Here is a 67,885-nt window from a genome sequence, read left to right on the forward strand (position 1 = left end):
CAGAGAGCCCGACGTGGGGCTCTCGATCCCAGGATGCCAGGACCATGACCCGACCTGAAGCCGGAGGCTTTAACCCACTGAGCCACCCAGGCACCCCAACAAGCAGTCTTTTGAATGGACAACTATATATTGAGCACATAGTAGATGGTCAGTGTATTTCTTGTTGATAGGTCAGGGATTGTAAAGAATAAGATGTCGGCTCTGAAACATATCAAACACTATTTCTTGCTGTTCAATGAAGCCAACCTTTGTTTCTGGGCACCTGAAGTGAATTTGTGCAAGATTCTGGAATCTGTCTGCCAACACCTCTCAACCTCAAGGTTGAAATTTTTGTAACACAAATCCTAGGAAGAGATAAATATCTTTCATCTGCAGCCCTGCCTAATCTCAGCGAAAACAATCTTGCATGCCTTTATGTGGCACAAAGCCTATAAAGAAATAAATCGGTTCTCAAAGACAATTTACAAAATACCTGATATTTGGCTTAACTGGAGGGAGAACGGAATGAGAGAGTGTTTCAGGGAACATTTCACAAGGTGCATAGCTGGAAAGTCCACGATCTTGCCCCTTGGTTGTATGCGTACTCACAAGACCACAGTAAAAATGCACTACGTTACAGAACAGCAGATATTTTAAATCTATTTCATCCATCACAGTACTAGGCCGGCCTTTCCTAGGTCAGCATAGATTCTTTTCCCACCCTACCCCATTTCAGGATAATAACAGTTTTAAAGAGTCACCTGTCTCTGTTCGGAATGACGGGCCTCCTGTGTTGTGTTGTGTTGTGTTGTACTGTTTGGACAGGGTGGGTAGCACCAGATGCAGGAGGCATTCCTTTTGGTGGGCATTTGGGAAGAAACATGCTCAGTCAGAAAAGCTAAACTCAGAAAACAGACTTTAGGCAGGAATGGGCACTCACGTTGCTCGCTGTAGCTTGAGTGTGCTCCTGGGTCTATAGAGCTAAAATGCCATGTGGAAGCACAGCCCAGGATGAGGCAGAAAATGCAGAGTTCTTTGCTGGGCAGGATTGTCCTGTAAGTTGTAGGGCTTTAGCATGCGTGTGGAAAGACAGCTCAGTGCAGGTATTCCTCCAACCCCAACCCTATTGAAAAGTGTCTCCATAATCTCCAAACAGGGGAAGGATCCCAGCCTGAACATATCCCAGATTTTCCAGTTGTATGTTACCCTCCGTGTTTCGTTTTCTTTTGTTATTTTGAGCCGAGTTTAACTGTTGCAGATGAATATCAGTTGTACCACAAGGAGAACCTCAAGACATAAAGGTAGGCCCCCTGGCTGTCTGGAGATTCCTCTTCCACTGTGGTACCTGGAGATCTTGGTTTGATGATGATAGAGAAACAATAGTTCCATTCTCAGGGGCTACTCCATAAACTACTTTATTTATTTAATAATTTTTCTAGTTAAAATTTTAATTCCAATATAATTAACATACCATGTTATATTAGTTTCAGGTTTACAATACAGTGATCCAACAATTCTGTACATCACTCAGTGCTCATCATGTTAACTGTACAGAGGAACTACTTTAGGGCCCGTCACCAGGCAAGACCTCCTTGAGGGAAAAAACATTCCAACCCCCAGTGCATTCATGTCAGCATGTTTCTTAGCACTTGCATCTATAAAAATAAAAAATAAGGGTACTATGGGTGCTGAAACTTATCTTATTCTATGAAAGAATTTTATCAATGGATACATTAATTTGTTAGGGAGCAAAGCTCTTCCTTCTCATTAAGAGGTCTATTTCTGTTAAAAAATTTTATTTTTATATGTTTAATGGTCATAGAAATTTATAATATATTTGTTATTTTGATAAATATGTACAAACGATAATTATAAGCAACAACTCAATTGAGAAGTAATATTTGATACCTAGATTTTTGTGTCTGGGGAGATTTTTAATTTTTAAAATCTAAAAATGCTAACATTTTGTTGATCAATAAAAAATGCTTAGACATAGGGCACCTGGGTATCTCAGTTGGTTAAGTGTCTGTCTTTGGCTCAGGTCATGATCCCAAGCCAAAGGCCTTGGATAGAGCCAGCCTCACATCAGGCTCCCTGCTCAGCAGGGAGTCTGATTCTCCCTCTGCCCCTCCCCACACTCATTCTTTCTCTCTTGCTCACTCTCTCTCTCTCTAATAAATAAATAATTTTTTAAAAATGATGCTTAAGCATAAGAACATTTTATATTAAGGTAAAATTCTCTGAGAAAAGGGGAATGAAAATCAGAATTTAAAGAAATAAGGAAATAAGGAAATTTAAGGAAATAAGATTTCTCACTGTTAAAGAATAACTTGTTTGTATCTTTGTTTAAGTGGATGATGCTGGGTATCAAATTGCCATGATATTTAGGTTCCATTGGATACATTTTAAAGAGGGATGAAACTGTTATATTTTTAAAATGCTAATATTTACAATACATGGGGAAATAAAATTTGCTATTCTTTCAGCTTATGTTAAAAAATGACATGCAAGGGGCGCCTGGGTGGCTCAGCGGGTTAAAGCCTCTGCCTTCAGCTCAGGTCATGATCCCAGGGTCCTGGGATCGAGCCCCGCATCGGGCTCTCTGCTTGGCTGGGAGCCTGCTTCCTCCTCTCTCTCTCTCTGCCTGCCTCTCTGCCTACTTGTAATCTCTATCTGTCAAATAAATAAATCTTTAAAAAAAAAAAAAATGACATGCAAGAGCATATATAACATTTTAAGATTCCTGTTAGGAAGTTTGGGAACAAAAATATTAGAATATTATTGGTCTAAAGAAACCTTCTCCTTGGGGTGCCTGGGTGGCTCAGTCGGTTAAGCGTCTGCCTTCGGCTTAGGTCATGATCCCAGGGTCCTGGGATCAAGTCCTGCATTGAGCCCCACATCTGGCTCCCTGCTCTCTCTCTCAAATAAGTGAATAAGATCCTTTTTTAAAAAAGATTTTATTTATTTATTTATTTATTTATTTATTTATTTGACAGAAAGAGAGAGAGAGCACAAGCAGGTGGAGAGGCAGACAGGGAGAGGGAGAAGAAGACTCCCCCCTGAGTAGGGAGCCCCTTGCAGGTTTTGATCCCAACCCTGGGATCATGACCTGAGCCCAAAGCAGACACTTAACCAACTGAGCCACACAGGTGCCCCAGTAGATAATCTTTTAAATATTTTATTTATTTATTTGACAGATAGAGATCACAAGTAGGCAGAAAGGCAGGCAGAGAGAGAGAGAGAGAGGAGGAAGCAGGCTCCCTGCTGAGCAGAGAGCCCAATGCAGGGCTCACTCCCAGGACTCTGGGATCATGACCTGAGCCTAAGGCAGAGGCTTTAACCCACTGAGCCACCGATGCGCCCCTAAATAGATCTTTCAAAAAAAAAAAAAAGAAAGAAACCTTTTCTTTACACAACAAACTCTCAGGAATATTGGTCCTGAAAGCAGGAAACATTTTTGAGAGCCAACTCTGAGTCAGTTACTTGATAATAATATTATTTTATAATCAACACTACGATATATTGATGCTTTTCATTACGGATTATTTACTGTGGTTCTCACAACTACCCTATAAAACAAAAACTATTCCTTTTACTACTTTAAGGTAAATATACTGAGGTTTAGAAAGATTAAGGGTCACATACTTAGGAAATATAGCAGCGGGGATTAGAAGCCAGGTGAGCCTGGGTGCAGAGGCTTTTTAAGACTGTGGCTTTCCACTTGCCAACCCCCTCTTCCAGTTCCTCACTCGGCAGATTTTCTGTAGCTCGTTGGCCATAAAATAGGTTCCCTTTCTAACGTATTTTTTGGCAACCTCTCTGGCAAATATATCAAATATATGGTTGAATAGGCTGTATTTATTTGAGACTTCTGCACATTAAGGAATCCAAGATTCTATCAATAGTGTCCTTTTTTTTTTTTTTAATGACCCTCAGTTTGGGTAAGAGAGGCTTTATCTTCATTTGTAGTGGATTATATTCAACTGGCTGTCTCTGACCCCTCTTTCTCTGACAAACCTTCCTGTCAAATACAATTTCAAGACTAGGTGAAAAATGCTTTAACAGTTTTGAGTCCTCTCTCATTGTATTCCTTCTCATAACTGGAAAGGCTGATTATAAATATATTTCCAATGTAACCTTTAGTGACATATACTGGCAAACGACCCTCTGATCATTATATTTCACCAATGTTCAAATTATGAGGTCAGGTAAGTGTCAGCCAAAGACAACTTGTATTTTCCATTAAATAAGTGTGGACTCATTCAAAGAGAGCCCTGTTGTGTCAATTAAAAAACAAAACAATGAAGTGCACTCATGTTCATAGCAGCATTAGCACAATGACCCGAAGGTGGAAGCAACCCAGTTATCCATGGATAGATAAGTTTATAAACAAAGTGTGACACACACACACACACACACACACACACACACACACACACACACACTGGAATAGTCTTTAACCTTAAAAAGAAATTCAAACACAAGCTACAAAATGGATAAAACTTAAGGACACTCTTCTAAGTAAAATAAGCCAGTCACAAAAGGACAAGTGCTGTATGATTCCACTTAGGTGAGATGCCTAGAGGAGGCAGAAAATGGAATGGTTCTTGCGAGGGATCCAGGAGAAGACAGAAATGGGGAGTCAGTGTTTAATGGCTATAGAGTTTAGTTTGAGGAAGATGAAAAAAGTTCTCTCAGTGGATGGAGATGATGGCTGCACCATCATGGGAATGTACTTAATACTACCAAACTGTACACTTAGAAATGGTTAAGATAATACAGTTTATTATATATATTTTACCACAATAAAAAAAATCTACACAGAAGCTTTAGGTCTTTACTGAACAAAGGAATGAATTATAGATTTTTTTTTCAAAAAACTCAATTATTATATTTTAAATTCAAAAGCAAATTGAAAGAAATATCCTTTGTTAATTATAAAGTGGCATAGTTGTAGTAGAAATGATGGAAAACAGAACAGACACCTTGATGATTTTATATTTATTTAATATACAAAGAACTACTAATGTACCATAGAATTCTGTAAGATCTACATGTGATTCTTTTAAAAAGGAATTTTACTTTAACTCGATTTGAATAGCCATTAAACTGCCACTCAGCATAAGGAAATTAACAGTACTTCATAATATTTAACAGACATACTTTTCTGCTATTACATTTATTACATTATCTTATACATTTGGGGTTTTCAGTTCTCAGAGGTACCTCAACAAGTCATTCTACTTGCCAGGTATAGAATGCATCAGGTCTTCTTACCTTTAAAAAAAAAGCAACAAAAATAAAAATGTTAATAAATTATTTACAGACATTTTTTTCCCTTAGAATAAAATTCAGAATGGGTAATAGAATAAATGCTGTTGGAGCTTTTAAAAAATTAATATATAGCAAAATAATGGAAAGCCCATTTTTTATAAAGAAAAGAAGAGAGAATGGGGGTGAGAGGGAAGGAGGAAAGGGAAAGAGCAAAGGAAAGGAAATAGAAAGCCAGCTGGAAAAGAAGAGGAAAAAGGAAATATATCGAGGCGCCTGGGTGGCTCAGTGGTTTAAGCCGCTGCCTTCGGCTCGGGTCATGATCTCAGGGTCCTGGGATCGAGTTCCGCATCGGGCTCTCTGCTCAGCAGGGAGCCTGCTTCCCTATCACTCTCTCTGCCTGCCTCTCTGCCTACTTGTGATCTCTCTCTGTCAAATAAATTAAAAAAAAAAAAAAACTTAAAAAAAAAAAAAAGGAACTATATCAGGCTGAATAGTCTCTCCTTTTCTGGAAAATTAAGTGTTTTTGCCTCAATTCCCAGAGGCCAGGGCCTTGGGGCTGGCTATATGCCATCTTGCATCACTGTTGTATGTACATCTTTTTAAACCCCTGCCCCAACCCCTGCTGGAGAGGAAGCTTATTTGGGGAAGAATCTTGTCAAATTCGTCATCCCCCCACCCCCAGTACCTCGGTTCTGTGCCTTCACTTGGTAAATGCTAAAAAGATACTGATTGTTTGACTACTCAACTTGAAAAAAAAAAAAGTTCTTCAAAACTCAAATGTAAAGGGACAGGCAGCAAATTATATAATATGTAGCTTAATTATACATTGACCTACTAACAAGATCCATTAGGAATGATAACTTATAATTAAAATGTAATTATTATTTAAGATTGATCATATTACCAAAAGAGAATGTTACATACAGTTTTGATTGTGCCACTAATTCAGAAGATATTAAACCCCAATCTACTTAACCATTTTTTTGTCTTTAGATATTATGATTGTTTTTAAAATTTTATTATGTTAAATAATTTTGCAAACACAGATTTTGGGGCTGGGGGAAGGGAGAACTTTTTTTTTTTTTTTTTTTTTAAGTAGGCTCCATGGCCAGCATGGAGCTCAACATGGGGCTTGAACTTATGACCCTAGATCAAGACCTGAGCTGAGATTGAGTCAACTCAACCTACAAAGCTTACCCAGGTGCCCCTGCAGGGCATACTTTTAATCAAATTGAGATTTATTCCTTAGGACTGATTTCAGAAATGGAATTGTTATATCAAAGAGAAGTTTTATGGCTCTTGACGTGCATAATCAAATAGCTTTTCAAAAAGGTATTTTCAAAAAGGCAGAAACAGTTTGTGTTACAATAACATATAAGAATTCCCATTTCATTACGCTTCTATCACAATTTTGTATGTTTTTAAATTTACACATTTGCTAGGCACACAATGCTATCTTGTCTTAATTTTTATGTCTTTGATGATCAATGAGGTTGAACATATTTTCTAGGTATTTTATTTTATTTTTTTTAAGTAGGTTCCATGCCCAACATGGGGCTGAAATTCATGACCCTGAGATCAAGAGTCAGATGGTCTTCCGACCAAGCCAGCTAGGCACCCCTATTTTCCAGATACTTAAACACTAGTTTTGTTGTCTTTCTTTTTTGTGAATCATCTATTCCAATCAACAAGGCACTCTGCTTACCAAGTTTTAAAATGTTTTTTAAAATGCTGCACAGCTTTCTCCAGCACATAGCTAATGAAGTTAGAACTCTCAGCACTTTCTTCACGAGGGATCTTGAGTGTGAAGTTGGGGGAAGACAGAATGCTTAAGTCTATCATCGTGTCATCCTGTTTGGAAAAATTGCCTTCAGGAACATTTGGAACCACCTAAGAAGAAGGATTATGCAGTGAAAGATTACTAATCCCCAGTGCACATTCAGAATTAATTTAATAGCACATGAGTCAGGATAGGCTAGGTTGTGCTGAGGTAACAAAGTAGCCCCAACATCCCAGTGGCTTCATACAGCAAACATTTATTTCTCACTTATGTTTCATGTCCATTTCAGGGGCTCTGTATAACCTCTACCGCTCAGGGCCCTGGTTGACAGTGGCATGTCACCTCATGGCCATAGCCCAAGGAACACCTGACTTTCTCTGTGCCCTTGGCAGAGACAGAGAGTAGATCAGCACACACAAGCCCTGCGCTATCTCAGTCTAGAAATAACCCCGGTCAGTCTTGGTCACCTTTCTTTGGCCAGAACTTGCCACGCGGCACCACTTCGCAGCAAGAGCAGCTAGAACAGATGAGTGAGCAGATGGAATATTTGGTGAGCACAACTGTCAGTGTCACAAACATTAATGAGATGCACCGAGTGTTATCCCGAGTTTTCCTAGGACAATTACAATTTAGGGTGGCATGTGTTTGTGAGAACCATTGTCTGAAAGTCACAGTGGTTGCTCTTAATGAATTCTCAAGTGTGTATGCTTTGATTGTAACCATTTAAATGAAACTACTGACATACAAGTTGATGTAACCTCAAGAGAACTATTTTGAAAATGTTTTCAAATAACCCCCTTATCAAAAAAAAATTAAAATATTAGGTCAAATAAAAACTGGTAATTTCTTAATTCTAGTTTATAAAGGAATAGCTAACAATGATCCCCCCCCCTTTTCTTTTGGTGAATATGACCCACATAAAAACTTCATAAAACATTTTTGTCTACTTTAATAAATAATTATAAAGGTAACACCATGTAATTACAACCTGAGGGGCATAACTGTTTTCACCTGCTGGAATTTATGTGTTCCTCTTCAGCTGTCTTATGGCTTTGCACTTTCTGTTACATGACGAAATAAGAGCTGTTTTGCAAAAAATAACTTTTACAGGTAGTTTGGCAAAGTGGTTAAGTCCAGCAACTCTGGAGAAATGCTGCTTGGGCTTGAATCCTAGTTCTACAGCCTTCCTAGCTGTGTGACCTCAGAAAAGTTGTTTAACTTCCCTGTGCCTCATCTGTAAAATGTGAAAAACAGTGCCTTGTAGGATCACTGAGATTATTAAACAGTCTGGTGTATGAAAAAAGTCCGAGAACATTGCTTGACTCATAGTAAGTGCTCTTTAGTGACAATGATTATTAGAACAATGTATCCTTGAAACCCACAATTTTATTTCATATGGAGATTTTTATACAGAATTGCCTTTGTTATCAATATAAAGAATTTCCGGTAAATCTGCTAGTGATACCCAGAGACACTAGAATAGAAGCAAACTGAAGCATAGAATGGAAAATACTGATGATGATAAAAGCAATTAACTCTTGGCTGTAACTTTGAAAGCATTGCTCAAATTTTTCTTCAGATCTTATTCTTCAAGACAAGACCTTTTCCTTATTAGCTGAAAGTCTGTATTTGTAAGGATGATCAGGTATACTGAATTATTTTACTCTCTAGGGTATGATCTATCTAACGAAGGAAATGAATCAGAATCAGCAGGGATGGGAGGGTGGTTTTCAGAACCTTTTGAGTGTGGTTGAGAGTTACAAATACATCGTACATCATGACTCAAAAACACATCTTATATATATATATATACACATTTATACACACATACATGCACATAATGGAAATGAAAGTTCCATGATATATGCATTTGACTTGTTAAATATAATGTACGCTCATATTTTCTCTCCTAGTTTGCCCTATTCTGTTTTGTTTGTTTAATGTGCTGGTTATGACCCTCTAACCCTATGTCTCAAACCACACAGGGGCCACAGCTTTGCAGTCTGAAACAGAACTAATAGCACACAGAATGTTATGGGTCAGATTCCCTGGAAGCAGAGCCTGAGACTGTGATGCAAGTGATTGGTTAAAGTCAGGTTCAGGTGAAACTTTTGGAGGGATTAGGCAAGCAACACAGACAAAAGGGAGAAGCTAATCTAGGATGTGGCTTCAGGTGACCTCTGGCCTTAGTTTGATGCTGCAGGGAGCCCCCCCTTTTTTTTCTCAAATTCAATTAGGTAACATATAGTGTATTATTAGTTTCAGAGGTAGAGTTCACTGATTCATCAGTGAACCCACTGCTCATCGCATCATGTGCCCTCCTTAACGCCTGTCACCCACTACCCCCGCCCCTCCAGCAACCCTCAGTTTGTTTCCTATGATTTAGAGTCTCTTATGGCTTGTCTCCCTCTCTGATTTTGACTTGTTTTATTTTTGCTGCAGAGAGCTCTGAAGTGGCCCCTAGGGCAACCCTTTTGGAGAAGATCTGGGGCCAGGAAGAACAGTGAGCAGCAGCACCAGCCAAAGTTGGTAAAAGGATTCCCGGGGATCTGGGTAAGGCACTGACATAATGTGCTGCACAAAATATTGCTTCCTCAGTTGCTCTGCCCGGTGATTTCTGTATGCAGGTCTTTTTAGGAACCCGTCAATAACTAACCTGGTACACTTGTATGTTAATGTAATGCATGTTGTGGGAGTGGGGGTGGGGGCAGTTGGTTAGAAGAGAAATTCGGTCACTGTTTTATGTTATGGAACAAGAGCTCTTGACTGATGGTGGGAGACATGATCTAAGTGCCAATTAAGATAGCAATATGCTTTGATGTGAATATTAGTAGACAAATACCTTTAACTCTCAAGGTAAGTCAGCAGCTTTTTGTTTCAGAAACTTTTGAGAGCTAGAATTTACAGACTCTTGCTTTGGGTAAGGAACCTATGCTAATAGCTTCACAGACATCCATTTTAAGGTATCCTACTATTAATTCCATTTTTTCAGGAGGGAAAACTGAGACCAGGAAAGGTTACGGAACGTTTCCAAACTTACTCAGCTGCTAAGTATCAGGGTCAGCATTTGAATTCGTTGCTTCACCTGGAAGTCTTCTCTCTTGAAAGTTACATTGGTCAGGTTTCTTCAAGTTTGCTTGAATCAGTTGAGTACATCCCTCTAGCCCTAAGCAGAACTGGCCATGTCTGGATTAGAAAGTATTTTGCCTTTTAAATGGGTTTTCTCTATAGAGTTTCTTGTTTCTAAGGACGATGCACATATTACATCAAGTCAGACTGAATACAGTCATTGTGGAAATATGAATATGCTCCCACAGCTTGTTTTCAAATGCAGATGTACTTAAGAAGTGAATTAACAGGGGAAAAAAAAAACAATGGATGCACACGTAATCTCCTTTTCTGTTCTGGGGTCTCTCCATTACCTTTATGGAACTGGAGATGTTCTCGGTTGCTGGAGTCTGGTTTGCCAGTTCAGCCACCCAGCCAAACTCCTCTCTCATCTTCTCCATCAGATATGCCGTGTCCTCTAGGTGATGCTGGGCCATCTGGAGAACCTGGGCGTATTGCTGGTGGGATATATTGACCAATTCGAGGGCCTCGTCCACTTTTGTGTGGAGGTCAGATACATCAGGACAGTCTAGCAAAGAAGAAAGTAACATGGTAAAGGGAAATGTCCATGGAATTTGGAGTTGGGTGAGGAGCGTTTAAATCCTGGCTCTTAAGCTATTTCTGCTTCTAGCCTTTGGACCTTCAGTGAGTTTTCAATGAGGTAAAACAGCCGGGAATGAAGTAACACTGTGAAGTGCCTGCTCATTGGACAGACACACGCTGGAGATTCAGCCAATGTTCCTTCTTCTTTTCCTCCTTTCTGTAGTGCCTCTGAACGGTCATTAGGGCTACTCACTGATATTCTGATGAGGACGTCTGGGAGATTGTGCTTCCCACCACCTTGAAGTTCAGTGGGGCCATCTTCAAGGTGATGGGTCTCACTTCCAGGGAAGCATAAGGAACAGTTAAGGATTTAGCACATTCCCTTTCCCCTGATGGCAGAACTAGGTTTGCTGCACAGAATGAAGGCTGTGTTGCCCTGAGTGAGAGAGGTAGCAGGGCCTTCGCTCAAGATTGAGAAATCAACCTTTGTGCTGACAAGAAACTGTGATTCTACAGCTCTGTGCTGTATTGCATAATGGCCCATCTGAACTGAATCAGGATTCTAGGAATTTAAACAGCTGTGCTGATGAGTGGCTGGATGCTGTGGAAAGATTATCTGAAAATTATGGAAGTGTCTATGTGTTATGGCATTGAGGACGATAGGAGGTTGTTGTTGTGGAGAAAAGACCACAGACTGTTTAAAGTATGTCTTTAACTGTTTACCAAAGAGCCATGCCTTCAGGAAGACAGGGGTGGGAGAGAATCCACAGACCAGAGCTGGGTGACTATGTCATCAGAGGTTTCTTTTGGATACTTAAGATATAACACAAGATTCCCTGGCACCTCATACATTTTCAGATAATTCTGAGATCCTCAGGAGAGGGAGCTCCTTGTACTTATAAGTAAACAAATTTGGGGCACCTGGTGGCTCAGTCAGTTGAACATTTGGTGCTTGATTTCAGCTCCGGTCATGATCTCATGGGCTGTGGGATGGAGCCCCATGTGGGACTCCTCTTTTGGTGGGGAGTCTGCTTGAAAAATTCTCTCCCTCTGCCTCTCCCCACACTCACATGTTTGTGTGCTCTCTCACTTTCTTTCAAAATAAATAAATCTTTAAAAAAATTTTGCAGTAGCATGCATGGGAAAGTGATTCAAGATAACATTTTGACAACAAAGGGAGTCACAGTCAACAAGATGTAGTATACACTTGAGGGTTGCCTGAGTGGGTCAGTAAGTTAAGCATCCAAATCTTGATTTCAGCTCAGGTCATGATCTCAGGGTTGTGAGATTAAGCCCCATGTCTTAAGATCTCTTTCTTCCTCTCCCTTTGCCCCTCTCCACCAGTCTCTCTCTTCCTCTAAAAACAAACAAACAAAAAGATAAGGTATATATTTAAGAAGAGTTCGAGTATTCTTTTAAAATGTCTTCACTGGCAACTTCAGAGTTGTTAACTTTTACAATAGTAATCAAAATATACATATTTTAATGACGGGGGAAGAAGATGGTGATTGCCTCGTGATTTAGGCAAGAAGAATTCTACAAAGGACACTCATTTCTTCTTTTTTTTTTTTTTAAAGATTTTATTTATTTATTGGACAGAGAGAGATCACAAGTAGGCAGAGAGGCAGGCAGAGAGAGTGAGAGGGAAGCAGGCTCCCTGCCTAGCAGAGAGCCTGATGCGGGACTCGATCCCAGGACCCTGAGATCATGACCTGAGCCGAAGGCAGCGGCTTAAACCACTGAGCCACCCAGGCGCCCCCATTTCTTCTTTTAGAGAGTACCTCCCAGGAAAAAAGATTTTCATGGGACAAAGGTGAAACTTCAAGCAAAATAGAATCACATGGGAAAGTAAAAAGTACAACTATATTCACGGATGATGTGATCTTGTATACAGAAAGTCCTAAAGAATACAAATACACAGAAAACTATAAAAACTAATAAACAATTCAGCAGAATACAAGATCAATGTTGTATTTCTATATAGTATGAACAAACCAAAAATGAAATTAAGAAAATAATTGCATTCACAATTGCATCAAAAAGAATGAATTGCTTATGAAAAAAATTTGAGTGGAAGATTTATACATTGTAAACTAAAAAACGTCTTTGAAAGAAATTAAAGATTTAAATAAATGGAAAGACATCTTGATGGATTGGAAGACTTAATATTGTTAAGATGGCAGTACTCCACAAGTTGATCTATAGATTTAATATCATTCCTATCAAATTCTCTGCTGAATTTCCTCTCTACAGAAATTGATAAACTGATCCCAAAACTTGTGGGGAAATACAAGGGACCCAGAATAGCCAAAACAACTCTGAAAACAAAAAAACAGGGATGCCTGGGTGACTCACTTGGTTAAGCATTTGCCTTCTGCTCAGGTCATGATCCTGGTGTACCGGGATGGAGTCCCACATCAGGCTCCCTGGTTGACAGGAAGTCTGCTACTCCCGCTGGCCCTCACACCCTTACTGCTTTCTCTCTCTCTCATTCTCTGTCTCTCAAATAAATAAGTAAAATCTTAAAAAAAAAAATAAAAATAAAAATAAAAACAAAAACAAAAAAACCCCCCAAAGTTGGACCTCTCACCCTTCCCAAAACTTCCTACAAAGCACAACAGTTAAGACAGTGTGGCATGGGCATAGGATAGACATATAGATCAATGGAATAGAACTGAGAGTTGAAATAAACCCTATTTGTTGTTAATGAATTTTCAGTAAGGATCCCAAGATAATTCAGTGAGGGAAAGAACAGTCTTTTTAAGAAGTAGAACTGACGGGTGCCTGGGTGGCTCAGTGGGTTAAAGCCTCTGCCTTCGGCTCAGGTCATGATCCTAGGGTCCTGGGATCAAGCCCCGCATCAGGCTTTCTGCTTGGCAGGGAGCCAGCTTCCTCCTCTCTGCCTGCCTCTTTGCCTATTTGTGATCTCTGTCTGTCAAATAAATAAATAAAATCTTAAAAAAAAAAAAAAAGAAGTAGAACTGAGACAACTGAATATCACTGCAAAAGAAAGAAACTGGATTCCTGCCTCACACCATACAAAAATGAACTAAACACCTGGACTAAATATATAAGTATTATAGGTGAAACACATGTGTAAATCTATGTGACCTTGGGTTAGGCAATGGCTTCCTTTTTTAAAAAAATATTTATTTATTTGAGACAGAGCAAGCAAGGTGAGTGGGGGGACAGAGAGAGAAGGAAAGGGAGAAAATCTCAAGCAGACTCCCCACTGAGCATGGAGCCTCATGTAAGACTGTGTCTCATGACCTGATATCATAACCTAAGATCAAAACCTAAGCTGAAATCAAGAGACATATGCTTAATGGACTGAGCCACCCAGGAACCTCAGCGATGGCTTCTTAGATGTAGCATCAAAATACAAAAAAGAAAAGAAGAAACAGATAAGTTAGACTTCGTTGAAATGAAAAATTTTCCTACTTAAAAGGACACCATTCCAAAAGTAAAAAGGCAGCATGTGGGAATGGGAAAAAATATCCATAGATAATATATCTGATAAGGATTTAGTGTCTAGAATATATAAAGAACTCTTACAACTCAATGATAAAAAGACAAATAGCAAAATTAAAATATGGGCAAAGGCTTTGAGTAGACATTTCTCCAAAGGAGATACACAAGTGTTCACATGGTAGTAGATAGGTGTCTAACGGCAAGAGAGAAGTTTTGTGTTGTGTTTTTTTTTTTTTTTTTAAGATTTTATTTATTTGAGAGAGAGAGAGACTGAGTGAGAGAGAATGAATGGGGTGGGGGCGCCTGAGTGGCTCAGTGGGTTAAAGCCTCTGCCTTTGGCTCAGGTCATGATTTCAGGGTCCTGGGATCGAGCCCCGCATCGGGCTCTCTGCTCAGCAGGGAGCCTGCTTCCCTTCCTCTCTCTCTGCCTGCCTCTCTGCCTACTTGTGATCTCTGTCTGTCAAATTAAAAAAAAAAAAATCTTTAAAAAAAAAAAAAGAGAGAGAATGAATGGGATAGGGAGGGACAGAGCAGACTCTCCTCTGAGCAGGGAGTCTACTGCTGCTGTGGGGCTGGATGCAGGACCCCAGAATCACCTCCTGAGCTGAAGGCAGATGCTTCATGGACTGAGCCACCCAGATGCCCGAGAACAAGCTTTCATTTATAAGCACATGCCAAGCCTCCACTTTGGTCATGTTTGCCAATGCCTTATTCACTAAGGACAGACCCATGGCCAAGCCAGATTTATAGACTGGAAAAATAAAAATATATATATAATAAATATAAAATATAAAATAAAATCTCTCTTGCTGGAAGTAACCTCAAATTACTGTGGTAATTTTGTTTTTAATCTGCTATACATACATCCCCTTCTGCCTAGGAGAGTTCCCAGTTTATGCCTATTGTTCTTTTTTTTTTTTTTTAATATTTTATTTATTTGACAGAGAGAAATCACAACTAGGCAGAGAGGCAGGCAGAGAGAGAGGAGGAAGCAGGCTCCCTGCGGAGCAGAGAGCCCGATGTGGGGCTCGATCCCGGGACCCTGGGATCATGACCCGAGCCGAAGGCAGAGGCTTTAACCCACTGAGCCACCCAGGTGCCCCTATGCCTATTGTTCTTAAGTAATTGTTTATATACCCACATCACTTTCTTTCTTTTTTTTTTTTTTAAAGATTTTATTTATTTATTTGACAGAGAGAGATAACAAGTAGGCAGAGAGGCAGGCAGAGAGAGTGAGAGGGAAGCAGGCTCCCTGCCTAGCAGAGAGCCCAATGCGGGACTCGATCCCAGGACCCTGAGATCATGACCTGAGCCAAAGGCAGCGGCTTAAACCACTGAGCCACCCAGGCGCGGCCCCCCCCCAACATCACTTTCAAAAGAGATCTAGTTTAACTGATAATTATATGGTCTTATATAACAAAATGGGCAGAAGACAGAAGTTCCTTGGTATAAATCCATGTGCCTATCACTTATATTAAGAAATGAAATATTACCTAAACAGATGAAGCGCCCCACTGTGCCCCTCCCACATCAAAACCCCTTTCTGTCCTCTCAAAGGGAAACTACTATTTGAATTTGGGTGTATTTATCCAGTACCAGTAATTGATATGGGAGAAGAGGAAAAGAGTCACAGTAAAATCAAGACCAAAAATGTATGGTAACTAGTGGGAAAACAAAAAGATTTATGATGTCTTGGAAAATATTTATCAAATATAATATTTAATTATTATTAGATTTATAAGATCTTGCATCTATAATTATAGCTATGTGCTCTTAGAACAAGGGAAGAATCAAACACTGATTGAAGAGGCAAAATTATTGTTTGGCAAAATGTAGAAGAGTTGTTTGTAATAGCAAAACATGGAAGCAACTTAAATAGACTTCAGGGGAATGGATGATTTTTTTTTAAAGATTTTATTTATTTATTTGACAGACAGAGATCACAAGTAGCAGAGAGGCAGGCAGAGAGAGAGGAGGAAGCAGGCTCCCCGCCGAGCAGAAAGCCCAATGTGGGGCTCGATCCCAGGACCCTGGGATCATGACCTGAGCTGAAGGCAGAGGCTTTAACCCACTGAGCCACCCAGGCACCCCCAGGGGAATGGATAAATTGTGATATGCCCACACAGACTAACGGAGCAGTGAATTAATGAATTAGAACACATATTCACATGGCTAAATCTTACTAACTATACTGTGACAAGCCAAGTTGCCAAAGAACAGCTAAGCAATAATATTTTACATTGTTAAGAAAAATTACACCAAATTTGGAAATAGGGGCAGAAGAATGGCCGCATTCTTTTCAACATTATATATAGCATTGTCCAAGAGACCCACCTAAAGCCTCTTTGATTCACTAGGGAAATGACCTTTTGTTGGGTTTACCATTTACTGGTGCTCAGGGCCAAATTCTATGTGCTTAGATGAACATTCTAAATCGAAAAGTTGCAAGTGTTTTTTGCCCAGTAGAGATATATAAATTATTTTGGTCGGATAGAAAACATCACTGCAAAACTTACTGTTTTATTGCCCGTTAGAAGAATAACTAGTTTTTTTTTTTTTTTTTTAATTTTATTTATTTATTTGACAGAGAGGTCACAAGTAGGCAGAGAGGCAGGCAGAGAGAGAGGGAGAAACAGGCTCCCCACTGAGCAGAGAGCCTGATGTGGGGCTCGATCCCAGGACCCTGAGATCATGACCTAAGCCGAAGGCAGAGGCTTAAACCTCTGAGCCACCCAGGCGCCCCGAAGAGTAACTAGTTTTATATTCAATTTGCAATATAACTTCTACGTTATCTTTGACAATAAATTCTCCAGTCTCTCTTGTACTCCTTAGAAACAGCTTTAACACTTTGCGGATTCCCTCATTAATAGGATAAATTCATCTTGACACGTGCTCATTTTATATTTGTATGAGTCATAGTTTTAAACTTAAAAATCATACTTTAATAATATAAAATTAAGAACATGCAAAACATTGCTATGTGTGTTGTGTGTGTTACATATACATGTGATAACAGTATAAAGAAAAGTAAAGGAATAATAAACACTAAATTCAAAATAACGGTTTCCGTTCTAGGGGGATAAGAAAATATGATCCGGAAGGAACACAGAGGGGGCTTCTTTCTTTCACAGAGGGGATTTCTTTCTTTCTTTGACAGATGGAGATCACAAGTAGGCAGAGACGCAGGCAGAGAGAGAGGTGGAAGCAGGCTCCCTGCTAAGCAGAGAGTCTGATGCCAGGCTCCATCCCAGGAACCTGGGATCATGACCTGAACCAAAGGCAGAGGCTTTAACCCACTGAGCCACCCAGACACCCCAATGTTTTATTTCTGAATCCAGTTGTAGGCATGTGGGTTTTTGTTCTTTTATCCTCTATACCGTTATAACAAAATGCATTTTATAATGAAAGCTTTAAGTCGTATGGGAACGCAATAGAGCCTCCTTTCTTTGATGTTCCATCTATGCAGCTGCCAATTCATGTTGTGTGCCTTCTGTGTTATCCGATGTGTACTGTAGCTAACGCAGTCCAATGTATATTGATTATCCAAGGCATTTGTACTATATTTCTGATTTCTTCCATATTTTTTCCAGTTGTATTGACCAATAATTGACATATCACTGTCTGAGTTTAAGCTGTACAGTGTGATGCTCTGATTTACATATATTGTGAAATAATTATTGCAATAGGCTTAGCTAATACCATCACATCATAGAGATAAAACAGGAAGAAAACAAAATTTCTCCTTGTGATGAGAATTCAGGATCTACTTTGTTACCAACTTTCCTGTATGTCACACAGCAGTGTTAGCGAGAGTCATCCTGCGGTAGCTTACCTGCTTCAAACCTCTTTATCTTAGAACTGGAAGCTTGTACCTTGTGACCCCCTTCCTCTGATTCCCTCTCCCCATCTTCTGTATGATTTTACGAAAGGAAGAGTCTAGTCATCAAAGCTTTTAACTGGATGAAAGGAAGGTAATGTTACGTAGATGGGATGTTTGAGTGGGACTGTTTTTGTAAGTGATCAGGGTATTTGTGCATATTTTTCCCATATAAGAACTTCTGTTTCTGCATGCAACCTTGTAACCGTGGCTTGAAAAGCAAAACCTTTATTGTACAGTGACTAACATAACACAATAAAAACTAAAAAAAAAGCAAAACCTTAAATAATGAAAATCATTAGTATGGTAGGCATTTCATGTAATCTACAAAACACCTGTGTAAAATAGACACACTCTTTCCATTCTCCCTGTGATGAAACAGAGGTGCAGAGTCACTGAATCAGTAATTCAGGAGAAATAACAAAAAGGCCCAGTTTATACTCAGCCTTCTGGCTTTTCAGCAACTCCTTCAGGGCTTTAGCGAGGTAAAAAGCAGAAGCATGGGAATCAAAATCTCTTGGCTTTTGTAAGAAAATGTGTTGGGGGTGGCCATGGTGGGTGGGAGGGGTGACTTTACCCTTTAGGGAAAGGAGATGAGGGGAGGGAAGGAGGGGGGTTAGGGAGGAGCCAGGGGAGAGAAGGATTTCTCACTTCTCTTGGCCAGGTCTGGGAGGGGAAAGTCTATGTGGTTTCTGAGGAGGAGCCACTTTACATATTTAAATACTAATTAGTAATTAACCTATCAACTGGAAAGAGTTAATGCCACTTTAAAAAAAAAACCACTCACTTGGCTAATAATTTGTTTATATAATGGGAAGATTGCTTCCTTTGGGGGGCTTGCTTTTTCCTTGCAGTAAGAAGAAAGGAGTGCCCTAATTTGCTCTGACCTTCTCTTTTGCACACATTTAACCATAAAAAATGTCACAGCAGCAATGACGGAACCTTAAATAAGAGAAAAGGCGAGTTGGTCTACTTTTGAATAATAAAAGTTTACAAACCTACACTGAGCACCCCCAGACAGCAATAAGCATGCAAAAAAAGTGCTCGAAGGAAAGTAGATGAACCCATGATGCTTGTAAAAGTGAGATTTTGGCCTCTGACCAGAATAGCATTGAAACGCTGGAAAATAATTATTATTTACCTTCCCACAGGTAATCCTGACATTTTTGGCATCTGGCATGAAACTGGAAACATTCTGACAAATTCTGGCCAAGTTCTCCACACAGTCCTCTGCCCTGCACAGGCGACACCTTTGAATTCAGGCTTCCATTGTTAGAATCTGCAGGTAACATAGTGTTTGCACATTAATGTCATTAAAGTCTGTATTTTTTCTTTAAGATTTTTTTCTATTTATTTATTTAACACAGAGAAAGAGATCACAAGTAGGCAGAGAGAGAGAGGGAAGCAGGCTCCCTGCTAAGCAGAGAGCCACATGTGGGGCTCGATCCCAGGACCCTGAGATCATGACCTGAGCCAAAGGCAGAGACCTAACCCTCTGAGCCAGCCAGGTGCTCCTGGAGTCTGTATTTTAAAGGTGTGGACATGATGTCATTTCTTTTTCTCACCAGTTTTTTCAAAATCTTTCTGTATTCCATCATAGGAAGGCATATAGTAGCAACCATTTGCTAGGACAATTTGACATCTATTAAAAATTGCTTATATTCTTTGATCCAACAATCACATTACTATGATTATTTGTATATGTCCTTCCTCCCCCCAAAAAGTTTAATGCATATAATTTTATTTTCTGGAAGGAATCATGAAGAATCTTTTGGTGGGGTGAGAGAAGGCAGCTTTCATTTGTTCTGTATTTGAATTATTTTAAATTTAGTGTCATTATTATTTCTGATGTCAATGGATTAATAAGGGATTGTGGGCTACTTTTCTCTTTGGATTTCTATTTAAAAATTTTCTAATACTTATTTTAATTTTTTAAAGCTATAATTGGGAAGTATATTGGAGTTTCAGTGATATTGGTAATATCTGTTTCTGTTTCTAAAGCTGGGTGGTAGGCATTTACTTTCTTACTATTCCTTTTGTATTTCTTATGTATAATGTTATGATTGATGGGTCAAAGATTTGGGAAAATATCTAAAGCTGATCAACTTTTGAGACACCCTTTTCTTTTTCTGGAAGAATTAATAATTCATATGAAAAAATGATGTTGTAAAAAAGAAGTCTGTCCAACAGAAAATTGACAGTTCTCAGCTGACTGTTTCACATTTATTAGGATACATTTATTATTAATTTACCACATTTTAAAATGAAACATTTCATTTTGAGATGAATTGTGATGTCTGCTGCTTAAAAACCTAAGGCCCTGGTTAGATCATGTGGTGTGTAAGGCAGCCATCTCCTTTGGTTGACTAAAAAGTTGTGGCCTCCCAACCGCCTTCCAGAACTGTCCCTATCAAATTGGTGGCATGCCCTGTCACACACCCACCCCCCCAACCAGAGTTCCTGTGAGGAGTTCTGCTACAGAGCTTATCTCTAGCTTTATGTACTATTTGCTCTCTTATCCTCTCTGTTAGACTCCACCCCCCACCCCCTCACTGAGGGAAGGAATTTGGTCCTGTCATTTGAAATCGTGCTGTTCCTCTGTACCTTCTTCTGTCATTTTGCTCACCATATGGTAATGGAGATAACGTAATTGCCCAGTGATCTGTTTTCCTTTCTCTGGACTGAGCTCCTAAAAGTCAGGGGCTGTGTTATAATCATTGTCTTACTCTCAGCGTCTTGATCAATATCTGGTATGTAGATCAGGGATGACAAATTCCAGGGCTATCTGATACCAATTTCTCATCCTGTGACATGGCAGTAACCCATCCCAGAGCCTCCAGACCTCTCTAGGCAGCTCCTTCTGGTGCCATCACTCATATCAACCATCTACTCTCCCCACCTGCCTCTGTCTCCCTGCCCCACTCACAGGGAAAATTAAAGTCAGCAAATGCTCTCTATGGTAGCATTAGAACTCATATCTCCTGGTGTCTGGCACTGTACCAAGCTACTATATCACACAGTTTTATTGAACATAATCTTATCTATCCTTTCCAGGGATTTATAAGGCAAGAGAGAACAACTACAAGAGCTATTTTACTCTTTCAACAGATTCGGGAATTGAGGTTTAGAAAGATCAAAATAGGAAAGAAATTCTCCCATATGAAGACTAAAATGAAACCATACTCAATAAAAAGATTGAAAACCAAAATATTTCAGATTTTTTTTTCTAAGTGGGCTCCATGCCCATCATGGCGCCCAACATAAGACATGACTCACAACCCTGAGAGCAAGACCTTAGCTGAGATCAAGGGTTGGATTCTTTTTTTTTTTTTTTTCTGACAAATCTGCCTTTATTAAATTTTAAAAGTTTACTTATTTTCATTAAAATTAATATTTATGCAATTTTTCTCACCTTCAGTGTCCATTGAGCTAGAATTATAAGTTTATTTGTTTGTTTGTTTGTTTCCCCTCCCCCTCTCCCAACCCCACCTCCCCCCAGCAACCCCCAGTTTGTTTTGTGAGATTAAGAGACATTCAAGGGTTGGATTCTTAACCAACTAAGACACCCGGGTGTCCCAATGTTTCAGATTTTTACTATTGCTTCTTTTCTTTTAACGGTGTTCATTATTCAATTTTAGCTATTTTTCTAATTTTAGGACAATCTTGATAAATAAAGCCCATCCATGAAGATTGTCAGAAAACACAGCGATCACTCAGTCAATATTGGGCATTGTAACCGACAGGAGGCTTGTATTAGTTCTCTGTTACTGTTGTAACAGATTATCACAAATTTAGTAGCTTGGAATGACACCAGTGGTTTTATGGTTCTATAGGTTAGAAGTTTGAAATGGGTCTCACTGGCCTAAAATCAAGATGTTGGCAGTAATTTTCTTTTCTGGCGGCTCTAGGGAAGAATCCATTTCTTTGCCTTTCCAATTTCTAGAGGCCAACTAGAGCCCGTGGCTCCTGGACCCCTTTCTCCACCTACAAAGCCAGCAAAGTAGGGCCAAGTCCTCCTCATGCTACCATCTCTATAGATTCTATTCTGCCCCCCTCTTCCACTTCTAAGAACCCCTGTAGCCACATGGATAATTCAGAATAATCTCCCCATTTTAAGGTCAGCTGACAAGCAACCTCAATTCCATCTACAACCTTACTTTCCCCTTGCCGTGGAACACAACATATTCACAGGTCCTGAGGATTAGGGTGTAGATATCTATGGGCAGCTAGTATTCTGTCTACACAGGGCAAAGCTCAAAATGTCCTCTCTTTAGGCAGATTTTCCAGGGGTGTTAGGTTTATGGTTCCCCTACTACCTGTCCAGAAAAGTAACAGAAACCACTTGCAAATATCCTAGAGCCCCTGCCTGACTCTTCTTGATAAATAGTCCACAGGTGCTCATCCGAGAAGAGAGTATCTCTTCTGTGGAGCTACCTGGGCACTGAACAGTTGGGGGAAGGATAGCAGAGGAAAAAGAGTATAAGGGTGGGACACGGGCTTTTTTGTTTTTGTTTTTCCTATTTTCATTTACATCCCTTTGCATGACAGGGCACTCTGATATGTGGGTCTCCTTCAAGATGGAGGCTGTGCAGAAGGCCAGCTGAGCCGGGACTGGTTCTGGGCTGTGAGAATGGGGAGGAAGCTGGGGCAGAACTGGTGGAAACCTGCATTCTTTGTCAGTGGGGTGGGAGGGAGTTGCAATGATTAGGAAGTTATTTCGATTTCAAAGTGAATGAATCACTCTACACTCTTGTGCACATTTGAATGCAGCAACCGACATATAAGGTTGTACGCAATGTGAAAGATAGGGGTCATTATTTTGTTCTAATGAACACATTCTGAATATTATCCCTGAACAATTGCCATCTGTTTAAAAGTTCAGGCAAAAATAATTTAATATCACCCCAGCATTGATCTATTTAGTCTACTGCATTGATGCTTTTCCTGACTATTGGAAACCTTAGAATAGAATACCAGAGAAAACATCTGACTTACAAGAAAGTCTTCCAGACCCTGAAATAGAACCCAAAAAGGATTCCAGTAATGATGGCTGTTCTCTGCTCAGGAAACAGTGGGACGGGAAGGATGTCATGTGTTGTTTTTTGGCTTCAGTTTCTGGTACTGTGAGGTAGGTCCCTTCTGTATAGAGACCAGTGGTGCAATGTCATGGTAATTTTGAGAATTTCATTCAGATGTTGCCAGGTAGAGCTGATATAATTAGGGGAAATAGCTAGAAGGAGCCCCTTTCTTTCTACATACAAAAAGCTGTGAGTTGGGGCACCTGGGTGGCTCAGTGGGTTAAAGCCTCTGCCTTAGGCTCAGGTCAATGTGGGATCGAGCCCCACATTGGCCTCTCTGCTCAGCAGGGGGCCTGCTTCCCTTCCTCTCTCTCTGCCTATCTCTCTGCCTACTTGTGATCTCTGTCTGTCAAATAAATAAATAAAATCTTAAAAAAAAAGCTGTGAGTAATTAATATATACAACTTGGAGAGTTTGGAGAGAAGTATAAACCCATGAAACCATCAGCACAGTCTATGCTATAAACCTATCCATCAATTCCAAAAATGTTCTCCTGCCACCTTATTATTATCATCATCATCATTATTAAGAATGCTTAACGTAAGACCTACCATCTTGGGAAATTTTTAAGTATGCAGTACTGTGCTTGTAGCGATAGGTGCTATCCTGCACTGCACAGTTGGACTTCTAAGTTTAGGACTTACTCATCTTGTATGACAGGAACTTTGTACTCTCTGAACAATATCTCCTCATTCTCCCTTCGCTCAGCTCCCAGCAACTCCATTCTACTCTCTGCTGCCATAACTTTGACTAGTTTAGATTCCTCATATAAGTGGTATCATATAGCATTTGTCCTGTGTGTGGCTTGTTTCAGTCGGCATAATGTCCTCCAGGTTCATTCGTGTTGTTGGCAGGATTTCTAGAGGGAGCCCACATTATTTTTCATGTCAGAGGGGAGCATTCTTTCCCGTGGGCTTATGGTCCATAAGACGTAAGTCTAAGGAAATGTACATCCTACCTTGCCTCCCCGAGCAGCTCTCATTTCTGAGATGCTGTTTCCCAGCCACTCCACAGAAGCCCAAGGAAGCTATCTCCTTCTGCCTGAAGACACACAGCAGCATTATGCTTCCAATGTGGAATATCTTGGGGGCATGTTTGGCATCGGTAGAAGGCAATTCTTATCCTTTACCGATATTCTGGTTTCTGTAGTTTTGGGTTTGTCAGTGAGCATCTTCTGTGGTTTTATGCATAAATGTTACGATTTAAGGGATTATGGCAGTGAGACTCCGAGGAGGCTATGGAGAGCACTGAGCGTGACCTGGTTCATACAGGACACCAGGCTCCTAACCAGACGGAGAGTGGAGGAGTCTAGGCTGATTTTAAAGAAACCCCCTGATGTTCAAGCAGAAAAGAGCTGAGCATATCTACATGACTTTCAATAAAGGAGGCAACTGTTCTGTTCAACTTCTCACTCAGCTAACATTTTCTTTCTCAGCTTTGAAAATTTGCTTTAAAAAGAGATACCAGCCCCTCAGGGCTCTTGACAATGATGGAGGAGGGATGGTGTTTGGCAGACTTCAAAGCTTCCTCTAAGAGGCTCTGAAACTGATACCCCATAAATTGTCACTCTCAGAAACACTGAACAATGACTTAGAAATGTCTACTATTTCCAAAGGTAAACAAAGCTTGACCTTAGTATTGACATCTAAGTAAAGCCGGTCTTTTAATACTTGCCTTTGCCTTGTTTTGGTAAATCCTCTATTGTATTCAGTGTCTCCGTGATTGTTGTGCTGATACTGTGATAAATAGAGAGACTGAAATTATAAAACAGCTGGAAGAAGCTGGGAATGTCCCAGCTTTGCATGGGATCCGCTGTTGCCCTTGGCTCTTGGGATAAAGCTGGAAAAAAGTTAGGCTGTATTAAGTCCGTGTCTGACATGAAATATGATTGAAAATTCTCGTCAAATTCTTGCTGCATCTGTTTGAAGACCTTAAGACTTCTGTTAAAGAGAAATCTCACATCCACAGTCAGCTGGCTGAACACATTCTCTATTTGCGCCATTTGTGCGTCCTCTTCAATGAACTTTTCACCCACAGGGAGATCTTTTTCATTATCCTCATGAAAAGGAAACAGGTATTGATATATATTCCTGAAAAACTGTTCGACCTGTGGGTGGAGGACAAAAATGGAATAAGAAATTAATTTCCTTTCTGGATCATTTCTTTTTTTTTTTTAATCAATTTTATTACTTCTAAATGGAAAAAAATAATTGAAATGGACCATTTCTTATTATAGATTTTAAAGTCAATTTACACTGGTCATTCTAAGTCAAAAACAATTCTGGGCAAGCTAGGAAAATGGTGACTCCTTTTAAGGTAATTTGTTAACACTCTTGTATCTTTGACTTTGATTGTGGAAAGAGGATCTGAAATTCTTCCCAAGGCCTAAGAAGGCCAAATTTCAGTATTGCTGACAAGCCACACCTGATATACTGGCAGTGGTTGGCATGCCGTGGTCTAAGTGGAACAGTCTAGGTTTCCCTAGAACTCTGAAAAAGGCTCTTATCTTTCACCTCTGTCTTAGGGTTTGGGCTGGAGGTTGGTTTGTTTCATTCAGTGGAATGTCATTAGTGACTTTATGGTCTCTTCTTTCTTGTCTCATAAATTAGTCCATGAAAAGGAAAAGATAAACACATTCATGCTATATTATAGATGCCTGATAGAGTTAAATAGGTTACTTAGGGATGGTTATATATTAGTAGTGATCAAAGCCTTCCCTGGTTATAGTCAAAGAAATGAAGCTATAATTGTAGAATTTTCACATTCAGTGGAAGAATTTTTTAGCAGTCGCACCATGCTCTCCATCTATATGGTGCCTAAGTTCGTGCCAGACCACAGTTGCCCTTATATGGTAGTGATGTGGCATGTTGACTGTTATGGAGCATACCAACTATCTAACAGCACAACACTAGCATCCCAGTCCTGTTCAAGGAATTCTCCAGGAATTCTTGGATTACTCGTGCCTTCCTCAAAAAGTAATGTGGGTTGATTGTCTGCCCCTCTCTTTGCCAGCTTCTATTTCCCTGAATCCATCCACAAACACAAACCTTAAAGCCCCAAGAAATTTTCATAAAATCACACAACTGGCATAGACAGGAATTGTTCCCAAATCTCCTGCCTTCCAGCCAGTGCTCAATCCACCATATTCTGGTATAGTGGAGAGTGACTGGGGCTATAAAAACAGAGCAGATGCAATTAACAGTGGAGGCAAATTAACTTGGCAAATGAATTGTCCTAGGGGTTGCTCCCTCTATAATTGGGTATGGCACTGCCAAGTCAGGAACATACTCTGATATGGAGAGGGAAATTTCACTGCCTTTCATACTGAGCTCACTTCTTGAAAGGAAGGGAAATTCAGGCCAATGCAATAGGAGCCTTTCATGGGGCAGAACTCATCCTATTCAGGTCACCACCCTCTGTGATTCCCTCTGCCCAGATGATAGCCGAAGGGAACAAAAAGAAAACATGCCAGTCCTATGGGACTTGTGTAGGTATGGCTAAAGAGGACGTGAACGTGTGCATATGTGTGTATTTCCAGAAGAGGGCAAGCCTATCGAAAGAGATATTCAGGAGGCTGAAAACGTCTTCAAATGTTTCGCTTCCAGGGGAAAAAATTCAAGCAGGTTGAAATCAGAGACTATAATACTATTATTCAGAATTCAATTCAGCATTTATTAGATACCTACAATGCTTAGATGAAGATAGATAACATATTATGGTCCCTGGCCTCAAAGAGCTTACAATCGAGTGGGAACATGTTCATAAATAACAAGAGGCAGAAAGATTCAGAATATTTCTAAAAGAGATACATACAGTATCATTATAGGGAGAGACAAACACTGAATGGCTATTTGATCTGATAAGTTGAATGTACGTAGGGGGTTCATACATAAGCAAGCATGAATGTTAGATTCTAGATTGTAAAAGGCTATTATCAGGTTAGGCATCTCTATCCTAAATAGTAAAATAAATGAATTTTTAAGAATTAAACTGGAGTAGGTACTTTCAGAATTCTGAAAACTTGAGCTCTATTTTTCCTTACCGTATTTTTCACAGAGGCCCAACTAGGTTGGCAGGTTGTATAAAATCTCATGCAGTCATTCTCCAGGCAAGTCTTGCATTCATCCCAGGAATCTGTCAAAGACACCTGACATAGGCTTTCTTCTTCTTCCAGGCGTTCCTGCACTTCATTCATGAGTTTCAGGGCTTCCTAATTAAAAAGGAGAAACAAACATACTATTTTCATCTCATAATTCTCTGTGTGTACCATAGCTGATTTTTTAAAATATACATATTCTGATGTACTTCTTCATTCTTTCTTTGGGCCCCTGGCTGCTGGCAGAGCTGTTTGAATCTGCCTTTCTGTTTGATTAAGAAACGAGCACTGTTTGATCCCTACTAGGGACTGCAAATCTTCTCCATCTACCTGTTCGTGCATTCAAAACCTATTTCTTGGGTACTTGCTAAGGGACAGACATTACACTAGATGTGGGTGAACCATGACATGGTCCACCTCTGAGGAATGATTATAATTTACTTGTGCGCTTGTCTGTCTCTACAACTAGTTCTTGGAAGATGTGGAAAGTGGGCTTTAAAGCTTATAGAGCTTACAAATGTATTTCCCTTATTTATGCTGCCTTTAATTTTTGTATGTGGTTAAACATTGCATGAAAGTACAACTTTTGTATATCAAATCAAATCTGCCCAGCAAGTTACACTTTAATTGCAGAGATGTTGTGTTCCGGGGGCAGAGGTGGGGGCGTGGTGGTGGTGGTTGGGGGGGGGGGGGGTGGTCTTTCTTCTCGTCTGTATTCCAAGTGCTCCCCCTCGTGGTGCCTTGCTGAATGTGTCCAGGTCCCGCTCTGGGTGATACAAAATCTGGCAGAAGGGATACCTGCCTCTGAGAATCTCAACCCTGCCCCAGGATCTCCCTCAAGGCCAACACCCCTGCCTAGACCCCTGACCTCCTTGCATGTGTGGACTTTTTTTTTTAAAGGAAATTTTTTAGGATTTTATTTATTTTTATTTGACAGAGAGAGAGGGAGAGAGAGAGAGAACACAGGCAGGGAGAGCAACAGGCAGGGTTGAGAGTAGCAAGCTCCTCGCTGAGTGGGGAACCTGATGCAGGGCTTGATCCCAGGACCCCAGGATCATGACCTGAGCCAAAGGCAAATGCTCAACCAACTGAGCCACCTAGGCGCCCCCCACATGTGAACTTCTAAAGACTGGGTCCCTTCAAGCCTGAGACCTAGTTCAGGGGACTGACAAGGTATAATGGATTCCTTCATCACCCAGTCTCAGAGCTAACAGTGACTCCCTTAAGTGAAAAACACATGAGGGAGCAAAGTTCATGTACTTAAAACCAATTTAGTATGCATTTTTACCTAATGGAAGAGAAAAAGAAATTACCTTTCCCTGTCATTAACATGCCAAAGAACCATGTGAGCACCGGAATCTTTTCAGGATTTTTCTTATCTCCTTGGGCATTGCAGAACAATTTTGGATTCCTACATCTTCTCAAGAAAGTTACCCCACCATGGGAAGAAACAATACTGCCCACATTTCCTAAGTCAGTCCCAGTTTTAAATATCCTCTTCATTGTCACCATAAACCAAAACCCCACTATTTCCAATTCTAAACTACACTTGCTCTGGACCTTTGGGCAAATTACTTAACATCTCTGAGCCTCAATGTCTTCCTTAGCAAATAAGAATAGCAATAGGATTTGCCTCTTAAGGCTTTGTATTAAGTGAGATAAGCAAGCAAGCTACCTAGTATGTTATTAGCTGTTTCCTTCCACTCGCCTCCAAGAGCACAACAAATACCAGTCACCAAATCACCTGTCCCAAGTTTTGGTAGTGAAATGTGGTGGAGGAAGATCTGTGGTTTAGGAATGCCCTGCCCATTCCTTTTGTTTCCCCCCTAGATGTCCCACCCACTGACTCTTCCTGTAGTTTACAGTGTGTCAAAGTCCCATATAATTTTGGTGTGAGGTTCAAATCACTTTATGCCCCACCCCGGGCTTCCCACTTTTAGTTAGTTTCAGATGTTCTCGCTAAATATCAGTAGGAAGGGGCTGTGGAGGGGTCCATGATGACACTGGGTCCCGTTAGGGTAAGTGGTACTCTCTGCTGGGAGACTGGGGGCACCAATCTCATATTTGCTAAGTCATAATTTATCTAAAGTATCCTTTATCCTCACTTTAAAGTAATTTTAGGGAGGGAGACTCAGAGTTAAACAGGTTTTTCCATTTTTAAGTGGACTTTTTGAGTGTCCGCACCTTAACTGAACTGACATTTGCTTAGCTGACCAACCCCTAACTGGAGCATTCTTTTCATAGTTTTATACCCTTGGCTTTTGGGGAGGCTGAGGAAAGGGAGAAAAACAAAGCCACTGGGTCCCAGAGACAGACAAGCGCTGCACGCTGACTTTCTCCCCAGTCATTCATTAGAGTGCTGGATTACCACATTCATGAACATCATGAGCCTCAGTTTCCTTAGCTGTAAAGTGAAAGTAATGAGTTACACAGATGTTGGAAGGATTACATGTGATACTGTGTTTTTTTAAAGAGGTTTTAAATGCTATCGAGTGTCATTATTCCCAGGGCCAGCTCACAAGCCCACTGAGGAAGAATCCAGCTCTGGGGGCTTCCACAATTTCCTAATAAGGAGCTATTTTCAGTTTCCTTAGATCTTTTGCTTGCTGCCCAAAGGGAGGAGGGCTTGCAGATGTTAGGTGACCTCCTTTCTTTGCAAGGGACCCTATGTGACAAGGGGTGTGGCCACAACATCAACCAGTCTGGTGACAGCCAGATAGCATTGGGGTCAACCTGTCACACAGCCCTTCTCCAAAGGCTTAAGGGATGGCCAGAGGCCACCGTGCTCAGAAATAAAGAATTCCAGCAACTCCCTGCAGTTTGGGGACCCCCAATTCACCTGTAGGGGGAAATATTAAAACTTCCACTTTTATGTTTTAACATAAAAATTGATGGTAGGGGAGGAGACATGGGGAGTTGTTCAATGGGTATAGAGTTTCGGTTTTGCCAGAGGGGAGGGTTTCTGGAGCTTGGTTGTACAGTGGTATGTAGGTACTTAACACTATTGAACTATAACACATAAAAATGGTTAAGATGGTAGATGTGATGTTATGTGTATTTTACCACACCTACAACTTTTAAAAAATAAAATTTAAAAGTAATTGACTCTCAAGTTAAAATTTAAAATATTTTCCAAATTATTTCTGTTATAGTTTTGATTTCTTCTTTAAGGGTAACATTGGAAAATAATTTTTAAAAATAATTGAAGTTTTGAATGTTATGTTCATTGTTAATGGTATTAAACTGGGAGCCATGCAATGTTCATAATTTAGAAACATTTTAAGGTTTGTACTGTAACATATGAACAATTTTTAACAGCCCCTGTGGATATTTGAGTGTATAATCGACCCTTAAAAACATGGGTTTGAATGCATGGGTCCTCTTACATGTGGATTTTTTTTCGATAAGTACAAGACAGTACTGTAAATGTATTTTCTCTTCTCTATGATATCCTTAATATTTTCTCCTTTATTGTAGGAATATAGTATATAAGGGAAATAACACACAAAACATGTGTTATTTGACTATGTTATTGGTAAGGCTTCTGGCAATAGTAGGCTATTAGTAATTCAGTTTGGGGGGAGTTAAAAGTCACTTGCAGATTTTTGACTGGAGATCAACACCCCTTTCCCCTGCATTGTTCAAGAGTCAACTGTAATGTGTATTTCCCTTTGCTAAGGTACATAGTTTGAACTGCAGCGATTAACTAAAGGCATTTGAATAAAGAAATGGATTAGGCTGAGGTACTATTTAGTATACACTGGGACTGTCTTGTGGTGCCATTGCATGTCACCAACTGCTCAGTAGGACCCTGGGGAAATGGGGCCCTCCACGTTCCAGGAGCATAGACACTGGTTCCCTTTCTCTTTATTCCCTTGAAGCTGATTGCAATGAATTGCCAATTTAAGAGGATGCAGGTAAATGATCCTTTTATTATCTAGTTTTAACTAGACTAGCCTTCACTAAATGGACAAGTGGCATAAAAAAATTCCTGAAAAAAAAATCTAGCAGATTAAAAAATATGAACAATTTCAGCTCAGGTGGACAAGAAGCAAATGGCAGAGCTGATACTTCTTCATTATAAACTCTTTTTTGGTCACGTGACAAAGTAAAACTATGATCTAATTAGATCTGGGAATTGGCTAAAAAATTTCAGAATACAGGGCACCTGGGTGACTCAGTGGGTTAGGCCTCTGCCTTCAGCTCAGATCATGATTTCAGGGTCCTGGGATCGAGCCCTGCATTGGGCTTCCTGCTCAGACGGGAGCCTGCTTCCTCCTCTCTCTCTGCCTGCCTCTCTGCCTATTTGTGATCTCTCTCTGTGTCAAATAATTAAGTAAAATCTTTTAAAAAATTCCAGAGGTGCACCTGGGTGACTCAGTGGGTTAAAACCTTTGCCTTTGGCTCAGGTCATGATCCCACGGTCCTGGAATCAAGCCCTGCATCGGCTCTCTGCTCAGCAGGGAGCCTGCTTCCCCCTCTCACTCTGCCTGCTTCTCTGCCTACTTGTGATCTCTGTCAAATAAATAAATAAAATCTTTTAAAAAAATAAAAAATAAAAAAATTCCAGAATACTATCTAGAAGATTATTCAAAATGTGGACTGAATGCCCACTCTGGCAAGTGATGAACCTCACCCTTGAGATGTTAATGATAACAATTCATGTGTGTAATTTGAAAATAAATTAATGTATATAAATTTAGGAGAGAATGCTAATAATAATTTTAGTAATAGGGCTGGGAGATCAAAAACCTTTGGAAACCACAGATCTAGCCAGAAATTTCTGGGACACTTTTGAATCAATATCCCAAGTCAGAAGGAACTAAGGATAATGTCTTTTTAAGAAAGTAGCACTTCCCTACTATAGATTCCCCCAAATTCCTGGATTTGGAGTACTGCAAAGGTCTACTCTGCCAGGACTGTGTTCTTAAGAAATTTGAAATTTCCTTCAAACTTTTCCTCTACTAAAAGCTGCTGTCCAAGAAATCTGTTATTAGGGGAAAGAAGCAATTTATTAATTGCACTAAGAGATGCAATATGTATGGTCTAGCTATATTTAAGGACAGGTGTTATTCTCAATTACTGTACCTGCTTTTCTTCTCTGCATTTCTTCAGGGTTTTCATCAGATTGGTATGTTCCTCCTCTCTTCTTTCCATCATGATTTTCATCTGCTTCGTACCAATCAAAGCCTTCTTCACCTCTTCCTCTAAATCTATGTCTCCAGCCTTAGAAAAACCTAAAAGATACATTGTAATTTTTTCCTTTGAGATCTGATTAGATTACAATGTATCAGAATTACAATGAGTTCACCAACTTTTCATGTCGCCTAAATAGAGACTTAGCTGTTCTTTTACCACATCAGATTCTGAAAGCAGATGACAACGAATCGGCTGTCAGTTGCCACACGGACATAGCAGCCACATAGATGATACCTTCTATTCCTTGCTTCTGATCTAGACGAGTCAGAGTTCACTTAACCTCATTCTTGTCATTTTCCTCAGGGCCTTTTTTTTTCCTTTCACTTAAAACTCAAGTGTGTTATATTTGAAAAATATTGAAATTTTCTTCACAGACTATTTATATTAAATGCCCAACTGGGAACCTCAAACACAGTGAACAATTTCGCATTCTTTCAGCTTTAATTGCCTCTCTAGGAGGCATCAAACCTAGAAAGTATCTCATATAATGAAAGATTCTTTAATAACCTACTAGACATCTCTTACACAACTTTAATAAGCCTGTAGTGGGCATGAAATCCATTATCATTCTCTCTTTGCAGTAGTCAATGTGGCTTCCAAAGGAGCTTATGCTTGCTTCCAAATTTAATATTACACATCCCTAAAGCAACATTTTAACTAATTTATTTTTCTAAGTGTTCAGTACTCAAAGCATGTACTATCAAGCAAAGGTCACAAGTTAAGGAGCATAGACCAACCAGATTCGATGTCATTATAACCCGTTCTTCCACAATGTCAAGAATAACTACACAGATTACTTTAATTGTTTAAATTTTTCAAGTGCTAGAAAAGAATTTCACTGTTCATTAAAACTGTGCTTAGGGGACACCAAACATCTGGACGATACCAAGAAATGCAGTCCAAAAGTTGGCAAGTTTTATCTGTATGATAGCAAACATCTGGATGTGTGAACCTTCTCAGATACTCGATTGGAATTTTCTATTTTTATTCCAGATGTTTGGCATCATGTCTGCTTGGTTTAAGTGCCTAGAGAACATCTCACTGTGAAATTAGAAGGCCGAAATGAATACAGTTATCTCTCAACTAAATCACTGCAAATGCCAGCAGCACATGCAAACAGGCAAACAGGACACAGCACAGATAAAGAAACCAAACTTACCCTTCAGGTTTCCATAGATATCGGTTTTGTCCTTCCAAGTAGGTGCACAGTGACAATCTTTCAACCATAGCAGATACACAATAAACACCAAGAGTGATAGCTTCATGTTCCTACTGTTACTGCAAAGGAAAAATAAACCTGTACCAAATGCCTTTAATTAGGTTCGTTTTCACCAGCATTGATTGAAAACACATGGTGATCCAAAGCATTTTTCTGTCAATTTTTCTTTACGACTTTAGACAAGTTATGCTAATATGCCTGAGACATAAGGAGACTTGGAATATAAATTTTAAAAAAGACAACCCAAGTTCCTATTTTGTTTACATTCTTTATGACAGCTAAATAAGATCATCATCTGAAGTATTTGAACTTCAAGATAATGAATAGTATGGATCATAGCCCCGTAGAATTCATACCTCATTTTATATTCTTGTCAATAGTAAACATTCTGAAGCACAGAATTAGTTAAAATTTTGAGAGTTCAAGCAAGTTTTTACCTAGGTAAAAGCCTCACAGATTTTCCCCATATGTCTTATAAAACCATCGAGATATATGAATAGTGCACAATTAAATTTTTTCTTCTCAGATAATGAATTTCCTTTTAAATTCAATTTGATGTGCTTTTGTTATAAACATTCCAAATATAAATGTATGCTTTTTTTTTTTAAAAAAAAAGCTCCCCAAGCCCCCCAGAACTCCCACAAATGTATACTTTAATGAAGTTAAATATATAAAATAAGTTAGTTAATAACTTCTCCAAAGGGATATTTATCTGCTTTTTGTATATTTGTTACTTTGGAACAAAATTTTCACTATTTAATCAATATTTGGATTATCTTTTTAATAAAATAACACCAATACTAGTAGTTACAAAGTTATCACATTTTACATAAATCTAGATCTATCATTTGAACTAAGTCTTCTCTTTCTGTTAAGATCCTATTTATAAAATGAAACTGTTAATATATTTACCACTAACTTTGCAGTATCTCTCCAGTGAGGTTGCCACCAGCTTCTGAAAGGTCCTTCACTTTTCTCTGATTTAATTTTGATCCGTGTCAGGGATTTAGCCTTGTTCTATTAATTTGATGACACAGTTCTTAATCCTATTTACCTAAACATTTCGAGATTAAGAGTATGGTTTAAAATTTGGTAGGATTTAGAAAGAAACACTAGAGGGCGGGCTGTGCACGTGATCAGGAACAATGACCCTGAGTTACTTCTTGTTACACTTTTTTTTTTTAATTTAAAGTATAGTTGACATACAATATTACATTAGTTTTCAGGTAAACAACATAGTGGTTTGACATTTATACACTTATGAAATGATCATCATGATAAGTCTAGTTACCATACCTCTGTCACCACACAAAGTAATTGTAATATTATTGACTATATTACCTATACTATAATAAATATAAATGTAAATAATGCTGCAATAAACATAGGGGTGCATATATCTTCTTGAATTCGTGTTTTCATTTTCTTCAGATCAATACCTAGAAGTGGAATTGCTGAATCATACGGCAGTTTTTAATTTTTTGAGGAACTTCCACACTGTTTTCCACAGCGACTGCACCAATTTATATTCCCACCAACAGTGCTTGAGGGTTCCTTTTTCTTCCCATCCTTGCCAACACCTTGTTATTTCTTGTCTTTTTGATACTAGCCATTCTGATGGGTGTGAAGTGACATCCCATTGGGGTTTTGATTTGCATTTCTCTGATGATTAGTGATTTGAGCATCTTCTCATGTTTCTGTTGACCATCTGCATGTCTTCTTCGAAAAAATGTTTATTCAGGCCTCTGCTCATATTTTAATCAGATTGTGGGGTTTTTGGTATTAAGTTGTATGAGTTCTTTGCATATTTTGGATATTAACCCTTATCGAATATATCATTTGCAAATATCTTCTTCCATTTAGTAGGTTCCCTTTTAGTTTTTTTTTTTAATAGTTCCCTTGTTGTGCAAAACCTTTTTAGTTTGATGTAGTCTCGCTTGTTTGTTTTTGCTTATTGCTCTTTGCCTGAGGAGATAGATCCAAAAAAATATTGTTATGACCAATGTCCAGGAATTTACAAACTCTCTTTTCTTTCAGGAGTTTTATGGTTTTGGGTCTTTAATGCATTTTGAGTTTATTTTTGTGTAGAGTTTAAGGAAGTGGTCCGGTTTCATTCTTTTGCATTTAGCTGTCTAGTTTATCCAACACCATTTGTTGAAGACATTATTTTTTCCCCATTGAATTTTCTTGCCTCCTTTGTTGTAGATTAATTGATCATATACTTACTTCTGGGCTCTGAATTCATTTCCATTGATATATGTATCTGTTTTTGTGCCAATACCACACTGTTGTTTGTTTTTTTTTTTAAGAATTTATTTATTTGACAGAGAGATATCACAAGTGGGCAGAGAGGCAGGCAGAGAGAGAGAAGCAGGCTCCTCCCCGCTGAGCAGGAAGCCCAATGTGGGGCTTGATCCCAGGACCCTGAGACCATGACCTGACCTGAAGGCAAAGGCTCAACCCACTGAGCCACCCAGGTACCCCAATACCACACTGTTTTGATTACTTTAGCTTCATAGTATAGTTTGAAATCAACCAAGCTGATACCTCCAGCTTTGTTCTTCTTTTTCAAGATTGCTTTGGCTATTCAGGGTTTTTGTGGTTCCATTCAGGATCATTTGTAGGATCATTTGTTCTAGTTCTGTGAGAAATGCTATTGGTGTTTTTGTAGGAATTGTATTGAAACTGTAGATTGCTTTGAGTAGTATGGACATTTTAACAGTATTAATTCTTCCAGCCCATGAGCATGGTATATTTATTTGTGTCATCTTCAATTTCTTTCATCAATGCCTTATAGTTTTCAGAGTACAGGTCTTTCACCCATCTGGTTAAATTTCTATGTATTTGGTCCTTTTGGTGCACATGTAAATGAGATTTTCTGAATTTCTCTTTCTGCTAGTTCATTATCAATGCATAGAAATGCAATAGATTGTTGTATATTGGTTTTGTATCCTGTAACTTTACTGAATTCATTTATTAGTTCTGGTAGTTTTTGGTGGAGTCTTTGGGTTTTCTATATATAGTATCATGTCATCTTTAAATAGTGACAGTTTTATTTCTTCCTTACTAATTTGGACGACTTTGTTTTTTTTTTCTTGTCTGATTGCTGTGGCCAGGATTTCCAGGGCTACGTGGAATAAAAGTGGCAGAAGTGGGCATCCTTGTCTTGTTCCTGATCTTAGAGGGAGAGCTTTCAGCTTTTCACCATTGAGATTTTACTTACATGTGGAATCCAAAAAAAAACAAAACAAATGAACAAACAAACAAACAAAAAAACCAGTCTCTTAAATACAGAGAACAAACTGGTAGTTGCCAGAAGGGAGGTGGCTGGGGAGATGGGAGGAATAGGTGAATGGGATTAAGAGGTACTTCCAGCTATAAAATATATAAATCATGGAGATTAAAAGTACAGCATAAGGAATTATAGTCAATACTATTGTAATAACATATGGAGACATATGGTGACTATACTTATCATGGTGAGTGTGAGTATTGTAAAGATTTGTCAAATCACCATGTTGTACACATGAAACTAATGTAGCACTATATGTCAAGTAAACTTCAGTAACAAATTAAAAAAAAAAAACATTAAAATGATAACACATCACAATCAAGTGGGATTTATTCCAAGGATGCAAGGATGGTTCAATATCTGCAACTCAATCAGCATTATTATACCAAATTAACAAAATTTGGATAGAAATCATATGATCATCTCAACAAATGCAGAAAAAGCATTGGACAAAATTTAACATCCATTTATGATGAAAACTCTCAACAAAGAGGGTATAGAGGGAACATACCTTAACATAATGAAGGTCATATATGACAAACCCACAGCTAACATCATACTCAATGGAATGGATGAATTGGGCAGGACGGGTCCACAGGGGACATCTGGGTAGGGTGAGTGGTGGTAGTAAGGTAGATGGGGAGTATGAGAATGTCATCCATCAGTGCCAGGCCAAGTGTAGAAGGAGAGTAAGGAAAATGGTGCCTGCAAGCACTTCTATCTTCAGAGAAAGTTCTTACAACTTTCTCTTCCTTTTTCACATGCCATAAAACTAGTTAATAAATCTCTTTTTCATAGAGAAAAAGCTTGGGAGCTTTTCATACTCCTCTCTCTGTGCTGGGTCTCAGAATGAGTGTGTTTGTGCAGAGGCCCTTTGAGTGTGGAGGCTCAGTTCTCCTGGAGTTAAGCCCTACTGATTTACAAAGTCAGATGTTATGATGGCTCATCTTTTCTGTGCAGGACCCTGGAGCTGGGGTGCCTAGTGTGAGGCTTGAACTCCTTGCTCCTCAGGGAGGACCTCCACATTGTGACATTTCTCCCACATGTGGCTCACTATACCAGGGGTGTGGGTCCTGACTAGACAGCATCCCTGTCCCTCCTACCTGTCTCGATGTGGCTTTAACTTTTCCTTTATATCTTTAGGTGTAGAAGAGCTGTTCCACTAGTCTGCATGTTGTTCTCAGAGAGAGTTGTTTTATATGTAGTTGAAATTTTTGTGTGTCCATGGGAGGTGGTGAGATCAGGATCTTCCTGCTCTGTCATCTTGATCTTCTCTCCTCTACAAAATATGTTTTGATAGGATTCATTAAAGCTTTCAATATATTTTTTTAAATTTGAAATTTATGGGGCGCCTGGGTGGCTCAGTGGGTTAAAGTCTCTGCTTCAGCTCAGGTCATGATCCCGGGGTCTTGGGATCGAGCCCCACATCGGGCTCTCTGCTCAGTGGAGCCCGCTTCCCCCGCCCCCCATCTCTGCCTGCTTCTCTGCCTACTTGTGACCTCTGTCTGTCAAATAAATAAATAAAATCTTTTTTAAAAATATGAAATTTATGATATGTATATTCCTATGTAGGCCAAACAAATTTTTTTGGAAATATAAGCCATAATATGAAGCTGAGTAAGTAAACTCTTAGATAAAACAATTTGAAGATTATTTATATAGCTCTCTGGTGTCTGGCATTTTTTGACGATATGCAATCACATTTTAAGTAGATAAATGATAAAATCTAGCATATAAATAATGCAACAGATAGTATTTCAGGCCCCTACGATTTGATAATTGATGAGTTGAATGAAAATTCAACTAGTGATTTGTTTAACAACAATTTGGAGAACTCTTAGTCACCATAGCCAGTCGTAGTCTGGGTCTCTCTGACTACTGAAATCTCTAGATCATCATAGGTGCCTTTAAAGTTTTGAGGGACTAGCTGGTCAATACTTATTATAAATGGTTAGTGCTTTCTAAGTGGGTCACACTGACTCTTCTGAGCTGGTCCACCTACCTATAAAGGGCCCTTAGAAGTTGGTCCTTGTGTTTGAGCAAACTGCTGTTTGGAGTTTATCTATGTTCCACTTGGGCACCAGGATGGGCAATTACAGGACACACTCAAAGTCCAGGCCACACCCTATTTCAGAGGTCTTGATTACCCGCTAGTTCTCTGTTTTAGTTGGAAACCTCTTAGCCTCTGTTGGAAAACAGATCAACTCAAAGCAAAACTTGAAATATTATTATGTTAAGTAGCTTAATGTCACTTTTTTTAAAGATTTTTTAATTTATTCATTTGACAGAGATCACAAGTAGGCAGAGAGGCAGGCAGAGAGAGAGGAAGGGAAGCAGGCTCCCTGCTGAGCAGAGAGCCCAACACAACACAGGGCTTAATCCCAGGACCCTGAAATCATGACCTGAGCTGAAGGCAGAGGCTTTAACCCACTGAGCCACCCAGGCACCCCATCACTTTTGAGTAACTATAGTCCACACCTGTCAACAGGTGTGTCCTATCCTGAGAAGTGACTAGTTGGCCAATGGAAGAAACAGGGCTTTGGGTGTTTTTCTCAGGAAGAGAAGAGCACAGTTCTGGAAATGTTAGTCATAGGAAATTATCCAGTGCTACTCTGACCCTGAGAGCCCTTGCTCATTAGTTTGCTGTTGTCCACGTTTGGGACCATTTGAAGTCATGGCTGACATCTGCACACTCTTTCTCGGCAAACCCAAATTTTGTTGAAAAAGGAAACTGTTGTTTAGGAGGTCTAGTGGTTCATCCCAGAGTGGCAGTTTTTTTTTCTCTCTGTAATCCATGTTCCCACTTGAAGTGTAGTTTTTAAGAGCACAAGTTTATTGCTAACTGGTACTAAGTACTTTTAAAATATCCTGAAGCTTCCAAAAAGTTTCTTCCTGTAATTATTTCATCTGTTTTCACAGCTGCCATTTTGTTCTTAAGATTAAGCAATATTTCGTACGAACCCCTTTACTTTTAAAATTATGGTGTCATTATGTTTAAGATTTAAGTGGATTATAAAATATTACAAATAGCTCTTGGTAACTAAGGAGCAAGGTCATCTTAGTTAAGAAGGACAGCAAGATGATGTGTTCAGTATCAACCAAGACATAGGCTGAAGAGTCAGACAGATGGGCTTCAAAATGTTAGCTACACTGCTAAGAGCAGGCTTGGGCAGAGTGTCTTAGATATGTGGCCGTAATAAATATGTGGCCACACTAAAGTCACCCCAGACTGGATTTGTCCATCCTGCCTGCCACTGGCATAGCCAGACAACCTCTGGACTTCCTATTGGGACGCTTACTTGGCAGAGAGCAGACGAGGAACCCTGTGCCATTTGTGCAGTTTCTTGTGTGCAGCCCAACTCCAAGATATAATGTCAGTGGTCCCCTGCAGTTGTGCCACCCGGGAGCCCTGCATGTGTCCTCTACACAAGCTGGGATTTGCTGACTTGCACCAGTAAGGTCAGAAAGGGAAGGAAAGAGAGTGAATCCCTAATGCATTTTCACAACCGATGAGATCACAGACTAGTGGATTCTCCATGAGTCAAATAACCTACTTTTGCCTGGAAGGGTGGAAGGCAGGACTGTTAACCTGGTAGAAGTCCCTCCCTAGTAACATGAAGATGTTCTCCTACACCAACACACACACACACACACACCCCAAGGATGGAATGCATGAAAGAAGTAAAATATAAGTGGTGCCTGGGTGGCTCAGTGTGTTAAGCCTTTGGCTTCAGCTCAGATCATGATCTCAGTGTCCTGGGATAGAGCTTTGCATCGGGCTCTCTGTTCAGCAGGAAGCCTTCTTCTCCCTCTCTCTCTGCCTGCCTCTCTGCCTAATTGTGATCTCTTTCTCTCTGTCAAGTAAATAAATAAAATCTTTTTTAAAAAAGTAAAAGCCAGGAGCACCTTGGTGGCTCAGTGGTTTAAAGCCTCTGCCTTCAGCTCAGGTCATGATCCCAGGGTCCTGGGATCGAGCCCCACATTGGGCACTCTGCTCAGCAGGGAGCCTGCTTCCCCCTCTCTCTCTCTGCCTACTTGTGATCTTTCTCTCTCTGTCAAATAAATAAATAAAATCTTAAAAAAAAAGATTTTAAAAAAAGTAAAAGGCAAAAGATCAAATATTAAAGATCCAAATTAGGGGTGCCTGGGTGGTACAGTGGGTTAAGCCTCTGCCTTCGGCTCAGGTCATGATCTCAGGGTCCTGGGATCCAGCCTCACATCGGGTTCTCTGCTCAGCAGGGAGGCTGCTTCCTCCCTCTCTCTGCCTGCCTCTCTGCTTACTTGTGATCTCTCTCTGTCAAATAAACAAATCTTTTTTTTAATAAAGATTTTATTTATTTATTTGACAGACAGAGATCACAAGTAGGCAGAGAGACAGGCAGAGAGAGAGCAGAGAGAGAGGAGGAGCAGGTTCCCTGCTGAGCAGAGAGCCCGAAGCAGGGCTCTATCCCAGGACCCTGGGATCATGACCCGAGCTGAAGACAGAGGGCTTAACCCACTGAGCCACCCAGGTGCCCCTCAAATAAATAAAATCTTAAAAAAAAATCCAAATTATTTATGTGGATTATGTAGATTATAATAGTAATCAATTTCACTAGGTTTCTTTCTTTCCTTTCTCCCTTCCTTCTTTCTCCCTTTCCTTCCTTCTTTCTTTCTCTCCTTCCTTCTTTATTTATCTTTGTTCATTTAGCCATTTATTTAATAAATTTAAAAGACAAGATTCATATTACAAAGCTAAATTTGAGAAGTAGAGTTCTCTTTTAAAAATTGCTTCCTTTAGGGAGCCTGTGTGGCTCAGTTCGTTGGGCGTTGGCCTTCGGTTCGTGTCATGACCCTGGAGTCCCGGGATCAAGTCTTGCACTGGGCCCCCTGCTCAGTGAAGAGTCAGCTTCTCTCTTTGCCCTTCATCCCCAACCCTCTCAAATAAATAAATAAAATCTTTTTAAAAATTTGCTTCCTTTATAGGCAAAGGTTGGCTAACTCACTGACAGAAAGGACCAGTGGTATAGTATAAAGACCACTGATCTGAGAGGTCGGTTTTCATCAAAATCTCTGCCACTCTATACACTCCAGATATCTGTGTCCTCATCTAAAACTGAGAAATAATGGAAAAAATAATCTCAACCATTACTCCCAGTCCTAAAGTTCTGTGATTAATATTCACTTATTGTCACCAAGCTTCATCATAGTTTGAGTATAATAAATGAGTTGAATCAGTCTGCAAAATAAAACATTACAGCGACCTTATCTCTCTTAAAGAGTTGCTGAATGTGTCCTTTAGTTAATACAAATGAAAATACTGTTTTGAGCCATAGAACACATGTAACTAGAAGGTAGACTAAAAACTTCTTAAGAAAATTCAGACTGAACTAAAATTATTTTAGGCTCATATAATATAGGCAGCAAAAGTAGGTACTGAACTTAGACTTCAAAATCTTTCATGAAAAAGATCAAGCTTGAGTACAGTATGAAAAAATTATATCCCACTTAACCTCATTATAAAGTCAGAATTTATCTGTACAGATAAGTACCGCATAAATTTAATTATTGATCAGGATGCATATAAATACTAAATACATTCTAAAATTTCCATTATATCCAGCATAGTGCTTCCCTTGTTTCCAATGAGCTCAGCTCTCAGAATAGCTTATTCAGCAAATGTGTATTAGGCACCGATTATGTCCCACAAATGGAGGGAATGACAGGAAGAAAACAGAGGCTTTCTGCTGTCTGAGAGTTCATGTTTTATTCTAATGGGAAGGGAAAAGACAATACACAAATAAACATATAAGTAAGAACACATCAGAGAATGAAAGCTGTTACAAAGAAATAAAATGGGGTAATGTGATTTTAAGTAATTTGAAAGGGGAGGGACTACTATAGGTAGCCAGTCAAGGAAACTTTTAAACCAGTTCTTCTTAAACTGTATCGTGTAAATGGGATCTTGTGAAAATGAAAATTCTGATTCAGTATGTCTAGCTGGGGCCTGGGATTCTTCATTTCAAATAAGATCCCATGTGATACCCATGGGTCTTGGACCACACTTTGAGAAGCAAGGATCTTAAGTATTTTTCCCTTATGGCATTCCCATACTTAAATCCCTTCAGTTAATTCTCATCGACCACAGAGGAAAGTTCAGTCAGAGCATGTAACTCCTGGCTCAAAAGTCTCCAGTGGCTTCCCATTTTTCTCAGAGCAAAATCCAAAGGATTTATAATGGCTTATAAACCTCCTCAAGACATTATCCCCTCTGAAACTATCTGCTCTCATCTCCCTTTACTCTCTTCTTGGGATATCAGCTCTAGCTTCCCTGGCCTTAATGATGTTCCTGGAGTATGTCAAGCATGGTCTTGCTATAGGGCCTTTGCATTGCTAATCCCTGTGCCTTGAATGCTTTTCCTCCAGATAGCCACTCTTTAACTCAACTGTGTGCACAAATTACCTTCTCAATGTGACCCATCCAATGACATGAGGTCTATTTCCCTCTTTTTAAAACAGAGGACAACCAACTCCCCTGCATCTCATTCCTGGTCTTCCTTATACCCTCTTCTTATGCTTTTGCCATAACACTTAACAGCTGCTAACAGCTTACAAAATTTATGTGTATATTATATGTATTACTTATTTGTATTCTTCTGAGAGGGCTTTGTTTCATAGTCTAATAAATCTCAAGTGCTTAGCACATTGTGTGTGTGTGTGTGTGTGTGTGTGTGTGTGTGTGTGTGGTGTAAAATGAACAGAATTGCATAGCATACTTACATGGCCAGACTCTGGTCTATTTCTCCTATCTCTAACTGCTTCCTTCCCTATACTTAGTGGCCCAGCAGTCCTAAACTTCTAATGGTTACACGAATACTTCATAGTTTATTTTCTCTTTGTGCTACATTTTGCCCCTTCCCGGTCTTTCTTCCACTTTTTACTTATTCTTCAATGCTCAGATCAAGATGCATTTACTTATTTCCATTCTCAGGACATTCTTGATAGGGCCCTGCTTTCCTATACCATTATCTATTGTATATACCTCCATTAATATACCTCTATTAATGCACACTCCCTCCTTTATTGCAAGAGTTTACATATCAAACCAATCAAGGTCTGGAAACAGGAAACAGAAGGTACACTCAGATGAAATCATAAGAATAATTTTATGAAGGGGCCATTTGCAGAAGTGGGCAGAGCTAAGGAAATGGGTCACTGGGTATAGGACCTCAGTGAGTGCTAGAACTTTGTGGAGAAGGGAATTTGAATATAGGGAACAGCCAGAGCAGCCACACCAAAACAATGTCTCCCATTTGCTGAACTCAACCCAAAGCCATGAAGCTCTAGGGTGCCTCTAAGACATAGTTCATAGAGACTGAATTCTGGGGACATAGAGGGAGGCAGAGAAACATAGAGAACGGATCTGGGGAGAGGGTGGCAAACAAAGACCAACCAGCACATATGTTCATCTCCCAAGTAGGTGGATGATTCCTGAGGGCAGGACCATTTCTTATTCATCATCGTATCCCCAGAACCTAGCACAGGGCTTGGTTCAGAGTGATCATTCAGTTAATTCTTGAGGACGTAAGCTATAACATTAGGGTGTATACTACATTTAATTGAATATTTGTAGGAAGGTAGGCAGGAAGGCTGGCAAGATAATTATTTTCATTCTTTGACCCATTTTCATTCATTTCCACACAGAATTTTTTTTCCCATTTTATTTATTTTTTTCAGCATAACAGTATTCATTGTTTTTGCACAACACCCAGTGCTCCATGCAAAATGTGCCCTCCCTATTACCCACCACCTGTTCCCCCAACCTCCCACCCCTGACCCTTCAAAACCCTCAGGTTGTTTTTCAGAGTCCATAGTCTCTTATGGTTCGCCTCCCCTCCCCAATGTCCATAGCCCCCTCCCCCTCTCCCAATCCCACCTCCCCCCAGCAACCCCCAGTTTGTTTTGTGAGATTAAGAGTCATTTATGGTTTGTCTCCCTCCCAATCCCATCTTGTTTCATTTATTCTTCTCCTATCCCCCTAACCCCCCATGTTGCTTCTCCATGTCCTCATATCAGGGAGATCATATGACAGTTGTCTTTCTCCGATTGACTTATTTCACTAAGCATGATACGCTCTAGTTCCATCCACGTCGTCGCAAATGGCAAGATTTCATTTCTTTTGATGGCTGCATAGTATTCCATTGTGTATATATACCACATCTTCTTGATCCATTCATCTGTTGATGGACATCTAGGTTCTTTCCATAGTCTGGCTATTGTAGACATTGCTGCTATAAACATTCGGGTACACGTGCCCCTTCGGATCACTACGTCTGTATCTTTAGGGTAAATACCCAGTAGTGCAATTGCTGGGTCATAGGGTAGTTCTATTTTCAACATTTTGAGGAACCTCCATGCTGTTTTCCAGAGTGGTTGCACCAGCTTGCATTCCCACCAACAGTGGAGGAGGGTTCCCCTTTCTCCGCATCCTCGCCAGCATCTGTCATTTCCTGACTTGTTAATTTTAGCCATTCTGACTGGTGTGAGGTGATATCTCATTGTGGTTTTGATTTGTATTTCCCTGATGCCGAGTGACGTGGAGCACTTTTTCATGTGTCTGTTGGCCATCTGGATGTCTTCTTTGCAGAAATGTCTGTTCATGTCCTCTGCCCATTTCTTGATTGGATTGTTTGTTCTTTGGGTGTTGAGTTTGCTAAGTTCCTTATAGATTTTGGATACTAGCCCTTTATCTGATATGTCGTTTGCAAATATCTTCTCCCATTCTGTCAGTTGTCTTTTGGTTTTGTTAACTGTTTCCTTTGCTGTGCAAAAGCTTTTGATCTTGATGAAATCCCAATAGTTCATTTTTGCCCTTGCTTCCCTTGCCTTTGCCGTTGTTCCTAGGAAGATGTTGCTACGGCTGAGGTCGAAGAGGTTGCTGCCTGCATTCTCCTCAAGGATTTTGATGGATTCCTTTCTCACATTGAGGTCCTTTACCCATTTGGAGTCTATTTTCGTGTGTGGTGTAAGGAAGTGGTCCAATTTCATTTTTCTGCATGTGGCTGTCCAATTTTCCCAGCACCATTTATTGAAGGGGCTGTCTTTTTTCCATTGGACATTCTTTCCTGCTTTGTCGAAGATTAGTTGACCATAGAGTTGAGGGTCGATTTCTGGGCTCTCTATTCTGTTCCACTGATCTATGTGTCTGTTTTTGTGCCAGTACCATGTTGTCTTGATGATGACAGCTTTGTAATAGAGCTTGAAGTCCGGAATTGTGATGCCACCAACTTTGGCTTTCTTTTTCAATATTCCTTTGGCTATTCGAGGTCTTTTCTGGTTCCATATAAATTTGAGGATTATTTATTCCATTTCTTTGAAAAAAATGCATGGTATTTTGATAGGGATTGCATTAAATGTGTAGATTGCTTTAGGTAGCATGGACATTTTCACAATATTTATTCTTCCAGTCCAGGAGCATGGAACATTTTTCCATTTCTTTGTGTCTTCCTCAATTTCTTTCATAAGTACTTTATAATTTTCTGTCCACACAGAATTTTTAAAAATGTTTCTTGATATCCTATCTAACTTAGATGACAATAGTATGAACAGGACAGAATCTACTATAAGAGTTAATTTTGGTCATCCTGCTTTGCTGAGTTCAATCTAATAACCCCTAAGGCAACATAAACCTGGAAATAAAAGTACCCATGTGAGACTATCAGCCTAAGATCCAAAACATTAGAATTACAAAATATTTCAATTAGTGATGCTTGTCTACTAATTGCACAACATCGTCTCTGGGTCCTGGCTCAAGGAGGCAATGACTAAAAACTTGCTGACCATATAGAGTCAGGTAAGCCAGGTAGGTTTTGAGACAGGGAGTAATCCAGATATTCTGATGATACCTGGGGGGCCATCGGGTAGGGTGACCAGCTGTCCTGGTTTGCTTGGAACTGTCCCAGTTTTAGCACTGAAAACCTTCAGCTTGAGGAACCCTCAGTCCATGGGACAGTTGGGTACCCTACAATTAGGGTCAATTGAAAAATACAGAGTCTAATCCCTCCTGATAGTTACCTTAAGAGGTGCTATTCAAAGATGACTCAAGCTACTGTAGCTCTTTGACAGTTCTCTGATGAGCTAGTCAAGAAGTCCTAAGAATTAGTCAAGTCCTAAAAACTAGTCAAGAAGCTCTAAGAAGACTAGTCAAGAAGCTCTAAGAAAAACCCTACACGGGACGCCTGGGTGGCTCAGTTGGTTAAGCAGCTGCCTTCGGCTCAGGTCATGATCCCAGCGTCCTGGGATCGAGTCCCACATCGGGCTCCTTGCTCAGCGGGGAGCCTGCTTCTCCCTCTGACTCTGCCTGCCACTCTGTCTGCCTGTGAATCCCTCTCTCTCTCTCTCTCGCTCTGACAAATAAAAAATAAAAAAAAAATCTTTAAAAAAAGAAAAAGAAAAACCCTACACTGCCTATATTCTCTTAACCTCAAACCTTGCAAAACGGCTTGATCTAATCGGGTCCTCAGGTGTAAAATCATGTACTGTAGCATATTCGTAGAAGTAACAAACCTTTCTTTGCATTGCTTTCCGGGTGTATTTCTAAACACTTTGCCAGCCTTCGCTGTAAACTGCAAGCCCTTGTTCTAGCCATCTGCAGGAGGGATATGCACAGACAGCTCTTGTACCCATGGCCATTTCTGATCTCTGCATCTGCTAAGTGAGGAAATGGTTGCGAACAACTTAACTTTTTGCAGCAAGTCTAGCTTATTCAAACTTTTGGCTGAACTACAGAAACTTTATATGCCATAAAACTGCCTGGTTCTTGGGGCGCCTGGGTGGCTCAGTGGGTTAAGCCACTGCCTTTGGCTCAGGTCATGATCTCAGGTCCTGGGATCGAGTCCCGCATCGGGCTCTCTGCTCAGCAGGGAGCCTGCTTACCTCTCTCTCTGCCTGCCTCTCTATCTACCTGTGATCTCTCTCTGTCAAATAAATAAATAAAATCTTAAAAAAAAAAAAAACTGCCTGGTTCTTGAACCAGATAAACTTATTTTATTAGTGAAAACATCATATAGGTACCGATTTATGTATCCTTTATGTAAGTACAGGAAATATTTAGCCAATATATAGTACTTATAACTTATGAGAGATTTTAGAAGAAAAATTGCCAACTGGGTTGCTTTGAATTTTGGTGGGAAAGGCGAATGCTTCTGAAGCAAATAATAATAAAAAAAGATCCAACTGCTGAGAACAGTAACAGCATGCAGATGATAACAGGTCAAACAACAGTTTGCTAAGACGAATAGATTAAATCAGTCCCCAAATCAAGATTTGCCTATGTGATGTGATGTTAAGGGAAATAATTTAGTTAACACTTGTGATTTAAATCATTATTAATTTTTATGATTATGGCAATCACTGACATTTTTGGTGCTAAAAGGAAATAATTTAAATAATTGGAAAGTCAACTGTTTTGAAAGTTTTTAAAAATTTACTTAAGCTTCTTAAGTCACCATCACCTGAGGAAAAAAATGAGAGCTGCCTTTACTGGCTACGCAGTGCCAGGCTCCCTGTTAGACATTTTACATAGAACCTCATTTAATCCTTTCAACCCTATGATATGAGTATCATCCAACCTCATTTACACACAGGGATCACAGAAGTTTAGTAATTTGCCCAATATCACAAAAATCTCTTTGTTCTTTCCACTGCATCATGTAATTGCCTTAGAAATAAAACCAAAAGTCACTTAAAGACATGTAAAAATACCATTCTACTAACGGTATTACTTTGCTTCTCTCTGTGTAATTTCATTGTATTTTGCTAATTAAAAGTAAAGTTAAATAAGAAACCTGATATAGCATTATAAGATCTATAATGATGCTTTTTGTGTATTGTAGAGGTATTTGTACCTTTAGTGCTTGTTGAATGGTACTTGGTAATTCTACTCATTTTACTAATTTGCTCATATATTTCAATTTCTGTAATAGTTGCCAAAAACCGTTAAAAGGGAACAATGGGCATATTTTTAAAGCTTAATAAATCAAAACAATATGGGCACATGCTAAAGATTAATTTGGGATCATTTACATAAATGGCATTCTGGAAAATAAAAGGAGGTGTTTTTTTTTTTTTGAGTGCAGAAAAAGGAATGCAACCTATTTCTTACAAGGGCATATGAGTGGATCTCATATTCTCACACATGGCTTTGTTTTCAAATTCTTGAAAGTGCAGAAATTCTTTTAATTTAAAGGTGAGCCCATGGAAAATCTGGAACAGCTGTAGAAAACCATAGAGGAACGCAGTGCCACAGCCACTTTCTCAGCTCGCGACACCACCCCAGGGAGATCTGACCCTCCGCTCACCACTGTTCTAAATTATCAAAGAGAGGCACCTCTGTCCCCATTGCTACAAACAAGATGCTTCCATGGAATTCACTGTCTCATTAACTGATCCTGCCTAAGGGTTATTGAGTACAGAGAGAAACTTGACAACCCTTTGGACGCAAGAGGGACACCATGCTGTCCAAGGAAGAAGCCTCAGGAAGAGTCTAAGTTCAGCTGATTAGAAAGTAAGACTTGGAAAACAGCCGTATCTCAAAATGCTATCTGAAGGACATGGCAAAACATACCACCATGACTTTCTTCAAGGTCACACAAAGTTTAAGTGATTTTTACTATCCCGCATTCCAGTGTGTCCTTCTCCATCAATGCATTTCCCATGGTAGTTCATCATTCTGTATTTATGACATTTTTATTAGGTAACAGCATCTCATCTCTCTGAGTAATTGTGCTGCTGCATATTTCTGGTCACAGTCACAGTCTGGGACTGAGGGGTTTCATCCATCTTGGGGGAGTTTAAAAATCTTGTTCTCGAAAGAGACAGGTAAAAAATGGTCTTATTAGGATTTCTGTTTTCAATGTCCAAAGAAGAGTCCCTGGGAAAGAAAAACAGATAAGAGAGCACTGGTAAGATCTGTACGTTGGAAGTAGGCTAAGCTAGAGTAATCAGCTTAATCTAGCCTCAAATAGTGTACGCAGCTCTTTGTCTCATTCTCGTCAGTAACCAGCGCCCATCAGGCACACGGATTGACAACAGGAGGCTCCTCCACGCTTCCAACAATGCTGAATTCTGCAGAACTGCGCTGAGAGCTCCATTAACTGTCCGAGCATTCATCACACTTCCCTGTCACAGTGATTCATTTTCTGCCTGGCTTCCCCTCCCCCCCCACCCCCCACCAATGGTTTTGTAGGGCTAGGCTGTCTCCCTGTGTTCACACTGCTGGCTGTTTGGACAAAGACAAGAAATGGGTTAGCATAGCCCAAGAGGTCACCTGAGCTTTGCTGGCAGCCTCTGAAGGAGCCACCAGCATTTCCACATTCCTGGGCAAGGACAGGAAGTGGCTTTGTTCTGCCTTCCAAGAGGCTGGACATCCTCTGAGTTTGTCCTCCCTGATCTTAGAGGGGCTTTCCTGGCCCTCCAGATAAGTGGGCAGGAGCAGCCAGAAGAGGATTGTCTCTAGCCTAGAGGATATCATCCTTCACCTGTCACTCATATGCGCTCAAGTGCTGCCCTCTGGAGGCATCTATGCCACTGGCCAGAAGTCAGCCCTATTAGTCCCAAGATAGTCTCCACCTGAAGCTGGGGGGGGGGGGGGGACCCAACAATCTCATAGGTTTTCTTTCCAGAGAAGCAACTGCTACCAGGTCTGAAAGGAGAAGTGGCCATTTGGACCCAGGAAATTGGCTGTCGTGAAGCAATTGTGGACCTACAGTAGAAAGAACATCCGGGTTTCCAAAAGAAGCTAGAAATACAGATTCTTTCTCACTAGAAAGTCAGATTACTGACTTTTCAAACTTGGCAAACTCACTCAATTGAAAAAAAACAAAACAGAAAAACATTGTAATGGCAGGACCATGGGTAACGTATACAATGTCATGTGTAAATTAGAAAATAAAAGCACCCCTCTGGGCAGATAGAGCAGGACCAAAACCCCAGTGCCAACGTGCCAAGTAAAAAGGTCCCCCTGAGCAGTTACTCCCTGTGCTGCTGGCTTAACGAGTGAGTCCTGGCCGGGTTTCCACCTCCCTTGCCTGCTGGCTGGACGCTCACGGAGGTTCACCCCGCACAGCTGCAGGCAGCTCTCACGCCACTGCCAAGTGTGTTCATACAAGCCAGATTCTGCCCCTGGGCCTCAGGTTCACAAACTCTGGATGGTGGAAGAGGTAGCTAGAGAGCAGGAGGCCAACAGAAATTGCAACCCTACCCTTTCTGAGGGGCCATAAAACTTAAAAATATTTCCCCCTTCACTGGGCCCCCCAAACCTCCTCTCAGTCGTCCTGGCTGGTGAATGTTGGATCAGTACACACCGGGATTTTAGATGGCATTTTTTTTTCTAAGGTCAATGTAGTCTGTATGTGTGAAGGATGTTTTTCTTTGTTTACTTTCTCTTTTTTGGTGCACTTCATTTATTATTATTCTTAATATCTTCTCTTTATTGGTCTGCTATGTGTCAGAGCGCCTTATATAAATTATTTCTTAGTGCATGGAGATCTTCTGTTTGGTACCTTCCTCCCCCCTCTATTTCTTAATAAATGCAAGAACAATTCTTTTATAAAGCAAAGAATGTATTTGTATAATGTATAACTTTGAAAATCACAGTAACACCAGATGTGCATGTCCCAATATGTGTTGTTCCTTCAAAATACTGAGTTGCCTTGGTGATTAGAGACTTACTCCAACGATGTCTTCATCAGTCATCACCTTTCCAATGCTTCTCTTTTGGAAGTACCTTCAAAGCCAGTTTACATACCATTCCAAGAAATTAAGCTTATCATTTCAGTGGCATCTACTGCTTTAATCCTTAAATGATGATATTCAGCCTTTCCAGACTTTCCAAGTCTGTTATCAGACTTGAGTACAAGTAACTTGAAGCAATTTCCAAAAATTAATTAACCCCGGTCTCAATGGAATTAGATTTTCTTCTTGAGAATGTTCACAAGAATATGCTGGATGTATATACTAAATTAAAAAAAAAAAAAAAAGAATATGCTGGATGTGAGGCACCTGGGTTGCTCAGTTGGTTAAGCATGTGCCTTCAGCCAGGTCATGATCTCAGGGTCCTGGGATCTAGCTGAGTCAGGGTCCCTGCTCAGTGGGAGTCTGTTTCTCCCTCTCCTCCCCACTCATGCTGTCTCTTGTTATTTCTGTCTCTCTCTCAAACAAATAAATAATTTATTAATTATTAATTTATTAATTTAATAAATCTTAAAAGAAAAGAATATGCTGGATGTTTTAAGATTGTCTCCTAAACAGGGGTTCCAAAACTATTCTGAGCCCAGGAGCACTGCTGATTAGGTGTATAACCTTTAAAAGACACACCTTGCATTGGACTGGAAAGGTCCTGAGAAGTTGATTAAACTAAATAAAGAGTTAGAATGGTAGAATCTGTAAGTTTTGAGTTTGGATTCAGGAGCCAGACAGACTGGGTTCAAATCTTCCTTTTGCCTCTTACTAGGTATGTAAACTTGCACAAATTTATCTCTTCATGTCTCAGTTTCCTCCTTTTTAAAGTGAAGATGATAATTGATTGTGTAGGGGCTCCAAGAACACTGGGTGATATGGAATAAGGTGATACAGGTGAGTTAAAAAGTAAAAGGATGGAAAGGGATACATCATGAAGCATTAATGAAAAGAAGCAGAAGAGCTATATTTGTATCAGGTAACTTGGACTTCAGAACAAATAAAATTACCAGAGACTGAGAGAAATATTAAATAATAATAAAAGAGCCATCCCACCAAAAAGTCATAGCAATCCTACATGTCTACATAACCAAACAACAGAGATGGAAAACATGTGAAGCAAATACTAATAGAACTGAAAGGAGAAATATACAAATCCCTAATTAAAATTGGAAACATCAACAGCCTCTCTCAACAAATGATAGAATAGACATAAAGTCATCAGTATTATAGAAAGACTCATCATCACAACCAAGAGGAGCTGATCATCATTTATATAATAGGCATGCTAAGGATGCTAAAAAAAAAAAGTGGACAATATGAAGGAATGTTGTGTATGTAGGCAGAGAAATGGAAACTCTAGGAAAGAATTGAAAAGAAAATCACAGACCTATACCCCTGAAACAATACATTATATGTTAAAAAACAAAAACAAAACTATGGTTCCTCCTCATCCACATTTCTAAATAAATGCAGCGACTTAACCAAAAAAAAAAAAAAAAAAAAAGAAAGAAAGAAAGGAAGGAATAAATAAATAAATAAGAAATAAAAAACACTGGAACAGAAATGAAGAATGCCTTTCCTGGGTGCATTAACAGACTGGATGTAGCCAAGGAAAGAATGAGTAAGCTTGAAGATATATCAATAGAAACTTCCAAAACTGAGAAACACAGAGAAAAAAAATGAAAAAGAACAGAATGTGTAAGAATTATGGAACAATTACAGAAGGTATAACTTACATATAACGGGAATGCCAGGAAAAAGAGAGATAGGAGGGGTGCCCGGGTGGTCCAGTTGGTCAAGTGCCTTTGGCTCAGGTCGTGATCTCAGGGTCCTGGGATTGAGCTCCACATTGAGCCCTGCATTGAGCCCCGCATTTCATTGGGCTCCCTGCCCAGTGGGGAGTCTGCTTATCCTTCTCTCTGCCTCTGCCCTTCCCCCAGCTCATGCTCCCTCGGGTGCACACATTTTCTCTGTCTCTCTGTCTCTGTCTCTCTCTCTCTCTAGAATAAATAAATAAAATCTTAAAAAAAGAGAAAATAAAAAAAGAAATATTGGAAGTAATAATGACTGAGAATTTTCCAAAATTAATGACAGATACAAACCATAGATCCAGGAAGCCCAGAAAACACCAAAAATCTGCATGTAATTATCACATTCAAACTGCAGAAAATCAAAGACAAAGAGAAATTCCTGAAAGAAGCCAGAGGGGTGGAAAACATCTTACATGTAGAGAAATAAGGATAAGATTTTCACTGACTTCTCTTCAGAAAGCATGCAAGAAAGTGGAGTGAAATATTTAAAGCGTTGAAAAAAACACTAACTTAGATTTCTGGATTCAGTGAAACCATCCTTCAAAAGTAGAGAAGAGAGGGTGCCTGGCTGGCTCAGTGGGTACAGCATGAGACTCTTGATCTTGGGGCCATGAGTTCAGACCCCACGTTAGGCATAGAACTCAGTTAAAAAAAAAAAAAAGTATGTGCAAAAGTAGAGAAGAAATAAAGACTTCCTCAGACAAGCAAAATGGAAGGAATTAGCAGACCTGTCACCAATATACCTGTCTTGTAGGAAAGAAGTTCTTCAAGAGAAAAGAAAAATGATTTAGGCCAAAAACTCAGATCTACATAAAGAAAAGAAGAGAGTTAGAAGAAGAATAAATGACGGTAAATAAAATATTTTATATTTCTTATGTTAATTGATCAAAACAATGACAACAACAATGTATTGAGTGATTGTAGTGTATAGATAAGTGAAATGTTAAGGTTAACAAATGTTATAAGGGAAGAGAAGGATGAGTTGGGAATAAAGTATCTGCACTATCTGTGAAGCAGTATAGCGTTGTTTGAAAATGGTCTTGAATTTGTCATAAGTGCATATATTGTAGAGTCTAGGGTAATCACTAAGTTAAAAAATGAGTATAATTGATATACAAACAGAGAAGATAAAATGGAATCATAAAATTCTCAATTAAAACCCATAGGCAGAAAAAGAGAAGAAAAAGAATGAACAAATGAACAGGGACAGTGTATAGAAAACAGTAACAAATGTAGGAGATACTAATCCAACTAAACCAATAAGCACTTCCATTTTCTGTAGGAAGTGATCAGAATATATGTGGACTCACAGAGTGGTAAGCAACCAGTTCGCTGATTTTTCAGTGCCCTGAAAAAGGAAACGTCAGGGTTAAATATCACTCAGCTATCAGAGAGTGTCAATCATAGAAGAGACACCAGCCAACCAAGAAGAAAGGATGACTTGGTCATTGGACATCAGTCTGCCTCGGTCCTGGCTGCCCGAGTGCTGGCACAACAGGCACACGAATGGAATAGTCGTTGTGGCAGAGACAGAAATTATGCACAAGCCCAACAGCATAGCTGCTGACAAATGCAGAACAGCACTGCTCTCAAGGAGATCAGTTGGCCTCTTAATGTCAAGTAGCCTAATTGGATCCCTTCTACTTTGGAAAGACCAGGGACTCATCTTGATTGAACCAGACACATACTTTGGTCATGAGCTTGCCTTTGCTTACAGAGCTTCAGCCGACACTGTATCTGGGTGTTTATTCTACTGACACAGGATCCCACATAATATTACATTGGACCAAGGGACCCACTCCACAGAAAAGGAGGTGAAGTGACCAGTGATGATAATCAGCAGTGCAGGAGTAGGCATATAGCCACAGAATCTAGTGATCCAGAATCTAGAGGTTGAAAGCTTCTACTTCTCTTCTGGTAAAGAGAAAAAGAAATCCTGTTGAAGATGCTTTTTGAGGGGTCAGCTTGAATGTCATAACTAAGAAGATAGGGTACTACCCTCCAGGATGCAGCTTATGCTCTAAATAAATTACCCATTTTATGCTGTGGTATCTCTCAAGCAGAACCCTTGGGTCCAATAAACCAAGGGGCAGAAGTAGTTTTCACCTTAATTCCCACTCATTTGCTTTTAATTTGTGCTTCTCATCCCCCAAACCTTGGATAATGTGTATTTAAACATCTTGGTTTCAAGACAGGGACTGCTCCCACCGGTGGGCACAGTAACAAAGCTATTAATTTTCTGTGTGCCACCCAGTCATGGTGGGTTCCTCATGCTCAGAGAGCAATAGTCAAGTAAAGAAATTGCCATCCATCAGTAAGGAATCCGGGTCATCAGGAGGAGGTGAAGCTGTGGGAAGAATATGGAAAGAGGATGTCTGGCACCCAGATAATACACTTAGTGCCCTTTCACTCATTTTTTTTTAAAAGATTTTATTTATTTATTTGACAGACAGATCACAAGTAGGCTGAGAGGCATGCAGAGAGAGAGAGAGAGGAGGAAGCAGGCTCCCTGCCGAGCAGAGAGCCCGATGCGGGGCTCGATCCAGGACCCTGAGATCATGACCTGAGCTGAAGGCAGAGGCTTTAACCCACTGAGCCACCCAGGTGCCCCCCTTTTCACTCATTTTCTGAGGCTAAAGGGATAAGTGCAGCAGCCACAGCCTGACAAGGGCCTGGTGACTGGAGGCTCAGACTTCTTAAAAAGGAAGATCTGGGTCATTCTACTCAGTAAGTTACCTACATCAACAGAGGTGTTGAGGGTAAGGGAAATCTAGATTGGATAGTGGAGGGAGCTAAGTACTATTTGTGGCGTAGAGATCAGCTTCTGCAGCTGGGGCTGTAGATTGTCCCTCTCATCTTCCGTTTGTAAGATTCTCCCATGAAGAGAGCTCCATCTGACTCTTAAATTTATTTCTCCCAGAACTTAGACAAAGCTAGTGGATCTAAGTGGTGTAAGGGGTAGACTGCTGTGGAAGCTGTGGGCCACTGCCTACATCTCCCCTCTGGCCTTGCACTTCATAATTGCAGTCCTCATTCCTCTAGGTGCTGAGAGTGTTGACAGCTAATGGTTTGCAACTGCAACTGAGTTCTCCCTCCCAGGTGTTACCCTTGGCCGAGGAGGGTCACCTTGCTCAAGGTCATACCACCTTCCTGGGAAAAGTGACTGTCAATCAGTGAAAAGTTTGAAAGGCCCAAATTCCTTGTCCCAATTTGAGACAGCTTGGCAGGGTCATCCTCACTCCAGAACTCCTTGTGGGATCAGCTGAGTCCTTTGTTGTAACTGAACCACAGCTTACCTCCCTTTGCCCAGTCCTGGTTTCTTCCCTTCTCCATACATGCGATCTGCAGAACACACTTGAATAAACTTCCTGCACATAAACCTCAGACTCAGAATCTACTTCCCATGAAAACCAACCTACACCAATCAAAAGAGTTGGAATTATTCCTTCCAATATCTTCTTAAACATAACTAAGATGTCTTTAAGGGAAAACAACAAAAACCTTTTACTGTTCTCTGCTTATTTGGAGCATTCACTCTCTTGATATGTTTTGTAGGGTAAGGAGGGGCAGAGGCAGAGGGAGAGAGAATCCTCAAGCAGACTCCCCAGTGCGCAAGAAGCCCGATGTGGAACTTGATCCCAGGGCCCAGAGATCACCACCCAAACCAAAATCAAGAGTCAGATGCTTAACCAACTGAGTCACCCAGGTGCCCCACTTTCTTGGTATTATTACAACCTTAATATAGTCATATTTTCATCCTTGGCTCTAAGCTCTGCTTTTCATGTTACATTTGTAATTAGAATGCAAGGGCTTATCAATGAGGTCTCGACACAGTTCGTATAGATTTCTTTGGTCTGCTTCCTGCTTCTTTATTGGGATCATTTGTAACAAATAGCCCAGTGGAAATTACTTTTTTTAGTTCTTTCTAAGCTTTACAGCTGTGTTTCCTTATCTGCAGAAAGGTATCTGTAAGTTTTCTTTGAATTTCTTGTGTTTTACTTTTGTAAAGACTAGGCCATATATAAAGAGTAAGACTGAGCCAAACATACATGATTAACTTCTCTTAAAATTCAAATTCAAGGGTGGCTCAGTCAGTCAAGCAACTGCCTTCAGCTCAGGTCACAATCCCAGAATCCTGGGATTAATCCCCTGGCATCACAGGGCTCCCTGCTTAGTGGGAAGCCTGCTCCTCCCTCTCCCTCTCCCTCTGCCTGCCACTCCCCCCTGCTTCAAATTCAAATGCCAGTTTGGTCCTGCTCTCATCATCCCCCTTTCTCCTCTTTACCCTCTATCCTCTAAAGTATGAGTCAATTGAGAAGCAAGCCTAATAGTTCATTGTGAAGTTCTTCCTTAGCAGTAAATAGGATTCGGAAAAATTCTGGAGCTCCCTTCCCTTGTGTGGGATTATGCCCTCAGGGCAACCCTTTATGTACTGGGCTATGGCCTCCACAGTTGACCCCAGGGCATTTGGGCAACCTGACTGCTGGGCTTCAGCCCAGGTTCCTAGTTTTCACTTCTGTCCTCTGCTGGGACAGGAGCCAAGATTGAACCTAGGCCAGTTGGCTGAGGCTCTGACCCTTTTTCTTAGTTTCTGCCAACTTTCTTTGTTTCTGGTATTTCTACCCTGTTCCATATGTAGATCCTTGGGCCAAGATCCCGGTCAACAGGATGCCAGGAAGTCTTGCTTCCCAGAATGCCATATTCCTCCTCCTGCCTTCAGATCAGGCCCTTCAGATTGATGTGGGCCCAAATTGCACCTGTATCCCCTATAACTGAACTTGAATCCACACTCAGACCCTGAACCTGAACTGTTAGCATTTACAGCCTGGGTGAATTCCCCTGCCCTGTGCCAGCCACCTCAGCAAAATTCTTTCTCACAACAAATGTCCACATACCCATCACTTCAGCTAGTACTACTGCTTTGACAAATTAGTCCCTGTTAATGAGAATTAAGCTCAGAGTAGTAGTTTCCCTGATTATATCCACCACCCTCTGAAGGGTACAATTGCTGGCAAAGCAAGTGAAAAATTTTCCAGAATTTCAACATTTACCTTTTTTTTTAAATTTTTTTGACGTGTTATTTTGTTTGTTTATTTACAGCATAACAGTGTTCATTGTTTTGGCATCACACCCAGTGTTCCATGCAGTACGTGCCCTCCCTATTACCCACCACCTGGTTCCTCAACCTCCCCCCCCCCCCCCCCCCGCCCCTTCAAAACCCTCTGGTTGTTTTTCAGAGTCCATAGTCTCTCATGGTTCATCTCCCCTTCCAGTTTCCCTCAACTCCCTCTCCTCTCCATCTCCCCACGTCCTCCATGTTGTTATGCTCCACAAATAAGTGAGACCATATGATACTTGACTCTCTCTGCTTGACTTATTTCGCTCAGCATAATCTCTTCCAGTCCCGTCCATGTTGATATAAAAGTTGGGTATTCATCCTTTCTGATGGAGGCGTAATACTCCATTGTCAACATTTATCTTAATGGGACTTTGTATGAAGATTTAATTTACATTCAGTTGTGACCAAAATATCTTGCCTGTTTAATAGTTTGTTGCCTATTACCGAAATGTTAATCTAGGTTGTATCTTAGCAGATTATATTATCTTCTCACAATCATGTTATTTAAATTTTCTCTAATTTATAGACACTCAAAAGGCTAGATTTCTTATTTTAAAACAAGAAAGGCTTAATTTAGAACAGGAAACAAGTAGTATTAACACATACACAAGCCACAGTGAAAAAGTGTCCTGGATTATAAAATAGAGAACCACTTACATGCCAAATGCTCTGGTATCAACTATACACCAGAGGGGGAAAATCAAATCAAGAATTAAGATATTCTAAGGATTAGCATGTAGACACTGGCGTGTAATGTAAAGCAGTAATAAAAGGAAGGTTATAATAGAGTGTAACTAAAATGCTAACTGATCTTTCCAAGGACAGATAAGTAGCTTAAAATACGTTCTATTTTTACTAAATGAAGATCTTCTATTTGTAAGATATTTACTCAAAAGCATTAGTTAGCTTAATTTCTTATGCAAATGATGTTTTGCTTGGGCCAATATTAAATTTTATTTTATAGCCCTGATATGCATCTGGCCTTGGATAATACACAGTAGATAATTTATACACAAAGGAAGAATCATTTGTATGTGATGAAGTCAAAGAATAGACAAAACAGCATAATTTGCCAGCCCCCAACTGCAAGCTTATACTTTAGAAGAGCACCTTTCCTGAGCCTAGTAAGTGGCTGCACCGTTCTTCTTCAAACCAATATTCAGTTAAATGAAAAGTAATGGCTAGAATGACACGCTGGCCAATTCCACCTCATCATGCTGAAAGAATGGCTCGAATTCAAGGAATAATATGTGAAGCAAGATAATATAAGGCCACCAAAGAAGTAACAAGGGAATCGCATGGCTCTTTGTCCCAAGAAGCCAACCTACCTTCCTTCAGCTCAATGGCTGTCCACCAAAGCAGGGCAGAGGTGAGCGAGGGGATCTGTATTCAACCTAAAGTACTCCAGGTCTGATTGCGAGAATTAGAAACCAAAACACTCACACTAAAAAGCTTCTTTAAAATTCTATAATTGAGCCAGAGATTTGGAAATAGAAGTATCTAAAGAAATTGGGGGTAAGAGGATAGCACTGTCCTCTAACTCAAGGTCTCACAAAACAGAACCAGAGAACCCAGCAAGCCATTTGACTTCTCTACACATGCTTGCAGAAGAAAGTGACTTTAATACAAGCTGGTCTTTTTCATGATCCGAAGAAATTCTTCCTCGTTCACTTCGCCATCTCCATCCCGATCGGCTTCGTCTATCATTTCCTGCAGCTCCTCGTCGGTGAGGTTTTCCCCTAACTCGTTGGCCACGCGCTTTAGGTTTTTGAAAGAGATCTTCCCGGTTTCATCGTCGTCAAAGAGCCTGAAAGCCTTCAGGATTTCTTCTTTGGTGTCTTTCTCGGCCATCTTCTGAGTCATCACGGCCAAAAAGTCATTGAAGCTGATTTTCCCTGTGCCTTCCTTGTCTACTTCGGAGATCATCTTCTTCATCTCTTCTTTCCTGGGTTCAAACCCCAGCGCTCTCATGGCCACCTTCAGCTCCTTCACGTCGATGGTCCCACTTCCGTCGGCGTCGAAGAGGTCAAATGCTTCGCGAACTTCTTGCTTCTGATCTTCAGTGAGTTCAGGTTTAGGGCCCACCTTTCTTTTCTGGCTGGTAGAGGCCACATTTGACTTCTTGTAGCTGGAAGCCATCTTCTTTCGGCAGTTGTTACCTTTAACGGCGCCACTGCAGTCACTGCGCTTGCGCAGGGGTGACCCCCTCTAGAGCGCAGGCGTAGGGCCTCTCCCCATTCATGCCCAAAGCTTTCCCTCGTGTTCTCCCAGAGAGTTGCAGCTCAGTAAGACGGCCAGTTCTGCGACATCTTATTACGTTCTAATCCACCGTTCCCTTGGTTGTCATCCAGTTTCCAGGAGCTGAGACATGGGCCGGCAAGAAGTGACTGCAGCCACAGTTGTCTTCCATAATGCATTGTAACTTGCTGTGCTATCCAGGCCATTTGCCAACACCCAGAAGACCACGTTTATAGGGTTATTTGGAAGTCCTTTTCCTCTCCTTTTCTATATAAATTAAAACAAACAAGCAAAAACAAACAAACAAAAAGCTTCGTGGAATTAAGAAAACAAAACAAAATTAAAAGCCCCCTCTTAGTCTGAGGTCACCTAAGGCGAAATTTAGGATGATCAAGATGGAGCTTGATCCCTGGGCATTAAATTCGGGGAAGAAGGAGAGAGAATATTAAGTCACAGCATGTGCTCTACTTGACATAAATGAAAAACAGATAAAATGGAAAAAGTTATATATATAATATTTGTAGAAGTTTCTCTCCTGACATTACCCTCAACAATAATAAAACTTCACTGGCTTATTCAGTATATGCTGAAATATGAAATGTAATATCCAAATGTATGATTTACTTTCAGTGTTTCAATTTTACATACTCAGTGTAATTACACCTGAATAACAGTCTTAATTTCATTCACTAGGATTTTCATTTGGAGGGGGGTTGAAATACTACTTTCTGGTATTTTTTAAAGACTCTAGCAGCATATTACACTCACTGTTTATCATCTAGTTGGGGCTGTGCTGACCCCTCCTCCCCCCATTGCCCTGCTTTGGCCGTGGAAATAGAAGCATATGGTGCAGCACATATTGGGACTAAAAACTGCCTCTGGGGAACAAAGGGGCAAGAGAAAAATGGGAGGTTTTTAAGTGAAAACAAGGGAAAGAGTACTCAAATAAGCCCATAAAGGAATTTTTTAAAAATCTGACATTTTAGCATTCTTTTCCCCCCAAATCTCAACTTATTATTACTTGATCAGTTACCAAGAAGGCACTTTCAAAAGTTTTTATTGAAGAGTTTTTGTATCCCCAGTATCTAGAACAGTGCTTGACATCTAGTAGGTAGATTAATAAATATTTGTTGAATAAGTGAATGAGAGTTACTATTGGTTTTAAAATACTTCTAAATTGTTCAGGTAAGACCAACCCCCCCCCCCCCCCCAGATTAAATTATGCTGGGAGTGTTTTATAAATTCAGTGTTGTTGTTTTTTAGTTAGTGATCAGACATTATTTACATGATCTGTTTAATAGCTAGATCTTACTACCTGCCCCAATTGATATGTGACATGATGGACTGAGGGCCTTAGTATAGGGTTTCTAAAAGTCAAGGAAACTTACCTCTGGCATCTCCCATCTCCTGCCTCTTAGACTTGTCACAGTGTCAACCCAAAGTAGACTTTGGCAAGTAGACACTGCCATTGCCTATCTTTCAACACTGCAAATCCTCCTGCTTTCTTTTTTTTTTTTTTTTTTTTAAGATTTTATTTATTTATTTGACAGAGAGATCACAAGTAGATAGAGAGGCAGGCAGAGAGAGAGAGGGAAGCAGGTTCCCTGCCGAGCAGAGAGCCTGATGCGGGACTCGATCCCAAGACCCCGAGATCATGACCTGAGCCGAAGGCAGCGGCTTAACCCACTGAGCCACTCAGGCGCCCTCCTCCTGCTTTCTTAACCAGGTCAAAAAGCCTGGGATCTTATCCCAATCCCAATCTTAACTCTGTGACTCAAGAAAGTCACTTAACCGCCCAGACTCAGTTGAGACATCTGCAAAGTAGACATAATAGTATAGCTTCCTGACAGGGCTCCTGTGCGTGTTTTGTGAGCTACTCCAGGAATGGTTCGCTAGTGGGAACCAAATAGGGCTGGGTAATTTTTAGTTGAATCTGAATTTTTCCTAGACATTGTGCATTTCTTTTGACACCCACTGCTCTGACCAAATTCAAGCCAAGCTATGATGTGTTGGGAAAAACTGAAGGATAGAAGCTGCCTTATATAGAGCTACATTTGGACCAAGCTGAGCTCAAAGCAAAGCGGTTGTCATAGTTTCCAGATGTGTGCAATCAGCAGTCACAACTAGGGGCCACCAAGAGCACCCTTCATAGAAAACAGTGCCCTCAGCCAGAGTCAGCTGTTGCCAGGGAGTTACTTTATGTTCATAATCTGTAATCTGATTTAAAAAGGGAAAGAAAAGTTACATGGATTGTGTGCCCAGCACTGCACTTGCTCCTTGCATTTGGTCTCATTAAATCCTTGCCATCATTTCCCCACTCTGTAGATGAAGAAAAATGAGGCCCACAAGAGGTTGGTAACATATCCAGTGGTACACAGCCAATAAATGGTGGCTCTGGGATTTTAAACCTTGGCCTGAGTTCCATGCTGAGGATTTGTTCACCACACCGTGCTTCCTTTTCCACAAATTGAGATTATTATCAAGAGGTAGTATCACTGGGAAGATATGATCCTGCTCTTCTTCCCTAAGTGTAATAATAATTAAGCATCTTGCCTAGAAAGATTTAACAGGATTTTGTAGGATTTTAGAGGGGGTCCCTTTCTGGGGTGAGTCAATGAAAAAAAGAGCAATATGCTTGATATTTACATTTATTTTTCCATTCTGCCTCATTCCATTCCCTGCTTTCAGCTCCTGGTACAAGGTAGTGAGAAGCAGTCTGGGCAAAGTCCTTTCAGTTGTCATCAGTGAGTCTCTATAAAGTGCTTATGAAATCAGCTTCATTGCCTATAAGTCACATTTTAAGTTCCACTAAGACCGACATAAAGTAAACAAGATGTCCTGGAAAATCAGTGGATAGGAGTGTTTTTGTTTTGTTTTGCCCTTTAAAGCTTTTGTGCTGCAGTGTCCTAGGTAATATGCTAAATCAGTTGTTGCTTTTCTGAGAGGGGGGGAGGAGATGCTTGTTTAATGGAATGGTCATGGAAGCTTAACGGCTGGAAGAGGGAAAAAAAGGAGGTGCTGGAATTCCACAACAGGGTCTGGAGTCAGTCAAGACCAAGAGAAAGGACCCATGCAGCTTGCTTATTCTAAGTATTTGGTTTTCCATTTGACCTGCGTGGCATAAAAAAAAAGGTGAGGCTCAGGAGTCTTTTAAAATTTAAGTTGCACTCAGCAAATTCAGCAAATTCCAGGTGCCACCCAAGGCAGAAAACATGCATAATAAAGTTTCTTTATTGCTGCCTATTTATTTTCCAACAAATGCAGAACAGAGAAAATGCAAATGTTTGACACTTGTGCATAAGCAGGACAACTGTGCCAGCGTGGTGGATGGGTGATTCCCAAACCAACAATAACAGAACTACGCTATTTATTCTTAAATACGTGGAGCCATTTACAAGAAATGGCCTCAGCAGCAAGAGTTTTACAATCCCGGTGGTCTCTGAATGAGACTGTGAAGTCCAGTCCAGTGACTCAACCCAAGACTTTTTGGCAAGCCCAGGAATAGACTTAAGTGTCCAGCCAAAGGCTACATAATTTCTCATTTCATGAACCCCAGAAATAAAGAAATACTCCTCTCAGATACAAAATCAGGCTGTGTTTTAGAAAAGAATTTACCAGAATCTCACACTGTTTCTCAAACTTTCACCCAGATACTCCTAATAGCAAAGTAGGTATAAAGGACTTCTTTGACATCCATGGAACATTTGAAAGAAGCCTCCACCAAGCATGAAGGCCTTTATAATTCTGTGTTTTATCTTTTAAAAAAAATGAACATTGCTTTTTGCTTCATAGAACATTTGCCAGTTCTATTATGGTTTTCAATGATTGACCATCAAGCAAATTGATTCCCTCGCAGAAAAAGCACTGTGCTTATTTCATGACTTTAAGTATATCCTAAGGATGTAAGCAGGGGTGAGGAGAACCTTACATGTTTTAGAAAACCTGGATAGAGGATCTAATGTAGAGCTTGAGGTGGGAAAAATAAAGATCGACAGTGTTTCCCTTCCATTCCCAAGCAAGGTCCACTCCACTTATACATCATTTGGATTTGGGAGAAATAAAAGGAGGAGGCAGGAAAAGTGTGGGGAAGAGAGGAAAGAAGGTAAATGCATGTCCAGAGCATTTTAAACTTAAGAAGGAGAGTGAAATTAAATGCATCCAATGAAAGAACGACTGCCCTCCCTTCTGGGAGCCCAGATCAGTCCAAATTAAGCATTGCTTTGATGGAAGCATGCTGAGAAAAGATAGAATCCATGTTGATATAAACTCAAAGCCAAACCTCACGGGATTTGTGAGCCAGCAATCATACTGCCCTGCTGTCTGCAGAGGGGCCCCCAAGTGCGGGCATGCGATAGAGAATGCTGAACCAAGAGGCCTGGAAATGGCTTGCTTGGATTTTTAAAATATCTCCTAAACTAAGCTATTGACTTACCCTTTGATCTGCCTTCGTTTATTCTCCAAGACCTCTGAGACATCAGCATCTTAACTGGCTCCAAGGCTGTTAACCAAGAAGTTTCTGCTTACCAGGGATTGAAAGGTCAAAAGCCCACAGGGTTGTTCGTAACACAAGATGAGCCAAGTGGGCTGTGTGTTCAGGGCGTCTTTAGGGATTAGCAGTGACCTGGAGAGTTTGTGCCCTTTTAAAAGACATCGACATTCAATGTAAAAACAGAACAAACCAAAGAACTGCACAGGCCCAAGAAAACAGGTCTTGTGGAAAACAGGTCTGGCGGAACTTGGCCTGTGGCCTGCATGTTGTTCATCCAGTCCTTGTACTGGCCACTTCTGCTGGGGTTCATGTACTAAGGATGCCTCTCAGAGAAAAGGACAGAGAGAGAGGGAAGATTGAATCCTAGCTTAAAGCCTCTTCGTGCCTAGTTCCTTTAGTACAGCATAAAGATCATTCCGGAAGGGAAGACCATGCTGAGTCAGCCCCATAGGGGAAAGTGAACTGCTACAGATGCACTAATCTGTTTGATTTTCTCCATTGAACCAGCTTGGAAAGGAGGAACCCTCCCTGCCTGCCATGTCTCCATTTCCTTATCCACCAGCTTCCCTTTGGCCTAAGGGGCCCTGTGATTGGCAGTGAGACCCATCCAGGTCCTTTCTTAGAGGTCATCCCTGAAGTCCTGTGCAAGGCACAGCGAGGAAGCAGAAAAGCTGGGACTGGGACCCTTTCCCACAGAGGCCCTTTCCCACATATCCATGTTTTCAGATTTCTCCCCAACTCATTGGAAATTGGGGAAACTAAATGAAAGTAACAGTAGAAGGAAACGTAATGCCTTTTGTGAAGAAGGGACTTGCATTAACCAAAAATTTTGAGAAGAGGGTAATAAGAATCAGTTCTATGACTGCAGTGTATGTTTTAAAATAAGCTTCTGAACTAAATTATAGTTTTCCTGCATTTCAAAGTTGAGCAGTGTGTCAGAAAACAAAGCATCAAAGGAAACCACTGGGTCATGTTAGGAATCCCTTCATCAATAAGTAATCATATTACAGCTCCCTCCTGCTAAGCCTCTAAATGGGAAAGGGGGTACAAATTAGAGTAGGAGGAGATGATGTCTTCTCAGCTGTTTCAGTTGGCAACTGACCATCCCCACGGAGGTTTTTCATTCAGATGTTGGTTAAACATCTTTTGAAACTCAGTGGGTTCACCACGGGGAATTACTGTCCCTCTACTTTCCGTGATGTTCCGCATTTGCTACTTTGCATCTACAAAGTCCTTCCAAATTCCTTTGGTTTCTGGATCATTCTTATCTGAAATCCATGTTCTCTTCCCCCCCCCCCCCCGGCACTAGCCAGGGTTCCTTTAGCTCAGAATGCTATGCGTGGAATAAAGTTTAGAGTAGAAACTGGATCATTTACTTGTGGTATTGTTTTCAGTTGCACCTCATACAAAGTGTTTGCCTGCCAGGGTGATTTTGGACCCCATTGCATTAGTGTGAGTCCATAGTTGGTTTATTTTAAAGCTCCCTACATCCTCTAAGAACGGTTTCATACATGCACTTTGAAAAATAAATTAAGGATTAGAAAAAAAATCAACTTAAGGATACCAGAGGGGAATGAGTCAAGGGGAGAAAGAGGACACATGTTAGCTTTTAGATACAAACTTACACTTCCGACTCATCTATCAAGTTGGGTTGAAAAAGATGAGGAGGATTCATATCTTAACACAGATTTGTCTATGAGAATTTATCAAAATCCTGAGTATTAAGTGAATCCTAAGAAAGTGGTCAGTATTTAGCCTTTCTGTCTGCTTAAAAAGTGTGAACATCCTGATTTCCTAGCAATCAACTTCTAGACACTAAGGCATAAACTAGACATTTTATCTTACATATTGTTCAAAACAAAGGAAAGGGCACTTTGGAATTCCTGGTTCATTAGGGATTAATTTAGAATACACAAAACAAATACACTTGAATTTAGCATGGAGGAACTCCTGAAATTTACAAGGCAAAGATTAATGGATAAATGGAAGAAGACAAAGAACAAGTTCAGAATAGTATTCTTTATTTAGCTTGGTGAAAATTATCTCACCAGCAGAAAGGTCTCTATCCTCCAAATGACTGTGGTTATTCCAGCTCTGCTGGATTATTGGTAGTCCCAATGGGGAGAAGCGAGACATGCTGCATCTATAGGTTACATTTTAGTCTCAGACAAGTTGTCTAAATTACATCGGTGGTATGTAAGTACATAGGTGGTGCCCATATGGTCCATGGGCATGGGGCAGCAGTGGGGTGAGCTCAGAGCCCTGGGTGCCTGCCCTTGGATACCAGCCCCACCCACTACTAGGTCCATGACCTCAGGCAAACTAAGCTCCAAATTCCTATAAAATGGGAATGGAAAAGCAGTAAACTCACAAGATCGTGGTGGTGGTAAAGTGAGATAATCCATGTGATTTGGTGTCATGGACTGAGCCACATGACGGTGAGATTTTTAAGGTGATTGTCATGTAGCCCCTGGCTCTGTGACCTGTTGGCTAACACCCAAATATTTTATTCACTGTCTAAACAGATCCCTCCAGTTTCATGTTTATAACTTATGATTATCAGGCTTCCTTTTTTTAGTTTCTAAAATAACAGC

General features: G+C 40.2%; 2 protein-coding genes across 2 annotated transcripts; both read right to left on the minus strand.

The window, feature by feature from the left end:
* Nucleotides 1-6,954: 6,954 nt before the first annotated feature.
* Nucleotides 6,955-33,670, minus strand: CLUL1 (clusterin like 1). Its single transcript, XM_046025839.1, has 7 exons — nucleotides 33,565-33,670; nucleotides 32,295-32,443; nucleotides 27,153-27,320; nucleotides 24,785-25,217; nucleotides 19,174-19,311; nucleotides 10,456-10,670; nucleotides 6,955-7,143 (listed from the first exon to the last, which is right to left on the minus strand). Exons 1-7 carry the CDS (start codon nucleotides 33,668-33,670, stop codon nucleotides 6,955-6,957), a joined length of 1,398 nt encoding a protein of 465 aa, XP_045881795.1.
* A 26,514-nt stretch (nucleotides 33,671-60,184) lies between these two features.
* Nucleotides 60,185-60,703, minus strand: CETN1 (centrin 1). Its single transcript, XM_046025840.1, has one exon. The coding sequence runs from the start codon at nucleotides 60,701-60,703 to the stop codon at nucleotides 60,185-60,187; it is 519 nt and encodes a 172-aa protein (XP_045881796.1).
* Nucleotides 60,704-67,885: the final 7,182 nt, after the last annotated feature.

This window comes from Meles meles, chromosome 12, assembly GCF_922984935.1.
Source record: "Meles meles chromosome 12, mMelMel3.1 paternal haplotype, whole genome shotgun sequence".
Lineage (NCBI taxonomy): Eukaryota > Metazoa > Chordata > Mammalia > Carnivora > Mustelidae > Meles > Meles meles.

Excerpts from the sequence above, each read along its gene's own strand:
- CLUL1 (XM_046025839.1), bottom strand. The coding sequence starts at position 33,670 with ATGAAGCTATCACTCTTGGTGTTTATTGTGTATCTGCTATGGTTGAAA. Across the intron at positions 32,444-33,564 it reads TATCTATGGAAACCTGAAGG|GTTTTTCTAAGGCTGGAGAC; the intron begins GTAAGTTTGGTT and ends TGTATCTTTTAG. Across the intron at positions 10,671-19,173 it reads TCAGGATTACCTGTGGGAAG|ACTGTCCTGATGTATCTGAC; the intron begins GTAAATAATAAT and ends CTTCTTTGCTAG.
- CETN1 (XM_046025840.1), bottom strand. The coding sequence starts at position 60,703 with ATGGCTTCCAGCTACAAGAAGTCAAATGTGGCCTCTACCAGCCAGAAA.